Raw genomic sequence first — 65,645 nt, 5'->3', positions numbered from 1 at the left:
CTCCTGCAGGAAGCCCACCGGCGCACAGGCCCAGCCGGCCGTCCTTCCGCCGCGTCCCGCCTCGCACTCAGCCCTGGAGGTTATGTGAGGCCTTTATATGGTCCATAGCTGGGGGCAGTTACCAGCGCCGGATGCTGCCACCTGCCCTCCCGCAGGGACAGCGCGCTCAGCCCAGCCAGCTGAAGGACAGCAGAGCCGCGTCCCTTTACACTGCAGTTCCTGGGTCATTAGAGAGCCACAACACAGGCCACGCTGACCGGTGACGTCCTTCCGTGACTCGGTCTCCCTGCAGTGCCCAGCAAATCCGCTCATCCATCCCCAGGCAGGCCGCTGACCCTCGTGGCTTCAGGGGTCTCAGTGATGGACGGGACAGAAGGGTCCTCTCCTGGGGATGCGACTGTGGCCCCTGGCCCCTTCCAGGGGCGGCCACCTGCCTCTGTTGGCTTGCACCTCACTAGCCCAGGAGGCCGGCCTCTGGGAAGACAGTGCCCTCTTGTGTCCACACAGGGGACAGCAAGCCTTTCCTCCCCATCCTGGAGCGTCCGGCATCGTCCTCTCTGCAGGGCTCTGCCCTGAGACCAAGCGGCAAAACCGCCCCCGCCCCAGGCCTTCCGGGGGGGCACTCGTACCCGGGCCAGCGCACACGCTTGTGCCACTGAGTGTGGGCGGAGGTGGTTCAGTTTGGGAGGGTGTACACTTCCCACAACGTGTCCTTGGTGGGGGTTCGTGGGGGGAACTGTGGGGTCCCTGGCCCTGACCTCCACTCCCTGGCTGTGCCAGACGCCCTGGACCCTCAGGATGTGCCTGCAGGAGGGGCTGCGACACCACAGGTTGGGGCACAGCTCTCGTCCACATCCACACCTGCTGTATGAGGAGCAAACTAAACCCGCCCCTGGGGCGGGGCGGCCGCCCGCCCTACCGCCCGCGGGTGGACGGAGCGCAGGGAGCTACCAGCCCCCCCGGGAGCGCCCGCTGTCCTCCCTCCCGGGCTCCGCGTCGCCGGCCCTGGGCCCCCAGAGCTGCGTCAACCCTGCCCTTCAGGGTCACCCCCACCCCGAGCGGGGTCAGCTCCCCGCAGGCCGGCCACATGGCTGGGCCAGGAGCTGCCTGAGTGCCCCTGCATCGGGGAGGCGGCGGGGGTGGCGGCACCTGCACCGGGCACGGGAGCTGCTGCTCCGCACAGAGCTCAGCCTCCGCCGCGGTGGCGGCTGCGAGGGCCCCCCCGTGCCCCAACCCTCTGTGTGTACATTGGCTGATGAGCCTGTCCTGTCCGGGGAGAGGGGTCCCCGGGGGGGGGAGGTGCAGATGCACTGGCTCTGTCCTGGGCCCATCAGGCTCAGAAGGGACCCTGTCCCCCAGCCCCCCCCCCGCCCCGGTCCCGGGAGCGGTGGCGGGGAAAGCAGATCTGTCTGCCCCAGCCCATTCTCGGAGCCCACTGTAAGAGGGGCTCGCCCCTTCTGTGCCAGCGAGACGGGTGGTGACGTCTGTCCCCCCTGCAGACACTCCCGCGTGCACGCGGCGGGCGACTGGGAGCGCAGAGGGAGAGCACGAGAAGAGGCAGGCGCTGCAGCGGTGACGGGGGGCTGGGTGCGGGCTGGGGCGGGCTGAGCCCACACTAGCCGGGGTGGGGGGGGGCCTGGGCAGTGAAGGAGTGAGGCCTGAGTGACAAACGGGGGTGACTGTCCCTCCACAAAGAGGTGATGCTAGTGGTGGCTGGGTGCTATGTCTCGTGTGGCTACAGCCTTTCCTGTGGAGCCCCAGCACCGCCCTCCGCACGTGCCCCTGAGCTCGGGGAAACACACCAGTCACTGTTCCCGCCTCTCCTGGCCACCGCGGTCCTTTCTCCAGGGCAGCAGACGTGAGCCCCTTGTGAGGAGCCGCTGAGCTGGCCACGCACCCCACTGTCTCCGGCCTGCCCGGTGGGGACTCTCCCATTTTGCAGACTATCTCACGGGGGACACCAAGACGCTCTGGGTGATGCGCGTGATGGGCTTGCCGGCGGCCCTCCGGGACACAGTCCCTGCCACCCACTGAGGACAGGCAGCGCACCGCAAGAGACGCCCGGATCCTGGCACTCACGCCTGCCGCCGACCTCGTAACAGCCCCCGCCCCGCACAGCGCGGCCGCCCGGGGAGGCCGCCTGCCCGCGCACAGAGCGCCGCCCGCGAGCAGCCGGGGCCGGTGTCCCCTGTGGCCTCCGCGCCACGCTGGAGAGGCCCACCCGCCGTGGTAGGCCCCGCCTCGTCCCCACACGCCTGGCGGGCCCCAGGGTCGGAGGACCCTCCACGGCGTGGGCGTCGGGCCTGGGTGGGGAAGCCGAGGAAGAAGAGCCTCGCTCAGAGCCCCATGGGACCCCTGCATCGTGCACCCCGACTCCCTCCCTCCTCTCCTCCCACTGGGTCCCACCGCCTCCGGTCCATCTGCATCTGTCCTCCTGGCCCCCAGGTCCTTGGTCCCGGCCTGGGCCCGCCTCCCCCCAGTCTCCTGCCTCCCCTCAGACCGAGCTGGGCCCTGGTGGAGGAGAGTCGGCCCGTTCTTGGGAAGGCTTCCCGGGACCTGACGTCAGCAGCCGCCGCCCCGCGGGCGGGAAGGGGGGTTGAGTCGCAGCCCAGGGGAAGCAGGGATGGGGGGCTGGCCTCCCCACCCGTGAGCTGCCCATCTGGGCCAGCCTGAGACCTGGACGTCAGCTCTGATGCATCCCCTCCCCCCCGTAACAGACCCGCAGACAGGACACTGGGTCCGGCATGGAGGGTACGGAGGTAAGATTTGTGGGGGCCCGCGGGTGGCTGAGGGGCAGACTCAGGGCCCCGAGCTCCTGAGCAGGGGCCAAAGGCTGGACCCGGGAGGCCAGTTCATCGTGTGACGTTCACGGTCCATAAAACCCCCGGCCCCGCGGGCTCCCCCAGGCACTCCCCTCTGCAGCAGCAGCGGAACGCCCAGCCCGCGGCGCCCGGCACCCGGCGGTCCGACCAAAGCAGGAGCAAGGCCTTCTGGGCTTTGATTCTGTTCAAAGTGTCCAGATCTTATCGTCCCCAAGTCGTCTTTACCTCGTATCCCAGGACCGCGTACCTGACTTAGATACGGTTCAGTCAGACATCAGCAAAAGAAAAGATAAACACAAGTTGTCACATGTAAAAATGAAAGAGAAGCACAATTCAAATGAACAGTCTTTAAAAAGAGAGTATCTTACATATTGGCCCTGGCTGGGTAGTTGGTTAGAGCATTGTCCCCATGTGCCAAGGCTGCGGGTTCGATCCCCAATCAGGGAACATACAAAAACCAACCAACGAATGCATAAATGAGTGGGATGGCGATTCGGTGTTTCTCTCTCACTCCCAGATCACTACATAAAAATTTAAAAAATCATATAAAAAGAGTATCTTACATGTCCTTTAAAAATATCTAGAACAGATAAAAATAACACTTCCTGAAATGTTTAGGATACACTGAGTGACAAAATGTATATCCTTCTGAACTTACCTACAAAAAAAATAGACTATTCTGTTCAGAGGCTCATCGTCTAAACTTTTCATTTTTAAATAATTTCAGATCTTTAGAAAGCTTGCAAACACGTGCAAGAATTGTTCTATGGAACGCTTTGCACAGATTTTCCACATTTTGACACCGTCCGTAACTGCAGGACAATGATCAAAGTCACAGCATAAACACTGAGGCAGCGCTGTCACCTAACGTGCCGGGCCGGTCTTATTTTGAGGCCGCGAGCGGCGCCCCCACGGCCTTTCTCCGGCCTTCCAGTCCGTCGCAGACCGTGCTGCTATCTTGCCTTCTTGGTCCCCTTCCCCCTTCCCCCGCCCCCCGAGCAGCCTGCCTGCCTTGCTTTCTTTCACGACGTTGACATTTTCGAAGAGTAATGGCCAGCTGGTTCGTGCAAAGTCTTCCCGTTTGGACCGGCGGGTTACTCACGATCCCCTCCCAGGGAAGCACTGGGGCCACAGCGTCGCTCGCGGAAACGGGGCGGCGCGCGGGTGGCGCCTGGCGGGCTCTCCCCCAGAAGCCGCCGTTTGCCCCGCGGCACGTAGCACGTGTCTCGTGAGGGGCACGTTGAAATGATGCGCACGTCCCGCTTCGCGCCCTGCGTAGCCCGCCCGCCCGTGTCCGCGACGGCTCTGTGGCCGAGCGGCGGCTGCCGCGGATTTTTGCCGCGTGGTGATGACGTGTCCCGTTCTTCCCGCGTCGAACAGTTGGGGTTCTAACGCATTTTATGCCATTTCTCCTCTCCGTGCCCTGGGATTAGCTTTTCTTCTCTTACGTTCCGGTTCCTTTGAGCAGGAAATGTCATTTTATGGGATCTAAAAACCAAGATCCGCGCTGCGGCACCGCTGGGGGGGGGGGGGCCCTTTCTGTGGACACCCGTCCACACTCACGCCTCTTGGCGATCCCCGCCCGGTCCCGTGAGTCCTCCCCGCTCACCCTGTCCGTCTCCTGCCCCCCGCAGCGAGGGGCCTGCCTGGTGACATCCACGTACCTAAGCCGGTCGATCGCCGCGGGCCTGAGCGCCCACCGGCCCCTCGCAAGCGCTCACTCTGCCAGCCGCCGGCCCGGCCGCCGCGCCCTGCGAGCCCGCCGGGAGCTGTCGGGCAGGCACAACAGCCGAGACAAATACGGAGGCGGGGGGGGGGGGAGGCCGGCCGCCAGTCCCTGCGATTATCCGCCGCCGGGCCGCGCCCTGCGGCCCTCTGCCCTGTCGGCCACGGACATGGGACATCTGCCGTGCAGCAGAGGTGGCCTGTGCAGGGTGTGGGGGCCACCCCCGCTCCGACTCCATCCCTGGAAGTAACCACCTGACAATAAATCCTGTTAGAATCTACAGAGTTGCCTGCGAAGGGTCTTGATCTCAAGACACCTCGGCAGGTCGGGTCACTGTACCTCCAGAGCCCATTCAAACAACCCCCACAGGGTCCCCTCCTGCTTGCCCCCTGCGCCAAGGGCCCTGCTCTCACTGTCCTCTCTCTCCTCGTCCTCCAGGGTGTCCCGTGGGTGACCCAGCTCAGCCTGACAGCCCTGAGCTGGCCCCCGGCTTCAGCGGTCCCAGCCCGGTCCTCAGCTGTGTTGCTGACCTGGGCGGCCCTCCCTCGGGCCAGGCAGGGGACCGTCATCAGCCCCCACTGTCTCCAACCCAGCCGCTCACTGAACACGGTCCCGTGGGCCCCAGCGTCCCCTGCCAGCGTCTCCACATCCCGCTGCCCAGACGGGCCCGCCCACCCTGCCCTGTGCCCCGGGCCCCGCGGGCCCCTCCCCCACAGAGGCCAGCCGGCCCTTCCGAGGACCCGGACCTGACCCCGTGGGTGCTGCCTACGCCAGGCCGGGCCTGGGACCCAGGGGCTGGCCCCGTGCTACCCGCAGCCCAGCTGGGTGGTTTTGTCTGGATGTGACCAAGATCCAGGGAGGGACAGCACGTGACCACAGAGGTCTGCTGAGGGCTGGGGCGGAGGGACGTGGCCTGGGTGTGGCGGGTGGCAATGGTGGAAGGAGCTGGAAGGGGTGCAGTTGAACCATATGTTTATTGTCTCTGGAAGGAGTGAAGGTCGTTGTCCCAGGGCACAGGCGCCGCCCGCAGCCCGACCCTGCCTGAGCCCCTCGGGCAGAGTCGGCCGGGACCAGGGAGAGGCTGGCACAGGAGGCCGGGCAAGTTGGAGCTGGAGCCAGGGCTAGAGCGGCCGTGGGCCTCGCCCGGGCTCCCCCTGCCCCGTGCCTGGTCCTGGGCCCCCTGCTCTGGGCACGAAGCCTCGCACAGGGTGCCGCTGCCGCAAACTCTGGCAGGCCCGCTCTCCGCCAAGGAACTGGGGCTGCGCCTCCAGGCCGAGCCCCTGCTGGGGCAGGCAGGGGCGGCCCGGTCCAGGGGGGAGGCGGCGGCACCGCCTCCTGGCTTGCGGAGGCAGAGGTCCCACCCAGCGTGGCAGAGAGGGAGGCAGGACCGAGGCTGAGCGGGCAGATGAGGTGGCATTCACGGCAGGGCCCCGAGGAGGCCGAGGCCCAGCGGGAGCAGCAGGACCCCCGGCAGGGCCCACGGCCGCCCCAGGGCGGGGGCCGCCGCGTTGCAGAGACTCTGGTTGCAGCACTGCCGGGTGATCCTGTTGCGCATCTCGGTGCCCGACGGCCACTCATACACCATGTTGGTGTTGGGGCACTGGGGGGCGCAGCGCTTGCTGAGCAAAACTTTCGTCCCTGATTCTGCAGAAGAGAGGAGGCAGGTGGTCCCTGGCGTCCAGGAAGGAGGGCTCGGGCCGCCGTGGGGTGCCGTCCCCACGGCCAGCACCCTCAGAATCAGAGGATGGCCAGCCCCACAAGCGCTAACGGACAGCCCCTCCTGACCCAGTCACCGCCCGCACCCCGCAGAGCCCAGGAGCGTGGCTGCCCAGGGCGGCCATCGAGTCCCAGCAAAGGCGGGGCCCAGGGCTGCTGGCCCTAAGGACCGCCCTGCCCTGAAGCCACACATGGCCCGGGAGCCCGGGGCCTTTGAGGGAGCAGCCGAGCGGGGCGGACAGAGGGACGAGGACCGCAGAGGCCCTGCTGTGCGCTCAGCCCTGGCTCCGCTCTCCTGGTTGCTCCTCAGCGGCAGGGAACCGATGCGGGGAGCCAAGCCCCCAACAGCCCCGGCTGCAGGAGGAAAGCCGGCCTGGGGCGGGACCCACGTTGCTCCAGGGTACAGCCTCACGCTGGGTTGCGTGTGTTCTGCTGAATCACACTGTAGGTTGTATTACGTGATAGCTGCATTTTACCATCTCTTCTCAGGAGAGACCCGGAGGCCCCCAGGGACCAACCGTGAGCCGCCACGGCCCCCGCCGCCAGCCCCGGGGCTCAGCGTGGAGGTCTCCAGGCAAAGGTGGGGGTGCGCAGGGGCCTGCGGATCAGAGCCCTCCTGACTCCCGCTCCCAGGTGGCGCCCACCGTGGCCCCCAGCCACCGGTTCCGGCTGAGAAGCTGTGGCTGGGGATAAAGAAAGCAAAACGGCGGGGGCGGCGGGGGGGTGGGTGCGGTGCGGACCCTCAGCCAACGCGCTTCTGCCCCTGCCAGCCACCTGCAAATCCCTTCTCTCTGTAAGGACGAGGGACAGGCAGTCCCTGCAGGTCGGGGTGACCAGGACGTGCGGGATGGGGCCCAAGGAGGGGCTGGGCCTCAGCGAGGAGAAGCCCGCCTTGGATTTTACCAGGAAGGCGAGGGTGGAAGGACACCCGGTGCCCGGAGCGTGGGCGTGATGCTGTCGGTTGGGGTGGGACCGCCCTGTCTGCTGGTGACGCCAAGGCAGAGGGCACCTACACAGCGAAGCCGCAACCTCGGCTGTGCCCGCATTTGTCACTGGGGCCTCCACGTATGGCTTTACCCCTAGGAAGCCCCATAATGGAGCAACATGCACTCTCTTGCGTTACGACTGAGTGCGGGGAAGGCAGGCGTGGGAGGCCCCAGGTGCATGGTGCAGAGCTGATTAAAGGACCCCGTCCCTGCCAGGCCCTCAGGACTCGAAGCCACAGAGGCGGTGGCTCTGCTGTAACTGGCATGTCCCCATGGCCGGCGCACCTCGCCAGCAGAACCAGCACACCCGGCCGCAGACTCTGGGAGAGCAGATGGTCTGTCCCCCTCCTGCTGTCTCTGGCCATTTGTGTACTTCCGGTGGCTTGCTGGTGACATTTCTGTGGGCTGGGGACGCGTTCAGGTCTGAGCTTACAGTCTGCTGTAAGGCTTGTTTTGGACGTGGAGCCCTACCAGGTGAGCGCACAGTCAGCCCTGCGGGCAGGTGACCCGGGGCACGGCAGGTGGAGCCGGCAGGTGGCAGGCCCCAGGCATAGCGTCCTGGGCCGCCTCTCGCCCGCCCTGCTCTCCCGTACACTCGGCGACAGCAGTTTCTGCCCAGCTAACAGCTCCTTGTGGAGCGCCATTCAGTAGCCGGCCATCCTTCCCTGGCCAAGATCCGCCGTCCGCGTCGGAGGGATACGCGTGAGCGGCTGGCGAACAAAAGGTCTCCGGGCGCCCCCGCCCCCCTGCCCCCAGCCCTGCAGAGCGCCCAGGGGTCCTGCGCAGGTCCGGGGGGAGCCCGTGCACGCCGCCCCAGCCAACGCTCCTAGGGACTCACGGAAAAAGGTCACCTCGTGAGAGACGCAGACGCGGTCCGTAGAGGAGCACGTGGTGGGCGTGCACAGCTCCTTCCTGGTGACTTTGAAGCACCGGAAGCAGGTCAGGGTTCTACCTGCGGGGCAGCCCCGGCTGCGCTGGAGCAGGCCTGCGCCCCCCCTAGTGCACCGTGCGTAGCGGCGCGAGAGCCCCGAGACGCTTTGGGGAGCCAGGCTGGGAGCCCCCGCGGCCCCCGCGGCCTCAGGACCACCTCGCCCGCCGCGCCCGCCCGCCCCTTACCTGGCTGTGCGGTGCTGCCCGCAAACCCCGGTGGCGCAGCCCGGGGGCCACGCTGGAGCAGGCCCGCGCCCCAGGCTCCCAGCAGAGCCCACAGCACCAGGACCGGCCCCTCCATGGTGTGTGGGCTGGAGGGGCAGAACAGACACGGAAGCTTCATCCTGAGCACCTGGCCCCCCGCGGTCCCGCCTCCCAGCCCCCGACCGACCGAGGCCTCTGGTGGCGCCTTCCCCCAGAGCTCCCCAAGGAGTGGCCCGTGAGGAGAGCTGGCTCTGGGAGGGCCAGGGCAGGGGCCTGTCCGCCTCTGCTCCGCAGCGCCCGCCCCGGGGAGCGCCTGCTGGGGCCCGGGCTGGCAGCCTCCGCCGCGCCCCCCACCCCCACCCCCGCCCCCGGCCCCCTGCCACAGCAGCAGGTGGGCAGGAACCGACTGAGTCTCCCCCGGCTGCCCCTAGGCCAGCCTCTGCCCCGGGCCGGCTGGGTGCTTCCCGCTCTTCCAGGAGCAGACCCGCGTGGGCAGGGCCTGGTTCTCACCACGGGGACACCGGCCGCTGGATGGCTGAGACACCTTCCTCAGGTGTGGCGGGGAGCTGTCTGGTGCTGGAGAAAGGCGAAGGGCCCCGGGGGCGGGGTGGGGGGGGCAGCGGGGTCATTGGAGCCAGAGAACAGGGGACATCTGCACAATCAGAGGTGACACTAAGGACAGCCCAGTGGCAGAAACGCCAAGAGCCTGACCTGGAGCAGGAACCCAGGAAAGGACACGCTCCGGGGCGCCCCGAGGCGTGGGGGCAGGGTGAGGAGGACAGGAAGGAGATGGGGAAGTGGGGGGAGGAAATCTTCAATCTTGCCCTTCTGTGAATGCTCCCCATGGGGCCTGGGAGGGGCGTGGGGGGCCCCAGAGCCGGAGGGGGGCTCTGAGCCTCCCCAGCGCCGACCAGCAGGTTCTCCAAGGCTCTGCCCAAGGCCCTGCTGCTGCCCCAGCTGGTGTGGCCCGCAGGGCAGGGGCTGGGCCGCCTCCAGGACCCTGGCAGGTCCCGGGGCCCTGCAGAGGGGCTGAGGCTTCCCAGGCACACAGCTCCCCTTCCAGTCCTTCCCAGTTCTTCCCTTTGTCTTGCCCTTTATTCTTGCTCCTCAGGAGCCTGTCCCCCCCCCACCCCCGTGTTAAAGAGTCAATGACACTTGTCCGTGCAAAGAGAGTTTCTGCGGTCCTGGGTGCCGCAGGGAGCCCTGCGAGGCAGTTTGGCAAGTGGGGACTGAGCCAAGGGGCAGAGGGGTCAGCAAGAGAAGTCACAAAGAGGAGGCATGGGGGGGTAGCTAGATGGACCTCCCCGACCCCCGCGGAGGCAGGTCAGGTGTCAGGCCTCTCAGGGCCGGGCCGGGTGGGGGTGGGCGCAGGGAGGGGGCGAGGAGCCCCTCAGGCAGCCAGGGCGGTGGCGTTTTTGCTAAAACTGCATTTTACGAGGACGGGCATAGATGGGCATGGAAGGTTCCGGAGCCCGACTGGAGTTCGGTCTGGCAAAGAATCTGTCGCTGCCACGCTCAGCACAAAGCTGTTGACACAGCCGCTGCACCGTCTCTCCCCTGAGGGCGGGCAGTGGTCTGCTGCGGCCCCTCCGCTCCGTGCTGTCCCCTGGGGACGCAGCAGCTCTGAGGGCCCCGGAACCCGGGGGGCTGGACACGCTGCCCTCTCTCTGGCCCCTTCCCGGGCCTGTCCCCAGGGCTGTCCCCTCAGGGGCGGCTCCCCAAGCCCAGGTGCCCTCCGTTGGGTGTCAGGTGGCCACACAGCTTTCCTTTCTTTCATTTTAAAATTTATTTGTATTTATTTTTTGCAACAAAAATACATTTTAAAGGAAGACGGAGCTGTGGCCTGGCCTCCTTTCCCCCAGATAAGCCACTGCCCCAGCTCCCTCCTTGTCTTCTCTCCGCGCTGCTGGCAGCGGCCCCAGGCCTCCCTTCCCGAGCCCCTGAAGCACTTCCCCAGACACGTGACTCCTGTCTCCAGCCCGGTCCCCTTCCCAGACCCTCCAAGTTTCCTCTTGCTGCTGGGGGAGACGGGGTCTGATGGGGGTCGCAGGAGTTGGGAAGTTTTAGTTTAAGGTAACGGTTAGTAAGCCCCGCAGCGAAAGCCTGCGAAAAGCTCTTGTTTCAGGAACTGAAGGCACCTCCCCTGACCCCCCCACTCCAGGAGGCCACAAGCAATTGACCCTTGTGCTTCAGAAGAGACCGCAAGGGACCACGGTGGCATCTGGGCCCTTGTGTTCCAGGAACAGACGTCCCGCTGCCCAGGACACAGGCCACAGGTAAAGAAACCCCGCTCAGAGGGAGAAGGGGTGCGGGGCGGCTGCCGGGCTGCGGCCGTTTTCTGATGAACCTCTTTCCCGCGTTCCAAGTTGCTCCCCTACTCTTTTTTTCTCCCTGAATTCCAAATCCCTTACTTACACTGTTGCACCCTTATAAAAAAAAAAGGCTGGCTTGCAAGGAACCGTAGCACGGTCTGCTAGGGGACAGACCCGCCCTCTTCTCAGGTCCCCGGCCACCTGATAAAGCGCCCGTAGTGAAGATTCAATCCCTGCCTCTGCTATTGGTTGAAGAATTACAGATCAGCGGGTCTGCCCGCTGCCAGCGGGCAGGGTTTACTCCCCACCTGCTCCCACGGAAGAGAAGGGCCCCGTGGCGGTGGGGCCGGGGGAAGGCAGAGGTTCCAGGCAAAGCCGGTCTGAGGGGGTCAGCGGCGGGGGTGGAGAGCGCGCCCAGCCCTCTGTCCTGAGGGCTTACATCGCGGGTGGGATGAGGGGTGAGGGGGTTACATATTGATTACCAGGTAAAGGTGCCAGCTTTGGGGGGGGGGGCGTGACTACCCAAAGGTGTCAACGGGCCCGCTCCTTTGGGCACGGTGAGCCCTTTTCGGCCGTCCCGGCCTTGGGGTGAGAGCACAGCTTCAAAGCGTCTCTCTCCCCAGGAGTGGGGACGACACGTGGAATTTCGGGGCTGCCCTCCTCCCTGCCTTGGTTTGTACTCACCCTACCCAAGCCCCGAAAGGCGTTTCTCGGTAACCAGGACGCAGACGCCGGTCAGCTGCAGCAATGTAGCTTCAGGGTTCTTTCTGCGCGTTCTCTGGCCTCACGCTGGCACGTCAAGAGTCATTTCCTCTCCCACGCTCTTCTTTTTATCACTGTATCGGGGTGACACTGGCTGACGATAATAGTCCATGCGCTCTGGGGACACATCTTCACGCTGCGGCATCCGGACGCCACCCAGCGAGCTCGCGGACAGGCACGTCACCCTGGCGCAGGGTCTTCGGGGGCCCGCGCAGCTTCGCACGCCAAGTCCCCGGCCGGCAGGGTCACTGTGCGGGGCTGCCTCGGGCCCGCCTCGGGCCAGCGGTAACGGGGTGGGGCGCGGCTCTTGACTTCTTGTAGGGAAGATTTCGGACACGAGTCCTCGTGACTCTGAGGGTACGTTTACTAAAGCTGGTGATGACCCAACACGGAGGGCCTGGCATTGAGGAAGCAGCAGGGAGGCGCAGGCTGTGCCTGCCGCCTTAGCTCCCCCAGAAGTCGGGGGGGGGGCCTTGGGCAGGGGTTCAGGGGGTTAGCCCGGGGCAGCCTTAGGGTTTAGGAGACCCGTGCCTGTGAGGACAGAAGCGGGGGCAGAAGCAGGGAAAGGCTCAGGCGGCTGCCCCGCCCCCGCCCCGCCCGGGAGAGCAGGAGCCCTTTGTCTTGCAGGCGGGAACCTTAGGGGAGGTCTGGGGAGGGTTTCAGTCCCCCAGGTGTGTCCTTTCAGGGTCCTGGTCTCCCCCGACTGGTCAGTGACAAGGCAAGGGGATCTTCAGTCACTGCAGCCGGTCCTGGCCTCGCCCACCTGGGTTCGCTGCTTTCCTGAGCCTGGATCCGAAACACCGCTGAGGGCCGGGCGCCCTCTCCAGGGTGGAAGCCGGGCGGGAGCGGCTGCCCGGGCCGAGGTCTCTGTGCCCCCGGTGTTGCCCCCGGCAGGCACTCCGGACCTTGCGCCCTGGCGACCCGCTCTGTACCGGCTGTCAGTCGCCCGGCCGCCGGGTCAGCGATCTGCCTCGGGCCTCTTCCGTTTGCCTAGTTTTCCTGACCCCTCACTCTCCTGACTCACGACAGCCCCACCTCGTGGGGCAGAGCCCCTCCAGGGGTCAGACCCTTTTCTCCCAGGGGGTCCCCGGGGGCACGGCTCATGGGTTCTGTCCCCTGGTCCCAGACAGCCCTCACTCGCTCTGTCAGCACCTCGGAGCAGGCCCGCGGTCGCTCCTGGGCCAGCCTCCCGCCGTCTCCCCAGGGAGCAGGGTGTGGGTGTGGGCATGTCCGGGGCTCACAGGCAGGGTGAGAACGGAGAGAGGAGTGGGCAGGGCAGAAGGTGGGCAGGGCTTCCTGGAGAAAGTGTCCCCCCCCTCCCGCTTCTGCCTCGCCCCGGCCTGTGCTCTTGTCCTAGCCTGTGCTCACGGGTGGGGCGCTCTCTGGCCCAGGGGCCTGTTTTCTCTCCTGCCCCGAGTTCCAGGAAATGGAAACCAGAGCCTCCCAGAGCCCACACGCCCCTCCTCCCCAATGAATCAGTGCGAAAACTGTCCTCCACAGACACGGCTTCCTCCCCCTACCCCCACCCCACTCGGAACAGCGGCCCCCCTGGAGCCCTGCCCTCTTCCCTAGGGGACCCCTTTGCTCTGTTGGACACGGAGAGGTGGCAGCCTCATCCTGGTGGCCCAGGCAGATCCAAGGGGAGGTGTCAGCTTTTTGGTCGCAGTCCAAGGTCTTCAGACACATGGATGGTGTCCCAGAAACAGCAGGTTTCTTGTAAGAAAACAAAGGAGAGGGGCGTGGGGACTGGACTGAGGGACACGTCGGGCTGGAGGGTCCCTGGGGCGGCAGGAGCCAGTCAGCATGGCCGCCCGCTGGCGGGGGGAGAAGCGAGGGGAGCTCACACATCCAGGGCTTCCTAGGGGTGAAGGGGAACAGAATTTCACCCCAAAATATGCCTCTTATTTTAGCCGGGTTATTTTTTAAAAAGATTTTATTTACTTATTTTTAAAGAGGGGAAGAGAGGGAGAGAGGGAGAAAGGAAACATGCATGCGCGGTTGCTTCTCATGTGCCCTCCCCACTGGGGTCCTGGCCCGCAACCCAGGCCTGTACCCTGACCGGGAATCGAACTGGCGACCCTTTGGTTCGGAGGCCGGACGCAATCCGCCGAGCCACAGCAGCCAGGGCTGGCCTGGCTATTTTTAATAAACCGCAGACACCAAAGAAGTCCCGAGGGGCGTTTTCCCTCTGGTAAGAAACATGCACATTTACAGATAAATCTCCAGGGGCCCAGGGGCCCCCTCTTTACAGCGTTGCTCTAGAAAACATCCCGTAACTGACCCCCCCACCCCATGCACACATCTTTGGTGCTGAGCTGGAGATGGCGCTGAAGGGGGCGGCGTGGGCCGCTGAGGCGTCGCTCCCTGTTCCTGGGTCTCTCCCATGTACACAGGCGGTACCCACGCTATTAACTTCCCTTGGTTTCTCTCGCGTTGTTCTGTCACGGGGCGAGGTGGTGGGAGGCGGGTGGGGGGGGGGCGCGTCTCAGCCCAGAATCTAGAAGGGCAGCGGGACAGTTGCTTTCGTCCCTCCACAGGGCCCTTTGCCTTCCCTGCTCAGGGGCCCAGGGGCCCTCAGAGGACGGGGTGCGGGCAGGGCGGGTGCTCACCCTCCTCACGTGGCCTGGTCCCCCCGCCCCGCCTTCCCGTAGCCTCGGTCCCCCCTCCTGTTGGGCGGCCCCTTCCATGGCCCCACAGGGACCGCGGTCCTCACCAGGCCCTGGGGCTGGGGCCAGAGGACACACGGACCCCTGGGAACCCCGTTCTGGACTCACCGCCCCAGCTGGCAAGGTGCCAGGGCAGGGAGTCGGGGGATCTGCATGGAGGGCGGCGCGGGGAGTGGGTGATGCTTAGCTGCACAGAGGCACAGGCGGGAGGCTCTGGGACAGGGTCCTGCCTGGCGCCCCCCACAAGTGTGGGAAGTCCCTCCTCTCCAGTTTTTGCAGCCCTAGGGGCAGGGCTTGTGAGCCGGAGCACAGGAAACCCTACCTAGCGGAGTCAGGAAGCGGGAAGGCGGAGCTCTGGAGGGCGCCTGCAGACCCCCCCGCCCCCCCCCCCGGCAGGAAGTGGGCTCCAACAGGGAGCGCCCACTGCAGCAGCAGGAGGGAGAGCTTCTCCTTGACGGGCAACAGACCCAGCCAATGAGAAACCGCCTTGACTCAGCCTGTAGGCAGTGAGGGCAGAGTGAATGAATGGAGCTACTCTCCTCAAGCTGATCAGGTGCTGAAATCAAGTAGGTGGAGGCACATGTAAACAAGGCTGCTCTTGCTTTAACTGCCTGGGAACTTAAACTTTGGACGTCTCCAGTTACGCTGACAAATCTCTATCCATCCATCCATCCATCCACCCGTCTTGGAGGTAACCCTCCGGCTGCCTCCTGGAGGACTTAGGAGAGAACGGCCCCCATCCAGGCCGCTGAGGCCGCCCCGCCTCTGGGAGGCCACCATCTCAGGCCGGCCTGGAAGCTAAGAAGGCAGGACTGACTTTTCTCAGAAACCTGCCTTTCCTGCAAGAACTCCGAGCTGTCTGTTCTCCCTGGGAACACCGAGGGTGCCGCGGAGCTGTGTTCCGGTCGCAAACCCTGAGGCCCGTGACTAAATGCTCACCGACGTTTCCTTCCGGCCAAAGCCCCTGACGCACTCGCCCTGGGGACGCAGCCGCCGCACTTGGGGCTCCCGGGTCCCCTGTCAGACACTTCGTTTATAACAGCCCCTCCAAGCGCCCCTTTTTCCCTGGAAAGCGATGCTCCCGTCCTCTGGGCTCCCGACTTGCCTGCGGGCTCGCCAGGGCGTGCATGCCCCGAATCGCAATTCCTCTGCGGCTCCTGAGTGAGCCCATTTGGCTGGTAAAAGAACTTGCTGTTCTATTATTTTAGGTCAACAGGCTGTATATTGGCAGAGAGGGAGTGCGGACTCCAGCCCCCTGCCCGGCCCTCCAGGGAAGGGCGGAGGGTCTCTCGGGGGTGTCTGACCCCGACATCCGTCCAGGTCAGGCGCTGAGCCCCTCCAAGGCCTTCCTGTGAGGAGAGGGCCAGACCCACCCCCCAGTCCCTGCGCAGGCAAGAGCGACAGGAACCCACCCTTCCGGCCTCTGAGCCCTCTTCTCTTGCCCCCCAGTTCTGGCCTGGAGTGTTGTCATGTCCAAGCCTCGTGCCCTGGCCCGTGCTCCACCACGTCCCTCCCACGGTCACTGAGACGGCCCATGTGGGACCCCGGGTTTTGTCGGACCACTAAGCAGTCAACGAGGCCCCCTCCCATGCAGGCTGTGGGGGCTCTGCCCGGAGCGCCCCCACCTGGTAGAAGCTAGGCCTGGGGGCTGTTCTTCGCGGGCTGCCTTGGTGTCCCCGCTGGATCCCGAGCTCCTTGGAGGAGGGGTCCTAAGGCTGGGTGCGGCGGGCTACAGCCAGGAAGGAGGAAACTCCAGAGGTGCCCCAGGGCTCAGATAAAGACTGGCAGCTCCTGCATCTGGAAAAGCACGGAACCCTGGCGATTCAGGAACGCACCTGCGCAGGAGATGCGACCTGACCCCCGCTTCGTTGTAACAGCATTATAATCAATTAGCCTGTGGGACCCCCTTCCCGGTGGCCAGTCCGGGAAGTCATGGGAGACCGCATGCACAGCAACTTTAAAGTAATATAACTACCTGTGCATGCGCCATAAAAACGCCACAGCCAGCCAGGAGGGACCCGCCCTAGAGGAGTGAAAGCCCTGCAGCCCTGAGGTCGGCCTGTTAGGCTCTGCTCTGCTCCGCTCCGGTGGGGGCTGGCCTGCCCCCACGTTCTCTGCGCCCTAATGATTCTGCTTCCTCTCGCTTTCTGCTATAAACTCGGGTGTCTGGTTCAGATTTTTGCCTGCGATCACCAAGAACCTGATTACCTGTGCCCACCTGTGACACGGGACAGGCAGCGGAAAGACTGAGGGAAGACGGGGGAGGGAGCGGTGCGGGGTGCGGGCGAGAGGGTCCGAGGGGTCCTCGAGGCTCTGAGGAAGGTGCCCTGTCAGACGGGGGCGGGGGGCTCATTCTGTCTAGTGCTGCAGGAGGTTCCGGAGCCCCCGGCACGGATGCAGGGCAGCCAGACCCAGAGACGGGAGAGCGGAATGGCCCCTGTTTAAAGGGCCCGCAGGGAGCCTCCCCTCCCCACTCTGCCCTGTCGCAGCCACAGAGGGGTGAGGGCATCGGCCACCTGGCTGGCTCTGCCTCCTGCCCCCGCTCCCCCTCCCCCTGGCCTGGAACTGTGGGTACTTTGCAGTTCCTGCCCAGCTGCCGAAACTTCCTCCCCAAAGTCTTCACACGCTCCCCGCCAAGGCTCCTGGGGTGCAGCTTGGAGGGCCCGCCCCCCACTCCGGCCCGGAGCCCCTGCAGCAGGGTCTCAGAGCATGGCCCCCTCCAGCGCGGAGCAAGGCGGGGGGCAGGCAGATACTACAGTCTGGGGGGGGTGCAGGGCCCTGCGGGGCTGTCCCTCCCGTGTGGGCTCCGCGGGAGCAGCGGGAGGCTGGGCCCGGCGGCAGGAGGCTCCTACTGCTGGAGGCAGGCCCGGTGGCCGCCTGGGTGGGGCAGGGTCTGCTGGGTCTGCTCTGAGCTCCCCATCCCATTGGACATGCCCGTCCACTCCCAGAGATCCCCACCGTGGGTGGAGGCGGGGAAGCGGGGTGGGGGGGCGTCCCCCGGGAACCCGGGCATGGAGACCGGGGAGGCCAGACCTCTGCCCAGCGTGCCCAGCAGGACAGCACAGCGCCTGTGCCGGGCTGCCTGGGCAGATGCCAGGGCGTGGACTGCGGGCCAGTGCTGACGGGCTTTCCCCTCCTCTCGCCTGCCCTCCGCCTCCAGGGTCCCCACGCCCCTCCCCTCCCTACCGCTCCTCCCACAGGCTGCCGGAAACCGAAACTTAGAGCCCTGGGTCCTCCCACCTCCTCTGCCCCTTCCCACCTGGCCCAGCCTCCTGTCTAGCCTCCCAAGGAACCTGGAGCAGCCGCGGGATTTTGTCCTCCCCCCAGAACAGAGAGGACACTGGGCCTCAGGGTCACAGAGCCAGCAGAGCAAGGGGCTGCACCCCTCCACACTCATTTCCACTTGGCAAGCTGGGGACGACTCAGTGCAGTTGTAGGAAGAGGGGCAACAGGTTAGCATCGCTGGGAAAGCAGCTGCTGGTCAGAGTGGAGCTTATGTTGAAATTAGCACGCACGGAGGGTCACACAGGTATGCTACCGCTGTGGCCCATCCCAGGACGCCCGGGTCCCCAGAGTTCACTCCAAATTCCTGGCCCAGATGCTCCTGTCCAGCCGTGCAGCCTCCTCTCGCCCAGGACAGCCCTGGGATTCCCTGGCCTGGCCTCAGCCCCTTCTGCAAAGTCGCTTGTGGTTTGAGGGAACGATGTTTTGATGCAAAGACTCGGAACTCGGAACTCGGACGGTCGTCTCCTGCGATAACAGAGCCTGTGTCCCTGGGGGACACCCTGGATGCCTGCCCCCGAGGGCTTCCCTTTCGGACGCAGGTGTGACCCCCTCCGGCAAGTCACACGCTAACTGCCCGCGGCACCTCCAGGCCGCCCCGATGTTGCAGAGCACGCGTCCCTTCCCTCCCTCTTCCCGCTGGGTAGCTCCCCCTGACGCCCCGGGGCCAAACCCCGCTCCTGGCGGCCTGTCTCGGGGCCGTTCCTCCCCCCACCCGCTTCATCCGCGCGGGCTGGCCCCCTTTGGTGGCCATGGTGACGAGGACACTGCATTTTGGTTTCACAGTGACTGCTCTGTGCAAAGCTCCTCACTGGCCGCTGACCTCAGGGACCCCGGGCGACGGGCTGGAACCCTGAGCTTCCATGCTGACCGCTGTCCCACCCCCTCGACAGGGTTCCTCCCTGGACACAGGCACATTGTCCGGTCAACCTGCGACGACCTGGGCTGGGTGCCAAGTGGACCTGGACTGGCGCCACCACCGGGGGCGTCCTGAGGGACGAAGGACTAAACCCCGCAGAGCACCCTCGTCTTGCCCTGCGGCCGTGAGTGCACGTCACCGGCAGCCCGCCCCACAGGACACTGTCCTGGGGCCTCGACTCCCCGGCCCCTGAGGACCACGCAGCCTGGCCAAGGGGTCACGGGCACACCGCAGGGGTGGCTGGGGTCCAGCCAGGGTCTAAGGCCTCCTCCAGGGGAGCACCCCCCACGGGCCCTGGGGAAGTCCTCGCTCAGCTCTCACCACGCTCCTGCCCGCCCGGCCAGGTCTTCCCTCCTTGGCCTGACGGGCCCTGGCAGCCTGGCTCCAAGTCCCAGGCCCCCTCACGCTCTCTTCTGTCCAACCGCACCCCTCCCTCCAGGGTCCTGCCTTCCTCCCAGAAGCAGGCCGACCTCCTGGCCCTCTGACCTGACCTGTCCACATCGCCCCGCTCAGCCTGGGGAAGGAGGGAGTGGGAGACATAGGGCGAGGTTCCCTTCTAGGCCTCACGGGCTGCTAGCTGTGGGTTGGGGGTCCCCTCCCCGACTATCCCCAAGTGGGCCTCAGGGAAGAGCAGGACCACAGGGGAATCCGCAGGCCCCCCGCCACGGGACACACTGGGGTGGGGGCTCCCAGGCAGCCACAGCAAAGCAGGACGGGGTGGGGACATCTGTTTATTGAGGCACCAAAGCAGAAGGGGGCCCCGGTGTGGGGGCAAAGGGTGGGGGGCGGGTGGGGGCCACAGCTGGATTTGGGGCAGGCACGGGTTCCTGGGCCCGGCAGCCCGGACCGGGCGGCCGCGGATGAAGTGAGCGCAACGTGGGACGTGGAGATGCCCGCGGACGGGCCCTGGGGCTGCTCGCCCCCGCTCTGCCCGGCCCCCCGAGGCACAGCCAGCAGGACCCCATGGACACGCCCCCACATGGCACGCTCGCTGCCCCTGCCACGACACCGGGCCACAAAGCACATCCCGCACGCCGCTGTGTGGGGGCAGACAGGACCCAGGGCGGGAGGCCCCGCGCTGCGGCGCCCCCCGCAGTGTGTCCCCGAGACCCCCGCGGAAGGTCCTGCCGCTGACCCTGGACGGGCGGGCAGCTGGCCCTCGGGGGGCAGGTGCAGGTGCAGGGGACAGGCCTGGCGGCGGGGACGGAGGCCGAGCAGGCAGGGCCAGGCAGGGGTCGCAGGGGCTGGGCGGGGTTGCACTTTCCTTCCTGAGCTGTGGGAGTCGGCGAGCACCGCGCCGCACGCGGTCAGGGTCCCAGGCGCAGCAGAGCCGCCAGCAGGCTGAGCAGGAGCCCGGCGCCGAGCACGGTGGCGCTGGCCCGCAACCCGCCATCGGCCGCGCTGATGTTGCACAGGAAGCTCTGGCAGCAGTAGGTGCCCATGGAAGCCACTCCAAGGTTGATGTTGGGGGGGGCGGGGCAGACCGGGGAGCAGCCCTTGTTCAGGCTGTGGCCAAAGTCCACCATGTTCCCTGCACCAGGAAGCAGGTTGTGAGTGGAGGGGTGGCGGGCAGGGCCGGGGTCTGGGGTCAGGGGAGGGGGGCAGCCAGCACTCACCGAGGCCCGCGGCGGCAGATATGGTTACGCAGTACCTGTCAGAGTCTGAGCAGACGGTGGGCCTCAGGCAGTAGAAGTTGCTTTTCTGATCCGTGCAAGAGAAGCACACCAGGGAGTGGGCTGTGGAAGGAAGGGACACGCTGCAAGGGACACCGGAGGGCAGCATGTCGGGGACAGGGACCATTTGGAGCGGGGAGAGGGGCCTCTTCGGTGGCACAAAACAGGTCCCTGGGAGCCAGGCTGGAAGGGCCCCTGGGCACCGCTGGGGCGGGGCGGAGGGGCAGGGGAGTCCGGCCTGGGCGCCTCACCTTGCTCAACCCCCAGAAGGACCACCAGCAGCATCGGCAGGAAGACCCTCATTTTGTCGACGACAGGTTCCCGTCTCACGTGCCAGAAAAACCGCCTGCTTTAGAGACACGGCGTGTGGGAGGTGGGACCCTGGCTCCCGCCAGCACCAGTAGCCTGGTGACCCCACTTGTGGGGGGTGGGCTGCAGCTGCTAGAAGCAGAGTTAGAACATGAGGCCTCCCCGCTCCGCCTCCCCCCCCCCCCCCCGTCCCCCGCCCCTCCCGCAGCGCAGACCCCTTCTGGCCGAGACCCGCCCCAAGCCTGGGGCTCTGGCTGTCCTGCTCGGATGGGCACAGTTGCGCCTCCGGGCAGTGCGTGAATCCGCGGGGGCTGCCCTGTGCCCCCTGACCCCGGGGGGAGAGGCCCCTGGCAGTGGGCCGGAAAGAGCACTTTGAATGTGACTAGCTGCGGTTCTGGTCCTGTTTAGCAGGAGGCCTGGCGTAGGAGGAGCCACCATGGTGCCTCCTGCAGGGGCAGCTGTGGCGGGGGAGGGGTGTTTCCAGGCACCGGGAGGAAGAACACCAGAGAGAGAACGAAGAGACTTCGTCGCTGTTCAGTGGGAACCCTGAGAATGGGCCTCACGCCTCTGCTGCCCACCCTGGGCCTGGGCTGAGACCTCGGGGACGGCAGCCGGAGCTGTGGATGCCTCGAGAACCGTGCCAAGCCCTGTGGGGACCTGTCCCTGGGTCCAGGCACTCCAGGGAGAAAGATGCCTGTTCCTTCCTCGTCTCTAAAGTGAGGTTGGGGTGTGGAGGAGCCCTGAGCTGCCCTCATGGCAGCCGTGGCATGCGCAGCCACACACAGTCACAGCCAGCGTCCCCACCACCCCCAGCCAGGCACCCAGCCCAGCTGGTCGAGCCACCTGGAGTGGATCGGCAGCAGCAGGGTCAGGCGAAGGGGGGGTCAGTGCACTTGGGGCCGCTGTCAGCCAGGACCCAGACTCTCAACTCCTCCCCCAGGCTCCTGGGAGTCCAGCGACTCTAGGCCAGCAGAAGAGGCAGACGCCGCTCCTGGTCCCCAGGGATAAGGAGGGACCAGGTGGCCCGGCACAGGGAGCCCGGGTTCCTAGGCACCTCACATCCTTGCATAATCTCTGCCAAACAGGAAGCCTCACCTCTGGCCAGGGCAAGCTCCCGTCCTGGGGTGATGGACCCACTGAGGCGGCCAGTTCTCTCTGCTGCCGCCAAGACTCCAGCCCCTTCTCAGGTCAGGAACGCTGACCCTCTCCCGTCCCCAAGTGAGGGGTCACGGGGATCCCAGAGTTGGGTGATGGGTCCCCAGTGCCTGCGCAGCCCTGGGCTGCCAGCTACGGAGGACGCCTGGCGGCGTTCTCTGCGGGCCCTCGCCCCAGATCTTTGGAAATATTAGGGAGGGCTGAAGGGCTGGGAGCTGGGGCTCAGCCGCGAGGCCGGGCCCACCCGCTTCCGGATTCCCAGCCTTGCTCAGCCTCTTCTGCGTCTCCCCAAGAGGCTCCTTCGCTCGTTCCCCTCCGCGCCCTACAAGGCGTCTTCCGCGGCGCCGGGGCCTCCATCCCGGCGCACCACCCCCCCGCCCCCGCCAGGGCCAGGCGACTCACCGCGCAGGACGTAGCTCCACCGGCGAGCTGAGCTGCCCAAGCCGGACTAGGAGGCAGGCTGCAGCGCGGGAGGCTGGCTGGGCGGGCCGGAGGCGGAGCTGGGGCTGGCGCGGGATGGGAGGTACATTCCGGAGCTGGAGGGCGTGGGGCGGGGGCGGGGGCGGGGGCGGGGGAGGACCCTTCTCCCGGCAGCTCTAGTCAGGCCCCTGGTCCCCGGCTGGGCGGATGTGTGGGAGAGGGGCACCCTGCAATTGCCCTAAGGCCCACAGGTGGCCTGGATGCGCTAGGGGCTGAGCGCCGCGCAGGGAATGCATCCGAGGCAGCAGGCAGGGCAGCCACTGAACTCTCTTGGCAGAGCGGGGCGGGGGTCGGTGAGGGGACAGGTGAGAGGTCTTCAGTCCTGGCTCACCTCCGGCGGAGCTGTTAGCCCTCACATGGGCAGGGCAGGGTGGAGATGACCGGGCCAGCAGCTCGAGGCTGGAGGAGGGGTCACTGGTGTTGGTGGCCTCTGGGCAGTGGTGTGGGCAGCAGTGACCCCCAGCCTGAGAACCCCTGGTGGCAGGGCCACCTCCTATGTGGCGCCCAGCTGGGCGGGGCTGCTGCCCAGGATGGACTCCGGCCTCCTTCCTGTTCGCCGGAAGCGCCCTGTCTGTGGCGAGGGTCCCCGCGCAAGGCCAGCCAGCCCTGAGCCTCGGTGCGGAAACGGGGGCTGGCACAGAGGCCTCCCTGGTGCCCGGGGACCCGTTCCGGGACTTGCCCCTCAGTGTGCCTGCTGCGTGCGTCCTGGCCGGGGCCTTCCCCGCACCCTGTGCCCAGCAGCTGCTCCAGCTTCTGGCCGGCAGGGACCGGACCAGCAAGGTGGGGCAGCTGAGCCGGCACCCTCAGTCAATCACTCTGCGAGCCCCCGGTGGCGCCCTCCTTCCCGCAGAGCCTCCCCCGCCCCCGCGGGCCTGTGAGTCGGGGTCGCATGCCTGTCCCTGGGGGCTAACGGGCTCACACCTCGCCCTTCCAGCGCATCACCTGTCGGGAGGTGTCACACCTCACCTTCCGCTCAGCCTTTCTGGGTGTTGGCGGTGCCACAGCGACAAGGACCCCAGGGGAGGGGAGGCGAGGGGAGGAGGAGGGCGGAGGCAGGCTGGCAGGGTGCCAGGCTGGGGCTGGGTGAGGAGAGGGGCCCCTGACCGTCCCGTGGGCCGGGCCTTGGAGAGCATGAGGTGCCACATGAGGGGTGAGCAAGGGTGAGTGCGTGCGAGTGCGTGCGTGTGTGGGTCTTCGGAGGTCCGGGGTCCAGGCCAGCTCTCTGCATGGTCTTCTGTGACATCGAACGACTGGAGCAGGGGAAAGATCAGCGTGCGAGAGCTTTGGGAGCTTTTTCCTTGGAGGCCAAAGGCATGGCTCTGCGTGTGCCACAAGCTGTCCCCAGCCCAGGTGTGGTGACATTGTGGTGGTGGCACAGCTCTGGGGAGTGGACCCGGCTGTCCTCAGGGACAGGGATGTGCAGCTGGCCTCGGCCCTTGGGGCAGGGCCAGGGTCTGGGCAGGGCTGCCGTGGGCCCCTCTCCTGCAGCGGCTTCCCCAGGTCTCACCCTGAGCTTGGGCGTGTCCTGCGAGGGGGTGGGATGGTCCCCCGCGGCGCTCTGGGGCCCTGCCCTGTCCGGGTGGGAGCGGCGCTGCCCCTTGGTTTTGGTGGGGGCGACTTGCTTGTGGCCTCCCCCAGCACAATACATAACTGGACGAGTACATTTCAGCAGAAATACAGCGGGCCAGGTGGTGTGGTGGGGTCAAGAGGCCACATGCCGAGTGTTCAGAAGCCCGGTGCTGGGAGGATGGCACCGCAGCGCCTTCCCTCGCCTGCCTGCACAAGCCGAGGCCCCCCCCAGAGCTGCCCACTGGCCAGCTGCGGGGAGGAGGCCCAGGGGGCACAGCGAGGCGACAGCTGGCTTTGTAATTTGCACCCCCGGGAAAGCTCTCTGAGGGGCGCTCATGACAGGCTCCAACATCATCAGAAGACAACGCAGACCCCTCCCTGGATGAGGGGTTGACCTAGAGGGACGTTAAGGGTTTGAGAGTGGAGATCTCCCTGTACGTTTCTCCTGGTTGAGGAGCGATCTGGAAATGGCGGGAGGCAGAGCCGGCTCACCGGTGTAGAGCCGGAGACCCCGAGGCCGGCAGCGGCAACTCGTGGGTGGAGACGCAGCGCGGGGCGCCCTTCCGGCCACGCCGAGGGCCGGGGGGGGGGGGCGGGGGGGAGTGTGACGCCTGGGGGCACAGCGCTCCTCCTAGGCCCCGGCCCCGCAGCCCCGCGTCTGGGCCAGGCCGTGGGCTTCCAGGACCCACCTCTCTCCACCTTCTCAGCCCCCCAGCTTTCCCCTGTGGGAGCGCCCCGGGGGCCTCGCTGAGCACCCACCCCTCCCCGCCTGGCGGGGGGGGGGCCTGTGTCCCTGTCCCTGGTGCTGGCTCCGTCCCGCGGCCTTCGCGCGCCCTCTGGTGGTCAAGGCTCGCGTCGCACCCTGCCACAGACTGGGAGGCCGTGGCCGGCCAGCCCTGGCGGCGAAGTCAGGGGGCCGGCCGACTCTCCATCTGCGGGACACTCGGTGGATTCTCCACCACGGCCCGGGGGCTGGCCAACCTCATCCTTTCCCTGTAGCTACTTTGACCTTCGAGGCCTCCGGGCCGCTCCTGCCCTGGGCCCCGGTCCGGTCCCCCGCGCCCCCACGCCGGCCCCGCCGGTCTGGGTTCCTCCCCCTCAGGAGCAAAGCTGCTTCCAGCTTCATCAGGTGTCCCGGGAGTGGGAAGAGCCGTCCGTGGAGACACCCGCTGCTGTCCCTCTGGGCAGCGGGCCCTGGGTGCCCAGTCAAGTGCTGAACCCAGGACGCTGCAGCCCGGCCTGCGGCCCAGCTGGGCTGAAGAGCAGTTGGCAAAGGCCAGGACTGAGACTGCACCCCGGGGACACAGAAATCTGCCACCTGTGGCCAACGGGAGCCTGAATGGCTGGAGGCCAGGCATGCGCCTTCCATGCCGGTTGCCTCCAGCGGCTTCATTCCAGCCTCTGACCTTGACAGGCTTCTCAAAACCCTCAGCCCTGCCAGCGGGTCTGCCGCCCGCAGAGGACCCCCTTGGGCACAGCGGGCAGGCTCCTGCACGCCCAGGCCCAGGCCCAGGCCGCGGCCTCAGCTGAGCTCCGTGGCCGCCACCCTCAGCCAGCAGGGGGCAGCAGCTCCAGCCCGAGAAGAGCCGTGGGGCTGGTGTCACCAGGCCTTTGCAGAGGAGCTCGATCGTCAGCTTTCCTCCTCAACTTTCCTCCAGCACGTGCAGGAAACGCAGCGCTCAGCAGGGCAGACGGGAGAGGAGACAGTCCGCGAGGCCGTGCCCACGCCTGGTCCGGCCATTAGGATGGCCTGCCCTCAGGGAGGGGACCCGCTGGGGTCCCTGCCAGCTCTGTGCTCTCCCGCACAGCTTTGTGCCCTGTCGCAGGGCCCCACTGGCGGGCGCCGTTCGCCCCCTGCTGTCAGCAGCTGCCTTCTCCAAGCCACAAGGACGATGGAGGGACAGGGAGGGCGGAGGACACTACGGATGGGTGGGGACAGCGTCAGTCTGGGTGCTCTGGGAAGCTGGCTCCAGGGGACACTGAGGTGCCGGAGACGCAGTGGCAGGGGACCTGTGGGAGGGAAAGGGGGACCGGGAACTTGCAAGAGCCTTCTGGCTGCGAAGCAGGGCGCGGTCCCTGCACAGAGGGAGGGCAGAAGGGGGCCGGGGCCAGAGAGCAGCGGGGTGCGTGGCCGGCGGGCGGGCAGGGCCGCCCTGTACCTCCTCCTCACGCAGGCCATCCCCTTCTGGGCGCCAGGGAAGGGACGCAGGAGGGAAGCCGTTAAGGGGCTTCGTTGTCACAACATTTCATCTGCTGCCTGCCTCGTGGCTCTTTGAACTTCTCGCCTGTCTGCTGACTGAGGGTCTGGCCCCTCTGGGGAGCTCGCCTGAGTGACCGCCACCTCGAGCCAGGCCTCAGCCTGGCCCCCAGACCCAGCTCTCTCCGGAGTGTGGGTGAGGCTCAGGATGTGGGGGGCGCGCTGCCTTGGTCGATCCCGGGCCGAGGCCAAGGTCAGGCTCACTGCCCTGGGGGCGCACCACGGTTCTCTGTGCTGGGGGGGCCAGGCCCCCTCCGCCGTCCGGGGGCTCCCGCCACTGCGAGCACACTTCTGTGAGTTTCTGAGCAAAACGCACTGTGCGGAATGTACTTTTTAATTATGACCAATATATGTAAATTCTTACTGTGGGCCCAGTTGGTATTTTCCTATTCTACCCAGGTTACTTCATTCCCACTCTATTCTCTATTTACAAAACAATCAAAAGCCACTCCATGGATTTCATCATCCAGAGTTCTGGAAGCAACAAAGAAGCCTCTAGTTCAGGACAGGAACCCTTCGGATGACCTTCAGACTTTCTATAGAGAATAGAAGTGCTTCTAATGGAATAAAAGCATTAAGTTGCAGAAAGACGTTAAATGCCAAATGAAAATGAACTGATTTCCCTGGGCCACGGAAGACAGACTCGGACCCCCCCCCCGTCCCGCCTCTTCCCCTTCCGTGAGTGGCAGCGTGCCTCAGGCCAGGAGCCAGCAAGTCTGGGGCAGGGGTGGGGAGGCCCTTTGGGTGGAGACGGGGCAGAAACTGGCCGGAGACGGCCAGGGGGGAGCGGAGGCCGGAGTCCTGGGCGGAAGGCAAATCTTGCTGAGGGAGTGAGCGAGAGTGACTGAATCACTGAGCGAGGGCGTGAGCGGGTGAGTGAGGGCGTGAGCGGCTGCTGAGAGCAGGGAAGGAATGAGGCTGCCCACCGCGCCCCTCCCTCCAGAAGGGCTGTCATTGTGAGTTTTCTCTTCGTCCCTTTGAGACGGATTTCAATCTTCTCTACTAGCAGGCTTGGGATGAACTGTTCGTGTCCGGAGGCGCGGCCAGATCCCTGCCCGGGAGGCCCTTCATGCGCTGCCGTTGCGACCTCCTACCTCTCGCCTGGGGCGCACGCACTTGCTTTAATGCTGATTCAATAACACATTGTACGTGTGCAGAGGTTTTCTGTGTTGGCAGGAACTTTATGATTTGTTTTATTAAATATTTTATTTTTTAAATTTTAGACAGAGGGGAAGGAAGGAGAAAGAGAGAGAAACATCCATGCGTGGTAGCCTCTCCCGCGCCCCCTACTGGGGACCTGGCCTGCAACACAGGTGTGTGCCCTGACTGGGGATTGAACCAGAGACCCTATGGTTCACAGGCTGGCGCTCAGCACACTGAGCCACACCAGCTGGGGCAGAAATTTTGTTTTTAATTATATTCCTTGACACAGCAATTTGCTGGCTGATGTGACAACTGCTCACAGAGGTCACCGGCGCCGGCATGGTTAAGGTGCTAACTTCAGTTCCTGGGGGTCCTGGTCCTTTGAACTTGTCCTGGACCTTGGTGCGCTCTGTTCTCTCCCGTCTGCCCCCCCGTCCTGGCCGAGCCCCCTCCCGTCCCCAGCAGACGGGGGTACGTGGTGGCTGCTGCCTGGCTCCCAGTGGGGAGGAGGGGACTCTTCGCCAGCCACCAGGCCCTCTCCTGGCCCAGGCTTCCGCCCGCGGGCGCTGGGTGCTGCTCAGAAAGGGGAGGTGGCCTGGGGGGCGGGGCGGGCAGAGGCCCGGGCCCAGGACTCGGAGGGTAGGATCCTGTTTTCCAGTCATTGGTTCTCATTCTTGGGAGCCTCTCCCTGTGAATGGCCATGGAATGGGGAACATCTTGGCCCAGGTCCTCTTGTTCTGGTGGGACTGGGCCATGCCCCAGGGACAGGGACAGGGACAGGGTGCGGTTCTGGGGAAAAGGGAACTGGAGGGCCACCAGGGTTGTGCACATAGGGAGCCAGCCCACGCTGCTCTGCGGGTGAGGTGTCCCCTCCCTACACGCGAGTGGGTGCACCGCACGCCATGCACGTGTGCCCGCTCCCGCACACGCACACCGCTCCCCTTGGCGCTCCGCGTGCCTCCCTGCCAGGTGTGACCAGGGAAGCCGCCTCCCCATTGCACAGAAAGGAGAGCAAGGTGCAGGCCTCAGGGCCACCTGTCCACCTCTGTGCAGCAGGTGCAGGCAGGACAGACACCGAATCCAACTGACGGGAAGACGCACTTGGACCGAAGCCAGTCAGTGTTCTCGAGGCCACCGCTGCGCAGGCCTGTGCCCACAGGCCCCTCAGGGGTGGGCAGAGGCGGCGGCGGCGGCACCTGAGGCCTCCCTCTGCCAGCTCCTGGGGGCCCGGGGGCCTCTAGTCTGCAGACACACAGGGGACCCCAGCAAGAGTCAGCTGTCGAGAGGAGGGGTGATGAATACTTGGGGGCCCGGCCGCGGAGCGGTGAGAGCCCTGGGCCGAGCAGCCTGGAGTCTGGGAGCTGGGGAGGCCGGGCTGTGGGAGGGGGACGGGCCGGGACGTCCCAGCTGCAGGGACAGTGCAGGGCAGGGCACGCCGGCCAGCTCCGGGGCCGGGCTACGCCCCTGGCGAGGGCGCTGGTGAGCTGTGGGGGTGGGGGCACGCCGCGTGGGCCGTGTCACGCCCGGTATCGGACCGTGGCCATCTGGGCGCTGCAGATATAAAAGCTGTGCTATGTTTGAAACTTCTTGGAAAGTGTGAACTGATTTCAGGTGAAAAGTTAAAAATCCTTGAAAAGCAGCAGGGAATGGGCGGGGGGCAGCTGAGTGGCTCTGGGAGTGGCCAGCTCTGCGGGGTCGCCTTCCGGTTTGCAAGCCCTTCTGCCAGCAAGGCACCTCTGCCCCCCAACCTCGCCCTGAGGCGCCTTGTCCCCATCGGTGGTGTCCCGGCCCCTCTTTCGGTCCCTCGGGACTGGAGACTCACAGGAAGGAGGAACTTCCCGATTCCCCAAGGCCAGAGGTCCCGCCTTGCGGGGCACGTCCCCTGCTCAGGCCCTGCCCGTAGGCCGCTTCGCAGCTGGGGAGGAGCCGCCCCCTTGGGCGGGGTGGGGACTGAGCCTCCCTTTCAGCTCTGGTGGTGAGAGGCCCCCAGTGCCTGTGCTCCAGCGAGGGAACCGGCAGCTGGAGCCGGAGACCACACCCCAGCTGCCAGCGCAGGGGTGAGGGCAGCACTCCGGGCTGGGTGCTGGTTCCCGCTCCATGCCTCAGTTTCCCCACTGTGCTGGTCTCCGGGGGGGTCCCTGCACCCACACCCAGGACGTCCTCGGGGCCAGGGGGAGCCTTCTCTTCCAGGAAGATGTAGCTGGGGGGCCTGGGAGAAGGTGCAGCTCTGGCCACCCCGTCCCAAGGCGTGGAGCCAGGGCTGCGTGTGCAGGTGCGCAGACGGGAAGGCAGTGTGACAGACGACAGAGGGAGGGCACCAGCCCAGGCTGCCGGCCAGGGGTCTCCCAGTGCCTCGCCCCCACAGGGCCCTGGACAGCTGCCTCCCCCGAAGGGTCCCTGGAGGGGCTCCCAGGACTGGGGGCTGGGGCTCAGGGCGCAGGCCTTGGAGGAAGTGCTTCTTGGAAGGTGTGGGGAGGGCCCCTGCGGGCTGCGGAGGCGGCTCCTCCGGGCACGGCCCCCCAGCCCCTCAGGCCCTCGGAGTTGGTGCCCGAGGTGGGGTTGAAGCCACGACTGACTGCCGTGGAAGTGGTTGTGGGGACCCGCCTGCCCCCCGCGGGCTTAGTGACAGACAGAGAGGAGTTGGGTGCCGCCAAGTTTATTTTCGCTCTGCGGGCTGTGCACTGGTGGCAGGCTGGCCGAAGGGGCCCTCGGGGCGGCTCTCCCGGAGGCCCCTGTCCGGCAGGTGGTCTCTGCTTCGTGGGTCGGAGGTTAACTGATGGTGCTGGCAACACGCGAGAGGCTTGTCGGCACAGCGGCGTCAGTGCTGGGGCAGGGCCCCGCCTGCCTCCCTGGACTTTGCACTGGGAGGAGCACCGCCCACAACCTTTGCAGGGCACTCCCAGGCCTGGGCGTGCGCGCCTGTGCCTGCGTGCCTGCGCGTGACCGGACGCGCTTGCTGAGGCGCGTGCATGCGGACTGTGTGGCGCACAGTCGCCCGGTCCCTCCGCTGTGCCCTCGATGAGGTGCTCACAGCAGGGAGAGGAGGGCCGGCCCCAGGCTGAGCAGGACCCCCCCAGCCAGGGCCCAGAGGCCGCGCTCCGCCGGGGCTGCCGCGTTGCAGAGGTCGCGTTCACAGCAAGAGACACCTTTCACTTCCATCTTAGGGCCCGGCGAACCAGGCCTCTGCGTTTGGTTAGCTAATGCCTCTATCTGTTTGGTAGCCTCCTCACACGAGGGGCCACAAGCCGATGTTGTCGACTCGATCTTCTGCCCTGCAGGCAGGAAAAAAGTGAACGCCCCGGTGACCCTCCGGGCCGCCCGTGGTCGCCTGCCCCCTTGGCCGTTCATCCCTCTGCTGGGAGACCCCGCGCCCCAGGGGGCCTCTTGCAGGCTGCCCTGTGCAGGGGATGCGGGAGCGCGGACAGGCAGCAGCCCTTGGGGACGGGGACACTGGAGCCTGCCACACCCACACTCTTTCCACGACCCCCCTGGACCCCCTCCGGCCACACACACCCTTTGGGCGCTGGGAACTCACCGGCCGTCCAGGTGGTGACTAGGTTGGCCCTGTAGCAGACCGTGTCTCTCGGTCCGCATGTCATGACCAGGCAACTCTGGGCTTCCTGAGTCCCGGAACAGAGGTGGCACCGAAGACTCAAGGCTGGGGCTGGGTGGGGACCCAGATGATGCTCAGGGGACAGGAGGCCTGGCTTTAGACCCCGGCAGACGGGAACCACCAGCCGACCTGGAGCCTGGTCCCCGCGCAGCATCTGCAGGCCCCTGCGCGGGCACTGCGGGCCCGCCCTCCGGCCGGAGCTCATACCCCTCAGTGCTCGCGGAGCACGGGGGCGCTGCCGACCCACGCGCCCACTCCCAGGACGGGTCCAGGCCAGCGCGCTGGCACTCACCGAGCTCGGAGCACAGCAGGACCACCAGCAGGACAGGATGGAGGCCTCTCATGGTTCCGGGACAGCACGTGGCGAGGGAAGAGCCTAGGAGTGTCGCAGGGTCAGGTTCAGGCCCTCCCCAGCCCTGGCCCTCCATGGCTGACCCGCCTCACCTGGCCTCCTCCTGGCGCCACTCACTGAGGACTCACCTCTGGCTTCAGCCACCTGCATCGCCACAGCTTCTGGGCCCACCTCCCCGCAGGCGCACATATATGGGGACCTGCACCACGCCTCTGGCTGAGGACTGTCAGGCCACGCCTGTGGAACCAGGGTGTGCTTAAGTGCTTCTGAAGTTCAAGGGCACCAGATGCCTAACAATAGGCCAGACCACAAGCTCCTGCACTTCCTTGAGCATTAAACACTATGGTAACGGCTGGGCCTCACCCAGGTTTCAGCCAGAGGAGTCCCAGGCTGGAAGGACAGCGGGTGTGTAGGGTAGCTGTGGGGTGGAAGGAGTGGTTGGTGCTTGTGCGATTTGCAGGAGGAAGTGGGTGCCCCCCCCCCGCCAGAATTGTGCAATGGCCTGTCCCACTTCCTTCCTCCTGTCCCCAGTCCCCCCGGTCCTGTCATAGGTCCTCCCCGCTTGCACCAGGAAAGGCCTCCAAAACAATCCACAAAGGCAGAAAACATTTTAAACGTTAAATACGTCGTGTTTGCTTGTTTTACTGCTGCCTATGAAGTCATGCATGACAAGGAATTTTGTATTCAGTGTGTCTCTGTACACTTCTTAGGTTGAAATCAGAATTTTTATAGTCTTAAAGATCTAGTGCATGTAGCGGTAGGGAGTTAGCCAGTCCTCAGCAGAGCAGGAACGGGGGGGGGGCGTTGCAGACGGTTGCCAGGTGGGGAGCCCCAGAGGCCCAGGAAAGGGCAGAACCGCAAGTCCTTGCACAACCCCTTCCTCAAGCATTCGTCTCTGAAGGAGCCACACAGGCCTCGGCTGGGTTTCAGCCCCGAGGCCAGAGAAGCAGCAGCCTCAGACAGAGCAACGCCGAGGCTGCTCCAGCGCGAGAACCATGCGAAGGGAATAGCCACGCTCACCGCTCAGAAAGAAGCGGTCACACTTCACACAGGAGGAGTATGTGTGAAATACGAGGGGTGGCAAACCCCAGTTCCAGACCCAAGTCTGCGGGTCTGGGAGCCAGCACGGTGGGCAGGGGGCCATCCGCGGCCTCCGACACGGGGCTCTGGTGCCCCGTCCGCAGCAGGGCAGCTGCCACCGGCGTCCCCCTCCTCATCCGTTCACGTCCATGGGTCGTACATACAAGGTCTTTGGCGTCTCCATTTCCTACGCTATTCTCTGTGCTCTCCCCGCCTATTTTGTACCTGCTGTTTATGCTGCTGATTCCCTGTAGCTTTTCCCCCCCACTCTCCCCCCTTCGCGCCCCCCCCCCTCCCCCGCCGATAACCCTCCCTGTGATCTCCATTTCTGGGATTCTCTTCCTGTTCTAGTTGTTTGCTCAGTTTGTATTTGTGTGTGTTTTTGTTTTTTTAGGTTTAGTTGTTGATAGTTGCGATTTTGTTGTCATTTTACTGTTCCTAGTTTTGATCTTCTTTTTCTTAGACAACTCCCTTTAACATGCCATGTAATAAGAGCTTGGTGGTAGTGACCTCCTTTAATTTGACCTCGTCTGGGAAGCACTTTGTCGGCCCTTCCAGTCTAAAGGACAGCTTTGCAGGAGAGGGTGACCTTGGATGCAGGTCCTTGCCTTTCATGACTTTGAATACTTCCTTCCAGCCCCCTTTTGCCTGTAAGGTTTCTTCTGAGAAATCAGCTGATAATCTGATGGGAGCTCCTTTGTGGGGAACTGTCTCCTTTTCTCTTGCTGCTTTTCAGATTCTCTGCTCATCTTTAATCTTGGGTGATTTAGTTATGACGTGTCTTGGTGTGGTCCTTCTTGGGTCCAGCTTGTTTGGGACTCTGATATTCTTGGACTTGCATGTCCATTTCCTGTGCCAGATTAGGGAAGTTTGGCTTCATTATTTTTTCAAATAAGTTTCAATTTCTTCCTCTTCCTCTTCTTGTGGCAAAACTATGATCAGGGTGTTGGACATTTAAAGCTGTCCCGGGGGTTCCGAAGCCTCTCAGTTTTTTGAATTCTTGTTTCTCCATTTTTTCCAAGTTGAATGTTTATTTCTTCCTTTCGTTCAATATCATTGATTTGAATTTTATTCCCTTCACTGTTGGCTCCCTGTATATTTTCCTTTATTTCTCTTCCCATAAACTTCACTTCCACCTTTATTTTTGTGGCCATACTGAATCATTTCTGTGAGCATCCTGATCACCAGTGTTCTGAATTCTACATCTGACAGGTTGTCACTCTGCTCATCACTTAGTTCTTTTTCTGGAGTTTTGATCTATTCTTTCATTTGGGCCATATTTCTTTGACTCATCGCACCTGTTATGTTGTAAGGGGCGGAGCCTTAGGTGGTGGCCAGAGTAGGAAAACCCCCCTCGCTGCGCCGTGGTGCCGAATGTGGGGAAGGGGTCCGAGAGAGAACAGCGCTGCTTGCTCAGCTGTCGCCCCGCTTTCAGCCACTCCCACCGCTACCCAAAAGCGAATTGGGCCCTCCAGGTGCTGATTCCCGGGAGGGTGGGTTTATATACATTCTAGGACCCCATGGGCCCCTCCAACAGACTCTCCTGTGAGGCGGGGAGTTTCTTCCGCCGCCGCTGCGGCCCCCACAGGGTTTTACAGCCAGAGGTTTTGAGGCTTTCTTCTCCCCTGCTGGAGCCCTGGTTTCGCAGCCTGTCTTGCTCCCCTGTTGTTCCTCCAGGTTTATGCGACACAGAGGTGGGACCACCCGGTCTGCCAGCCACCCCCTCCCCTTACGTCCGCCCCACCGGGCTGTCCATCTCCGTCCCTCCCGCCAATCTGGGTGCATGTTTCTTCTTGAGCTCCTGGGTTGCATGACTTCCACACAGTTCAATGTTCCGGCAGTTCTGGTTGTGTTCTGTTTTTAAATCGGCTGTTGTCCTTGTTTTGGTTGTGCAAGGAAGTGAAGCGTATCTGCCTCCACCTCCACCCTGGCCGGCAGTCCAGTAAATAGCATTCTTTAGCTTGACAAGTTTCTTTCATAACTTTCAGAAACGGTTTTGTCTTCCACTGGCCAAAAACACTCACATTTTTATTCTTGGCGATCACTGCATTTCTGTATGTGCTCCCAAGTGAGCTGCTTCGTGGTCTCATGCCCTCGGCAACTTGGGAGGCTGGAGGAGGGCCAGGGAGGTCAGGCTGGGCACGGCTTGGGCCGCTTAGCTTTTAAAATGTCCTTTCTTTCCCCTTGTTTTTTTTCCTGAGTTTTTCTGCATGAGAGCGGAGTGAGATCTATTCTGCTGTTCAAACCATCAATTTAAATCCTTTCTCAGTAGATTCCTTGTGACGTAACAACACGAAAAGCTTGTACATAAGAGATCTCATCCCGTCTACCAGAAGTAGACCTTTAGCAAAACAATTCCATTCCTTTCTAAACAGAAACAAAAACAAAAACAAAATCTAAAGCAAAGACAAAGTTCCAGTAAACAAGTAATCTGAAACTAAACCCTTTACAAGGAGGGACTGGAACAGTAGCCTATATTCTCTTATTTTTATTTATTTATTTACTTTTAGAAGAGGGGAAGAAAGGGAGAAAGAGGGAAAAATTTATGTGGAAGAGATACACCTACCAGTTACCCCCCACAGGCCTGTAACCGGGGGCCTGGCCCGCAACCCTGGCATGTGCCCTGGCTGGGAATCGAACACATGACCTGCCAATTCGTAGGCCAGCACTCAGTCCACCGAGCCACAGCAGGCAGGCCAAGCCTTAGAATCTGATCTCACACAGACAAACGACCCTGTCGAAGCCCCTATGGCACAGCCCAAGTGGCAGAGACAGATGATCCCCAGTGGATACAAAACAGCAAAGATCAAGCCCAGTCCCCAAAAGATAAGAAACCAAGCAAAGAATAACTGTAGCCAAGACTGGCAGAGCTGAGCTTTTGAAAGGAATTGACTCATGGAACCGAGAAATAGAAAACAAAACTAAGCCATGGCTGGTGAATTCCTGTGAGCTGAGCAACAGGATGCAAAACTGAAAGCTCACCGGCTCTGTTTCCGGGTAAGGTTACATGCCCGGGATGCACGCTCTGCTGGATGTCCTCTGCTGGGGGCCCTGCGCCCTGTTCCGGGCGGGTGGGGACACGGGAGAGGCACCCGATTGATGTTTCCCTGTCACATGGATGTGTCGCTCCCTCTCTGTCTCCCTCCCTCCCCCACTCTAAGATTCCCAAGCAAATTTCTCTGAACAATAAAATTCCAAATAAAAACCACAACTATTAAGATTGGAGGCCATTTCCATCAATGCCCCAGATGAGTGCCCATGGACTCCTCAGAGACTCATTTCCTTTCACCAACAAAGAGCTGGAAGGCGGCCCGTGCCCTCAGGGGGGAGCAGGGAGAGTCCCCAAGATGAAGAACGGGGCGATTCCCGCCACCTCTGCCGCAGGCTGAGGCAGGAGACAGACAGCACAGGAAGGGCTCTGAGGAGGCACAGCTGTTGCTGGCCAGCGTCCAGCATCCTGGTTGCGAGGCGACACCTCTCAGCACCCAGGTAGAGTGAATAGCAAGCCAGGGCAGGGAGGAGGAGGACGACGTGCGGCACCCACTAGCTCAGCAGTCCTGAGTCTGGTCGGACAGTATTGCCCGGTGTTCCAGCCTCCCAAGTTAGCCCGGAAAGAGGGAGCCCTGGAAGTTCTGGGTATCGTTCCCATTGTCGGGACGGAGAGCCTTTGGGGAGCAGTGCTCCCTCCCTCCCCAAGGCCCGGAGGGAGGGAGAGGGCCCACTGTGCCCAAAGGAAGAAGCCCATTGAACAGCCCTGGTCACTGTCTGTTTCCGGGGGGAGTCCCTAGTGTCTAGAGAAAGAGCCCAGATCTGGCTCTGGGCGGCTGCCCCGACTTTCGCTAACTGCGCCCTGCCGTGCGTCTGTTTCACAGCAAGACGAGCACGTGGAGTCCGGGGCAAAAGAAGGGTCGGGCTAACAGACCCGCACGCGGACCTAGGTTGGGTCATCACGTCCCCTCCCCACCGCGGGGTAGCTGACGCCACGTCTACCGCCCATCGATAGGAAACCCTTGTGGTCCGATCCCGCCAGCTATGTAAGTGCTCAGAACAGAGGACTCACGCTTCCCGCGCTCTCGGCCATCTGGCCGCCCGGCCTCAGGCCGCGGGGCCTCTGGCCTCCCGGGGGCTGGCTGCCGGGCCTTCTGCCGCCCGTCCACTCGCCACCCCCTTTGCCCTGAATCTGCGTCTCTCCCCAGCCCTCCCGCTTTGGCCAGGCCTGGTATCTGCCATGGAAATGGATCACTAATGAACCCTGATCGCTCGCTAATAGGGCTCCTGACCGGTGATTCTTTACACTTGTCGGCAAGAAGGACCGGGTGTCTTCCGTCTGCAGGGTCAGCCTGTCACAAGCAGCTGGGAACACCCTCAGGCCCTCACGGCCTTCCTGGGACCCCACATGGTCCCATCTGGAGTCTCCAAAAACTGTAACCGAAAGCAGGTCCGCCTGCCCACAGCTACAAAAGCCAGTGCTCAAGAGGCAGGTGCTGATGTAAAGCAAAGTGGTTTATTTGCCAATGCCGGCCACCTCAGAGAGGAGGACTCACGTCTCAAAGCCCACCTCCCCCTCTCAGCGGTGGCGGGAGGGAGAGTGGCGTGGAACACTGAGGTCAGGGGAGGGGGCTGCCAAGTTCTCTTCATGGTGATGAGCGCAGGCCATTCTGATAAGGTGGGTGGTGGTCCGCTGCGCATCACCCAGGCTTCATGCTATCGTGGCTCCATGGATGAAGGTGAGCAAATCTCCTGGAGCCGGGATGCTTGAAGGCCAGAATGTGTACCTTTAAACAAATGCTCATAGGATTTTGATACACACAGGCCGTTTATCTACAAGCTACATATTAGTAAGAGTCAGTACTTAGAGAAACAACTCCAAAGGACGGTGGGGTGGGGTGTAATTTCCCACTGTTACAATTCTGCACTGCTACATATTTCCCATGTCAAGTTTTCTTCCATTTCTATGAAAGTTAGATGGTTATAGTCAAAACATTTCCGAAAGTTAGGAAAATTCAAGATTCAGTCTCATTCAGAAGTGAAAAATAAAAGTTTAGACAATTCACTGGATCACAGTCTGATTTCTCTAACTGTATTATAGACTTTACTGAACCACAATTTTTCTTCTAAGTCATCCTCCTTTCTATCAAAGAGCCAAATCAAGATCAACTCATTTACTGCTTTAAGTTTAGTTTTATTTGGCTCGATTATTTGAATGAACACAGTAGGGATAGCCATTGACTATATAGGAGTTCTTAAATCTACTTGGCTGGAATGCTACAAAGAATTTTCATGTCGAACCTTAAACAGCCGTGCCGGGCAGAGAAGCCAGGTCACACGATTGCCACTGGGCTTTGCCCGCAATACCTGCAGATATGGGTGAGTTCCTCAAGTTCTCGAGGTCCCCCAAATGTCTTGAGGTTCTTCTCTGTGACCTCCCAGGAAAGCAGCCTTTGCTTCTCGCCCGAAAGGCTGCCATGGACTGTATGAATAAGCAAGGTACCAGGCCATTTCTCTGAGGGGCTTTTATCAGCCCCAAGGTCAATCTTTATTCTTTAAAGGTTTTCATTGACATCCAGAGTCCAGGCCTGTCTCTCTCAGACATGACATTCCAGTCAAATTCTTGGTTGATAAGTCCACAATTGGAAATGGAAGAAAGTCACATTCCTAATGAACCCATGAAGAAAATACTGCCATGAAAATACTACTACTCACTCATTGAGAGTTTCCCAATTCTGCAGAGGTCATGTAGGGAGAAAAACATGGCTGCTTCACTATTGCTACGGTTTACCAAATTGCCCTGTGAAAACCAACGTTTTTAACAATCAGCAATATTTTGAACAAAGTCACAAGAATGAGAATTATCCCCAGTTCATTCAGTTCCACAATCGATTCTTGTTTTTCCTGATTCTTTGCCCGTATCTATGAATTTGGCCCTGCTCCAGAGTCCATAAATACCCACTCATTTCCAGGGTATAATCTGAAAATTTATTCTCAGAAATTCATATTTTAGAGTCAGTCAGGGTCTTTTTGATGGGTCTTTCTGAAGATGTAACATTTTTTCAAATGCATCAGAGTAAAACAATGACTGTCTCTACATGACAAAAAAAAAAAACCCCTAAAATGACAGTTATAGACCTGATTACAGTGCAATTGAGAAAGAAATTTGCCATTACTGTAGAAACATTTTATGATAACAATCAGAATTGCAAATAAAAGTGTATCCAACCAAGAAACCAAATCATTTGTTCCCCAGTCTCTAATTATAGCTGGGGTTTCTGTTGGGAAATAGCAATTGGTTCTGGAAAATAAAAGGTAGTATTTAGCCTTTTTGTTTGTATTGCCATAATTTATACCTTTTGTTATGAACGCCATATATTCCTTCCCAACTGAAGTAGAATTTTCAATTTTTAGTGAAAACAAAAAGTAATTAGCACCTTTAGATTGACATGTTTATTTCAGAACTGGCAGAAAATTCTTTCTTCTGGTCTAAAACTAATTTCTTTTTAAAAAGGAAGGAATTTTAAAAAAGGGACATCTTTGTAGACTTTAAAGTGAAAGTGAAGGGGTGTAGAGAACTGAAAGGTGTATTTTTATTTAAAGATTTTATTCATTTATGTTTTAGAGAGAGGCTAAGGAAGGGAGAAAGAAAGGGAGAGAAACATCTATGTGTGGTTGCCTCTCGCGCGCCCCCTACTGGGGACCTGGCCCACAACCCAGGCCTGTGCCCTGACTGGGAATCGAACTCTCGACCCTTTGGTTCTCAGGCTGGCGCTCAATGTACTGAGCCACACCAGCCGGGGTCGAAGGTGAGCTTTCCAAGCACCCAGAGATGCTTTCATGCAGATGTCGTTTCCAAAAAGTGCACGCTCGTTCAGAAGCGAAACCCTCTGGTGGGGAGGGGCAGAGGGGCAGTGGGGGCGGGGTTGGTCTCTGGGCTCAGAGGCTCCCTGAACGAGTGCGAGGGTCTGGGCAGCGAGCTGACCTCTCGAAGCCTGGGTTTCCTCCTTGTCAAGTGCTTGCCACCGTGGCTGTTGTGCACGTTGAGTGGACACATGCACTGAGCTTTGCCAAATGGCTATGCTCACTGTAGGGCCGCGATATTTGGTTGTGACTCCACAGCTGCCGTCACCCATGGCTGGCTCACCGTGGAGCTGGGCCCCAGGCAGCAGAGGGGCTCTGGAGCGGTGGGAGGAGACATTCCCATTTAGTGGGTGCCCGTGAGCTTTCCCAATGCCCATCCTGTGGCGTCCTCACCGGTGAGATGGGGCTTGTTGTCACACAGGGTGCCCTGTGACAAGCAGAGGCTCGGGGCAGCGAGGGCTGGCCCACGTTGGGAGTCAGGGCCCCAGGCTGTGCCTGTGTGGCCCAAGCCTGGCACCTCCTGTCTCCTCCCTGGGACTTCCCCAGTCCCTGCCGCGGCGCCTGCCAGGGCAGTGCGGACCGCACCGCTGGGCGGAGGCCTCCTCGCTGCGGCTGGAGTGGCGTGCTGAGGTGTGTGCAGACCCTTGTTCGCCAGGGGACCGAACGGACTCCCTGTGGGTGGCTCACTGCCAGCAGGCTGTGGGGCCAGAAGCGTGGGCCCCGCTCCCTCGCTGCCGTGGTGTGGCCTCAGCGCCTGGCTCTCACCGGATGGCATGGGGGGAGTGCAGCAACCCCACCCCCCGCCTTGCCTCCAGAACCTCTTCTTATGTGGAGGGTGTCACCTGGCCCTAAGCGGTGGGGGACGCATGGCTCCCTCCTGCCCTCTAGGAGACCCCGGCCGGCTCCCAGCTGCTCAGAGCTTCTGCCACCCATGAGGTGAGGGTGGCCCGTATCCTGAGGGTCAGTGTGAAGAGGCAGCTGGCACTTCAGAGAGAGGGCTTTATTAAAGGGGACACAGGGCTGCGCTTGGCCAAGACGGCCCCACTCCTTCTTCCAGAGGCTTCTCTGTCATCACCCTGATGTTAGCCATGAGGTTCACTGTCCTTCCAGCCTTCAGGTACGTATCACTGGCCCAGGCATCTGAGTCAGCCTCTCGGTGGTCCTTCTTCTGGTGAACAGTACCGACAACCTGCGTCTCCAGGCCCTTGGCTGGGAGGCTCAGCCACAAACACAGAGGACCGGCAGCAACAGGCTGCCCAGGCGGAGCCACATGGGCTGGGCAGAACAGGCAGGGGGGCAAATGCCAGGCCAGCGGGAAGGTCAGCTCTAGGCAGGCGCCTTGCAGACGAGAAGCAGGGCATTTGAAAAGCCGGAGAGCAGGACAGGGGGCCTGTGCTGTCAGGTCGGGCGCGGGGGAAGAGCTGAGTACAGGGGCACGTGAGGCTGGGCGGGGGCAGGGGGCAAGGTCAGCGGCCCCCACAGATGGGCACACGAGGAGCCGGGGAGCTGGCGCTGGGATGCCGGGGAAGAGGAGGTGTCCGGTGGTTTCTGGTAGGAGAAGGTGCTGGTGGGACTGGGGACATGACCAGGACCTGCAACCAAGACTCATCCCCAGCTCTTCCCTGGCTTTGCCGCGCCGCCGGGCACGGCCTGACCTCCGAGGCCTGGGCCGTTCCGTTTGTGCGAGGTGCTGGCTCGACCGCCGTGCGGCTCAGGGGGCCGGGCCCAGGGGAGAAACGGGGACGGCCGGGGGTCAGGCCGAGGGGCCCGGCGGCGTTCCCAGCGGGCGCTGCGGTGACGTGACTAGTCGATGGCCCGGAAGGTGAGGAGCGGGATGGTGGAAGGCATCAGGACGAACCGGTAGACCATCCTGATGTCCTCCTGCGTGAGCGTGTCCACCTGGAAGTGTTTCAGCACCTAGGACAGAGGCGCGGTTCCACCTGGCCCACGGCTCCGCCCGCGGCGGCCCCGCCTCCCCGCCTCCGCGCCCCCGGGCCCCCTGCCGCGCCGCCGCCCGGGCTCAGGCCGCTCACGTGGTGCAGCAGAAGCAGCGCCTCGGTCTCCGCCACGCGCCGCCCCAGGCACTGTCGCGGGCCAAAGCCAAAGGCCAGGTGGGGAAGCCTGTTGCTGGAGCCCGTTTGGAGCCAGCGCTGGGGGTCATAGAGCTCCGGCCTCGGGAACACGGAGGGGTTCCGACCCAGGCTGTAGAGTTGCACGAGGACAAGTGTCTGCGGGCGGGGGAGGGGCAGAGTGAGCTGGCGCCGGCCGGTCCCCTGGCTTGGTGCCTGCTGGAGGGGCTGTGGGGCCTCACTCACCCCAGCGGGGATGTGGTAGTTCTGCAGGACCAAGTCCGAGCTCACCTGCCGCTCCACGGTGATACCCACCGGGTACAACCTGCGCACAGGGGCAGCCGATGGGGCCCTCAGCTGGGACAGGGCCCCTTGGCTGCCTCGTCCAGGGCACCGCAGCCAAGGGCAGCTCCCCACCCTCACAGGTCCCTTTGTCCCCGGGAAGCTGCACCCACGCACCTCCTGAGCCCAGCCTAAGCTCCCTCAGCCTGAGCAGCCTCCTGGCTGAGGACAAGGCACAGGCTGGCGCGCGGGACGCTGAGGTGGGATCCCAGAGGACAAAGCGCCCCGTCCCTTTAGGGAAGGGAGGAGGAGGAGGTGCAGGGGAGGCCTGTTTGGACACAGAGCCCCAGGATCTGTGCCCAGCCCCGTGAGCGCTGCACTCCAGGCCGCAGCGGCCGGGCGCGGCGCCTACCTCAGCGTCTCCTTGAGGGCGGCCCGCAGCAGGGGCAGCTCCGCAGGTGCCCTCTGGGGGTTTTCCGCGATCTTGGCCTCCGCCAGCTGGCTCTCCCGACGCAGGGCCCACTGCACCTCTGGGTTCCGTGCCAGCTCAAAGAGGGTCATCAGCAAGGGGTAGGCCGTCTGCGGGGGCGCGAGTGCAGTGCTGGGACCTGGGCCCTGAAGCGCCACCGCCCCCAGGGCCGCCTCCCACCTATGGGGATGGGTGCGCCCTGAGTGGGACCGAGCCCAGGGAGCTGAGACCTTCGGGTCCTAGAACCCAGCCCCCAACCCTGCGCCCGTCCCTCAGAGATGGTGGCCCCAGTCTCAGGAAAGACCCAGGCCGGGCCGCTTCGGGCCTGGGCCTCGCCATCATCTGGGCCCCAGGAGGGGCTCACCCTCGCCGCCTGCTTGGGGTGGGGTCTGGAGGCCAGTCCCTCTGCTCCCACTGGAGTATGTCTCCTGAGCATCTGCCGCCCGCCAGACCGCAGCCACTTCCCGCCACAGCCCCGGGGCATTTCCACGGGCAGGGGGGTGCATCCTCCAGCCCACCCTGAGATCCGGGCAACGGGTCATCTCCTAAGTCCCATCCCCATGGCAACGTGCCCCTAGTGCCTCCTGACCCACAGCAGCGACCTGTCTGTGCAGCCTCTGCTTCAGCCCACGCTGTACCCTGGGGCCCACGAGGGGCCCTGCGGGTGCAGGAGTCAGACCCTGATACCCAGCCCCACTCGGCCCCCCCCGCCTTCCCGTGCTGCCTGCTCTCGCGCCTGCTGGACCGCCGCCCTCCGAGCCACTCCTCATGCCTGTCTCGCTTCCCTGTGGTCCTTCCACCCGCAGCTGGAAGCCCTGCCTCCAGGAAGCCTGCCTAGAGCTGTCCCTGGGGGCCCTGCCCTCTCCCGGGCCTCCAGCCTCGCCACGGCATCTCAGCCTCTGCTCAGGCAGCTCCTGGGCACCAGCCTGTTGCCTCCACAGGATCTTTAAGGAAAGCCGAACGTGACCTGTCACCAGGCAAGGCACCCTGTGCAGCGGGGTGTCGGCCTCCCCCATTTTGCTAGGACCCTGACGGTCCGAATGGGGCCTGCACCGCATGTCCCCCGGCCTGGTCCTTCCACAGGCTGCTTGGCATGGTTCCCACCTGGGACTGCAGGGCTCCCATTCGCGGTCACTCCCACTTGCCCTCCCCTCAGAGCCTGCCATCCGTCCAGGGACAGGTCCCAGGCGAGACACCGTGGCGGCACAGACTGGGAGGGGCACGCAGGAGGGGCACGGGCTCGTGGGGACGCTGCCTGGGGTCATGTGGGCTCCTGCTCTAAGGGCAGGGCTGGCGGCCTGTCTGACCGTGTCCACGCTCCCGGCCGTGAGGTCGATGGAGCTGGCCTTAATGGCGTCGAGGGTCATGTCCGCGTGCAGGAGCAGCTCTGCCACCACGCCGCTGTAGTGCTGGGGGCGGCCGAGGGCCAGCTCCTGGTAGATTTTCTGGATGCAGTCGCTGGCTGTGGGCACAGAGACAGAGCCCTGGGCCTGGTGCTGGGAGCCACCGCCTCCCGAGGTCCCAGGGATCCGCCCTCTGCGCCCGGCTCCCTCCGCTGCCCAGCCCAGCCTCAGGGCCCGCTCGCTAGCTCGGGGACCGAGAAGCATCCCCGCCCTCACCATACTGGAAGATATAGTCCCAGGCAGCAAAGTGCTGCTCCCACACCGGGGCGCTGGTCCAGCGGGACAGGCCCCTGGGCATGAACATGAGCTGCATGGTGGACTTGAGCATGGCCTGCAGGGCGCGGATGAAGTGCAGGCTGGCTGGGCTTGGGCTCTGGCTGAGCAAGCCCAGCCGCTCTCCGAAAAGGACCAAGTTGCTGGCTGGGGGGAAGGTGGGGAGACTGAGCGTGCGGCGGCCCAGGGCCACATGGCACCTCCCGCCAGCCCTCCTTTCCCTTGGCCCTGGGCCCAGCGAGGTCCCTGGGACCCCGCACCTTCGAGGGTATAGTAGAAGATGCTGGGCTGGATGTCCACGGTCAGAGTGCCCCGGGCGTTCTGCAGCACCCTCGCCATCAGGGCCTTGGAGAAGTCCCTCGCCACCCTGTCCACCATGGGGGTGTACTTCTGGACAGCCTGCGGCGACATCACATCTGGATTCAGCCGCTGTCGGTCCAGGCGCCACGCGGGCCCATTTCTGCGGAGCACAGAGCGAGCCTCAGGGCACCCCGAGTCCGCAGCAGGGCCCCCGCTCGGCACCCCATTCTCTTCACCCCCAAAAGGAGCTGTCGGCTGTCCTGGGGGCACGCAGCTCACATCCCCGCCCTGCGGCACGCTGGCTCTCAGGGAGGCCCTCACGGGCCCTGCCTGGGGCTCAGCTCTGCAGCGGGGCCGATACCGCGCCTCTGCCTGAACGTGCCGCGTGGTCCCCTGCGTTTGCTTGTGCCCACGGCCGGCCCTGCGCCGGGCCCGGCACCGGCCCTTGTCGGTGTGGGGGCCCCTCCTCCGAGGAGGCTGCCATCTGCCCTGTCAGAGTTGTGGGCGCCCCACCGCCCTGGGGCCGCGGGGAGACCTGCATTCTCAGCCACATTGAAGCGCAAACTGCTTCTTGCCTCAGGCCGGCCCCCTGCCGGGGCTGGCAGCCATCACACACGCACACTTTGCCCGCAGGACGTGGGTCAGCACGTGCACACAGAAGGGTGCAGGGACACACACGGGCGTGCACGTGAGTGTGCAGCAACACATGCAAGAAGCACACGAACACAGACCAAAGAGAAACTCAAAACCACACACGTACATGCGGACACATGCACGCAGGCAACACATGGCACACACCCGCACAGAATGAACAAAGACCACACCCGTGCAAGCATGTGGTGCCCTCTGCGCACACATGTGAGCACACAAGCTAGCACACCAACATGGGCACACGCATCCCCTCACCCACATATAACAACATGGACACACAGGCACTCACCCACGCGCAGACAGCAACAGGCACAGGCACATCGGCTCAGTGGCTGCCGCCACAGACAAACACGGGTTCACCCACGCGCCTGCCTGGGGCTCAGCCCCTGAGCACAGGGCCACCCTCTCCAAGGCCCTGGGGCTCGGCCCTCCTAGGAATGGCTCGCCCCATGCAAGGCCCACGGGGCAGGCAGAGGGCTCCAGCCAGTGAGACGTGGGCCCTGGGCCAGTGACTCCCCGGCTCCGGGCTGGCTGCAAGGGCGCCCCGCCACGGCCCGCTCAGACAGGGCGCTCCCTCCCACCCCCAGGGCGGCCGAGCCCGCTCCCGGGCACGGCCCTGTGGCCTCACTTCCCCTGCTAACCCACCTGGGCCAAGGGCAGGCCTGCCGTGGGCCTCCGAGGCCGTGGCTCGTTTCTGCACCCAGGCTGCCCGTCCCCGCCCGCGCTCCGCACCCAGACTCGCCCTCACAGCAAGAACACGCCGTGTTTGTGCCCACGAAGCTGTCGGTGGGCCAGCCAGGGCTCCAGGATCATCCGATGGGGCAGAGAGCCCTCCGCCTGCTTCAGCCTCTCCACGTCCTCGGGCAGCATCACGCACACCATGTGTCTCCCTCCTATGTCATACCTGCAGGACAATGTCAGGGCCCCGCGGGCGGCCGCGCCCTTCCCGGGTCCCTCTGGGCCGACAGGTCCAGACTGTCTGCGGCTGACTGCGCCATCCCTGGCCTGGCTGCGAGCAGGCAGTCCCTCCTGCAGCCTGACCGGAGCCCCTGCGCGGCCCAGCCCTGTGCCTGCGCCGCCTGCCAGCAGCGAGCGCGGAGGGCTCCAGAACCGCATGCGGAGCGGAGCCAGGGGGTGGGGGGCCCCAGACACCCCACCGTGCGGCCCTACCCGCCGGCTTAAGGGCGCAGAGCACAGGCCCCCAGCCTGGATGCGGTAGTGCAGGGCGCCCGGCAGGGGCTGGGCGGCCACCAGGGCAGAGGGTCAGGGCTGGGGGGTGCCAGGGAGGGGGCGGCAGGCCTCACCTGAAAATGGGCCCCAGCTGCTGGAAGGTCTCCTGCATCTGCAGGTGCAGGTCCTCGCACCCGACCCGCCAGACCCGCAGCACCCGCAGCCACTCGCTGCCGGGGCACCGGGGGATGGCTTCGAAGGGCAGCACCGCCTTGGGGGCCGGAGCAGCACTGGCGGCCAGGGCGTGCGCCCAGCGCAGGCACAGCCGGGGCCCCGCCGTCCAGGCCCCTGCCCTGGCCCGGAGCGCCATGCCGTCTCCCTCCCCGCCCTCAGCCCGGCCCTTTTATCTCCCGGGAGGCCTGGCTGGCCCACTGACAACGTCATGGGAGAAAGTGTCCCTGGGCCAGGCCGGGTGCCCGGGGAAGGGGTCAGGGCTGCGGAGGTCAGGGCTGGAGGTGTCCAGCCGGAAGGAGAGGAAAGGAAGGGATGGGTGCCTCCCCCCGCAATTCCACAGGCCTGCCGTGGGCTGGGTGGGCGTCCAGGGCAGCTGCAGCTATGAGGCTGGGGGTGAGTTGGGCCGGGACGGACCCGAGGCCTCCCAGTCCCGTCCTCCCTGCTGGGTGAAGAGAGCGGGAGCAAGATGGATGAGCCTCTTATCTTATCCAGAGATGAGAGGGGGCCTTGGATATTTTAATCTCCTTGTCACAAGGCCCAGAGTAGGGAGGAGCGGGGCGGGCTGGGCGCTCACCTGCTCACCCCTGTGTTCCGCGGGCACGGCGCAGGCCTCAGGCTGGCCGCCGGGCGGGGAGACGGCAGCCAGCCGGGGTCTCTCCTGGGGAGCACCTTCAGCCCCTGGGGGCTGTTGGGGAGGTCCCAAGGCGGAATTGGGGGTGGCGCTGAGGCGGCCGGGGACCTGCCTCACCATCTGGTCCAGCAGAAAAGACTCGGGAGATGGGCTCGCTCCTCAGGCCGAAACGGGGGAGACGCAGCCGGCCTGGCCTGGCCCGGCCCGTGCCTGCCCCGCGGGCCTGTGCCGAGTGCCCTCGCCCCTTGCTGGTCCTGAAGCAGGCTCTCGGGGACGCCGGCGTGGAGCCTGGAGCCGTGGTTGTGGGCTCCCCACTTCCCCGGACTCTCCCCAGCGGGCACACAGCGGAGCCGACCCTGGGAGCGTGGACGGGGCCTGGGCTCCGGTGTCGACCTGCCAACGCCTGGCCACACTCCCCCAAAGTGGCCCTCGCCGCCCTCGTTCCCATTTCCAGACAAGGAGCCTGAGGCCCAGGGGTTCTGTGACCTCCCAAGGTCGCCGGGCGTGTGGCAGGGCCCCAGAGGTGTGCCTTCCGGCCCTGACCTTCCCTCGGGGCGGGGGCCTCGGAGGGGCTCGGCGCGGGCTCTGGGGGTAGGGAGCGCGGCCGGCTGAGCGGTGCTTCTTGCTTCACTCCGTTCCCACCCCCCCCACCCTCACGCTTCCTCGGGGACGGTTCAGGGGGGCGATGAGTCAGACCCCAGCAAGGTCGCTTCAGACGGTCGAGACGGACGGCGTGCCTCACTCAGCGTCCCTGCTGTCACCGCTGTCCTTGGCAGGGACGCAGGCTCGCGCGGAACCTGACCTTGCCTACCGTGCCCCGGGCCAGGCCCCGCCAGACGCCTCTCCTGCGGCCCGCCCTGCGTGTGTGCCCTCCCCCGACACCTTCCTGGCCTCCGGATCTGTGTTCGGGGCTCTTGGGGACATAGACACCTGCCAGCTTTCAGTGCCCTGTGCAGCCAGGCCCAAGGAGCTGGGCCGGGAGCCGGTCTCTCCTACCCAGAGGGGCCGCGGCACCGCGGAGTCAGCCCCAAGGCCAGAGCCTGGTTTTGAAAGCAGGGCCAGGTCCCAGAAGCGCCTCCTCGTGGGCACGTGGGAAACCCAGATGGGGCTCTGTGCCCCTGTCCTTGTCATCACTGAGCTGCCCGCCCACCCCAGATCTGGGGCGGCCTCCTGGGCAGAAAGGTGTCTGGGCTCCATGTTGAGCAGAGCCGGGGTGTCTTCTCCTCAGAGCTGTGAGCCAGCGCCCAGCCCACCCTCCGTCCTCCGAGTGCACAGAGGTGGCCGAGAGGGCGCCCCCAGCCCGGGGGAGAGTGGCGGCCGCTGCTGCGTGGAGAACACAGGTCCGAGGCGGCGCAGGGCAGGGCCTCTCCAGGCAGCCTGCGTGTGGTGGATGTTCCCCAGGTCCCCTGTCAGGAAGAGGGGGTGTCATGTCAGTTAAGGGGCGCCCAGGCTGCCTCCCATCTCTGCAGAGGAGCTGAGGAGTGTGGGCTTCTGGGAACATGGGGACGGGTCCCAGAGCAGCACCTCCCTGCTCACCCGGGGGCGGGGCGCAGTCTTCAGCCTGCTGGGCGGCCACGTGGACAGGGCCTCGTGCTCTGAGGGCTGTGGATGCACAGCGGGCAGGGCCCCTGGCCGCCCGGCGAGGCGCCGTGAAGACGAGGAAGCCCTGCACAGCAGCCCAGGCGGCGGAGGTGCCGTGGGCCTTCCAGCAGACACCCAGACGCTGCCCGCACGGGGCTCGTGCCCTAGCGCCGTGAGCGTGAGGGAGCTGACCCGCCAGACACACGCCAGACAGAGCGTGGGTCCGAAACTGCCCTGCGGCTCCTACGCTGAGCCAGGCCATCCGGCGGCTCCTGCGGGCGGCTCGGGGACGGAAAGGGGATTCTAAGGGCAGCCCACGGGCCTTCTGTCTTCCCTGTGGGACCAAGACCTTGGCCTGGCCTCAGGGGTCCCCTGGGTAAAGACTCAGTCGGTGTTTCTTGGATGAACAAAGGCACGCATTCCACGCAGGCCGCAAGCAGCCCTCCCGCTGCCCAGCGCCCTGTGCCCCTCCTTCCCCACGCGCTTCTTTGGTGCCCTGGACCCCATGGACCCTACAGGTGCCGCTCCAGGAGCCACACGCACGTCCGCACCCCTGTGCCCCTGCATGTCCTGTTTCCTCCCCGGGGCCATCCGCTACCTCTGGGACCGGGTCCCAGTCACTTCACCCCTATCCTCCCAGGTGTCCTGCACGTTTGAACATGCAAAGCTCACTGCCTGAGCTTGGGGTCTCATCAGCTAGAGCAGAGGGAGGGATGTGTGCGCGCCCGTGCCTGCATGCCTAGGCGTGTGCCCGTGTGCGCGCACGCGCCTTTGCCTCCTCCAGCTTCTCTCTTGCCACCCAGCTTGCCAGCCGGTGCGAGGGGCGGAGTGGAGGAGGGAAGCAGGTGTTGGTCAGCCTCGCTGTTGCACGTGGAATCCGTGCCCCTAGGCTGGTAAGGCGCTGAGGCCGCGCTTCCCCGGCAGCGCCTCTGCTGTGGACATGTGGCCTGTGGCGCCCTTGGTCCGGCCCCACACACCTCTCTTCCAGGCGGCCATTGAGAAGCCTCTGACAGCCGAGGACTGGCGAGCTGTGTTTACCCCGCTGGTGGCTGTCTTGTCCCTCCATCCCCCTGGACAGCCTGCGGAGCAGGTGGCAGGAGGGACCCGGGCCAGTGCTCTGCCCCAGGGGGCCTGCACACTGTCCCCTGAAAACACCGGCGCGTCTCCCGCCCCGACACCATGGACGAAGCGCGCTCCTTTCAGTCAGTATGTACCTGAGGTCTATTTTCACCCCCGTGACTCAGCCTCTCCGTAGCGTGGCCTCCAGGTGTGTCAGCCTGGAGGGAAAACGGGGCAGAGGGAAGGGGGCCCGCGCGCTGCCGGTCCGTGTGTGCACTGGCGTGGCCGCCCTGCAAAGTGGTACGTGGGCTGCTGAAAACTGAAACCAGACTTACCATGGGATCCTGAAATCCTGCATCAGGGAACTCAGCCAAGGAAACGAACAAGGGTATAGAAAAAATGCCTGTCCCCACGTTCCCTGTGGCGTTACTCACAGTTGCCAAGAGATGGAAGCCACCTGCGGCCTGCCCACGGCTGGACGGGTGACGAAGGCAAGGACATGGTCCGTGTGCACGGTGGCACGTGACTCAGCTCTTAGGGGGGCTCCTGCCGGTCGCAGCAGCACGGGGGCCTGGAGAGCACTATACGGACCAAAGCAAGCCAGACGCGGGACAGATGGTGTATTTTATCACCCGCGTGGGGAGCCAAAGCAAGCTGAGCTCAGAGACAGAGAGCGCGGGTGGGCGGCCAGCGGGCGGTGCGGAGAGGGTGGCCACAGGCCTTCCCTCCGGCGTAGGAGGAGTCAGCCATGGGGACCGCAGCGCTGCGAGTGTAGTTAGCAATGCTGAATTACACACGTGCGGGTCGCTACGAGCGTAGACAGTAAACGTTCTCACCAGAAAAAAAAGACACAGTAACAGCGTAACGGGTGTGGGGCGTGAGGCGTCATCAGCCGATGCGGCGGCGGTGTCGGTTTGTGTTATGTTAGCTCAGCAAACGCACCCCGGAGCTTACACGTGCCCTATGAAAAGTATGTGCCACTCTAGTGGGAGAGGACTGGTTTCCTCCAGCAGCAACAGAAGGGAAGACATTCTCGTTTCAGACGTTTTGTGAGAAGCACAGTCCATTCCCTTTGGACCCGTCACCACGTCTGGGTCTCCTGTCAGAGCAGTGAGGGGCACTGGCAACGTCACGGCCTCCTGGCACCCACGGAGCCCGGAGGCTGGCTGGCGTCACCCCGCCACCTCGTGTGCAAGCCCCACCCAGTCTGGATGCTCGGGTTCTGTCCTCCAGGTTTACTGGGTGCCGTCTGACTCGGGGTCCTTTCTGTCCTGCCGGGGACCGCGCTTCCCCTCCCTTCAGACGGCAGGAGCTCGGGGAGCTCTGCCAAGAGCGGGGCCCCTGGGCAAAGGGAGGGCCGGCAAGAGGTGGCCGCTCCTGTGGCATGGGGGGTCCTCTAGGGCGACCATGTTCTGGCGGTAGGTAGCGGTGGGGGCCGCACTGCATTGGGAACATAGCAACACACAATCGCTTGCTCCCTTTTAAACGATACGCTTTATGTTCTGCAAGTGTTATCTCAGTAACTTAAAACCGGGTGTCGATGTAAAGAGTGCGGAGGGGAGACCACAGAAAAGGCAGGCGCCCTCTCCGCCCCGCGGGCCTTCTTTCCGGCAACACACGAGGCGGTGTGTGCTGGCGGTGGCCTGGGTGCTCCCTGCCCTGCCCAGGCCTCCCCAGCCTGGGGCCCCTCACCCTGCTCAGGGGTCCGTGCTGCGGACGCATTCCATCACCGCACCAAGCCACGCAGTTCCTGCAGAGAGCCCGTCCGACCCACCCAGGGACACGGGACAGTCGCCAATGGCTGTGAGTCCTAGTCACCCACACAGGTTCTGTTTCCCACACCCCAGCCCGGGGGCTGCTGGGACGGCCTGTGGGGGCTCAGGGCGCCACGTGCGTGCCGCTGGGCCCCCTCTGCCAGCCGATATGTGCCCCATCCCCTGTGGCTGATGTGCTTTTGACTGAGACACCCCATCCCTGATGCTGAACTAGCAAGGGGCCTGGGCTCTACGTGTGAGCTGACGTCAAAGGGGAAAAAACGTAGCCAGTCCGAGCACCACAAAGAAATCTCTGAGTGTGCCGCACCCAAAGGGTAAGCGTCTTTATTTCTCTCTTGAAATGGGCCATCAGTGGGGGACTTGCCATCGGGGCCTGAGGATCAGGGTCTCTGGTTCACGAGACAGCAAAGGGGGGTGAACTCTGGGGCGTGGGGGCCGTGACGGGAGCCCCTCCGCTGAGAGGCCCCGTGCTCACGTCAGTGTCCTGCAGAGCAGGATGGAGGCCAGGCTCAGGAGGAACTCCGAGCCCCGCAGGCGCACTGCCCCTTCTATCTCCTCCTCGATGGGCTCGTCAGGTAAGATGTCCCGCTCCAAGTTGGCCGGTCCTCCGTAGTTGCATTTGTTGGCACCGCAACAGTAAACCCAGTAGAAACTATTGACCCTCAGGGCCTTTGGGGCCGGTGGCGGCTCAAGGGACTGGTACATGAACGTGCAGTTGTCTGTGCAGTTCTTGTAAACAAGGAGCTCGCGGGAGTTCAGGCCTGGAAGGGGGATGAAAGCCACTACTCTGTCACCTCGTGCCTGCACACACCAGAGCGCGCTCGCGCCCACCCTTGCCGCCCCAGTGTCCCTGCTCCGCGGGTCTCCGTCCCTGAGACAGGGCTCCCCAGTCCCCCAGTCCCCCAGAGACAGGGCTTCTCAGTCCCCCCTGTGCCAGGAGCAGCGGTGGGGTCCGCCCCGTGCGCCGCCACCGCTGCTCAGCCCGCCCCGAACAGCGTGTGGGAGCCTCGTTGCGGTTCTGGGGTGGAACGTACGAGGTAGTGGTTGTGGTTTAGAACGTGTGTGCATATGTGAATGATCTTTTTGTCTGAAAAGTTTCAAGCTCTGAGAAAAGCTGCAAAACAGCAGGAAGGGCCCTGCCCCCCGCACAGCCCGCCCCTCGTGCCTCTGATGGCTTTGCCCGGTGCGCTCGTCCCGCACAGCGAATACATACTGACATGTACTTGCTACTGCCACTCCATACTTTATTCAGATTTCATTCATTCCCCCCCACGTTCCTCTCCTGATCGAGGACGGATCCAGGACCACACGCTGCATAGGATGTGGGAGAGCTGACACACTAGGGTTTTACTGGTTAACATTCCGTTAGTACTTTTGCAGGTCGCGTCGCGGGAAAGGACCCCCCGCGACAGTTCCGGACCACAGGTTCCGGTGTTCCCAGTGTCCTCACTGGCCTTCTGCTGGGGCCAAGCTGCCACGGGGACGCACCGGGGAGCGACTCCTTCCCGCATGCCTTCTGGAGGAGCTCGTGTGCTGTCGGGGAGATTTCTCTCATAAAGCTGGCGAAGACCTGCCAGGGAAGCCGTCTCTGGCTGCAGGTTTCTCAGAGAGGGCTCGGGACAGGTCGGCTTTCCCATCTCCTCGTGGGCCAGGCATGGGAGGGCGTGTGTTTTCAGGTTGCTCTTTGTGAGTCCCTGAGCGCAGACTCCCCCGGGGAGGCTGTCCACATTAGCCTCGTGTTCCTTGATAGGGTCCTACGAATGCCCCCCCCCAACTCTTTTCTGATAGCGGAAATCTGAATTTTAGATGTCTTTAATTTCTTACTCTGCTCCACCAATGCTATGAATATCGTCAAAGAACCAGCTAGTGGCTTTGTGGGTTTTATCTGTTGCTCACTTCCATTTTCTAGTTCAAGGATTTCTGCTATTGCTTTTGTATTTGCTTTCTCACATTTTTGGGGAGTTTCTCCTCCCTTTTTCTCTCTCCTTGAATGGAAGTGTTGGTCTTTTTCACCCTTTCCTCCCCTCTAAGTGCCCATAAGGTCGTGTTTCGCTCTAGGCCCTCCCTTAGCTGCTTCCCACCCATTTTTGACACGCCGTATCTTCATAATCGTTCAGGCCTTCCCATTCGCTAATTTCTCCCGTGGCTTCTGTTTTGAGTAATTGGTTGTTGAGCAACGCTCCGCACAGTTGAGAAGCAGTTGGGGATTTCCCTGCACAGCCCTGCAAGTCAGCAAAGATGCTGAAGGGGAGAGGAGCCCAGCCGGGACCGGCACTTGGAAGTCTCTCCAAGCGCCCTCGTGAGTCCTCGGTCCCAGGGTGCACTGGGCCCCGGCGGGCGGCACTGCGGAAGCTCGGCAGCGCGGTGAGAAGAACTGAGAAAGAGGAGGTTTCAGGGAGGCAGGTGATCACAGGGCCAACCCAGAGCCAGGCCCACTCGGAGCAGGGCAGGTGGAAGAGCTGCACTTTGCAGGAGAACATCCAAGCCACACGCCTCTGTCCTCAGGAGGCGGCCCGCGCAGAGGACACCCCTGCGGCGCGGCGCAGAGGACACCCCTGCGGCGCCCGCGCGTGGGTGCCTGTGGGGCACCTGCTGCCCAGACGCCTGCTAGGGTCTGGCCTGCTTTCAGGGAAAAGCCCAGCCATGGGGACGGTGGGGTGGCCTGCAGGCGGGCAAGAGTGAGCACAGCTTGGGGGCTCCCCGCGTCCACAGCTGCTGAGGCCAGCACGACCGTGTCACACCCCCAGGGCCTCTGAGAGGAACAGCTTCTGCTTTGCCTGTGCCTTGCAAAGCTCCCCCAAGTCCTCTCTTGGCCGCGGGCACCCAGAGCCCTGCAGGGCTCAGCCTCAGGGATGTTGTGCCTGGCCCTCTTCAGGGGCAGAGGTCCCTGCACCCACGGCGCCGCAGGCGCGCACGGTGCGGCCGACAGCTGTGCTCCCGTAGGTAGGTTTGCGGGCCAGGGGGACGCTTCAGAGAGGCTGCCGCCTCAAGGGGGCTGACTCCGCAGGCGCCGCCCGCCACGGCTGGGATGAGCCCCCCCCCCCGCCAGGCTCCTTTGTTTTGGAAATCTTGGTTTCCAAAACTGGCCTTTCAGGTCCCTTGTTTTTCCTTCCCCTTCTCTTTCAATTCCCGTGTTGTATTTAAAATTCACCAATAAAGAACAAGTCTTGGAAACCTGAGGCCCCACCCTCAACCCCGACAAAAGCAGAACCCTGGGCCCTTGCCCGCCAGCACCCTCTCGCGCCACGGCCTTGACCTCGCGGGGCACCCCCAGGCCTGCCCGGCAGTCCCAGGGCCGGGGAGTGCGAAGCCCCGCCGTTCGAGCCTCCCGGGGCTGCTGATGAAGGGCGTCCGCCGTCCTCACGAGGCCCGCGGGCCAGGCCGGCCACACGCTGCACGCCCACGGCCCAGACCTGCACAGGAACGGCGCCCCCTGTGGGCACTGCCCAGCCCTCAGCGCCAGCCTGCGCCCCAAGCTGGCAGACGCCCACAGAGTGATGGCTGGTCCAAGGGAGAGAAGACTTCACAGGGCGGTTCTGCTGGGGCTCTGCACGCACGCGGGGGGACAGAGGGGCCGCGGGCACCGGGGAGAGCCCGCCCCGCGCTGCGGCTCATGCTGCTGTCTCGCTGGCTGAGCCCAGAGCCTGGCAACGCGCTCTCCAGGGGGACAGGGCAGCCCAGGACCGTGGGCGGCACGCAGGGACAATGGACCTTCTCTGCCCCTGGCGAGAGCTCGGGCAGGTCACTGACCGGCTCCCAGAGGGTGAGAAGGACCAGCAGGTACTCACGAATGGAGAGCGTCAGGCAGCGCCTAGTTTCATAGGGACACTCCCTGAGGGCTGAACACTCGAAGGTGTTTATGACCGCGCAGTTGTGGCAGTTCACGTTGTAAGTCCCTGGGAGGCAAGAGAGGGCAGCTGAGCTTGGCTCACACAGGCACTGCCCGTCCAGCTACCAGCCCCCTGCGCCCTTCCCGGGTCCCCAGGGGCGGCCAGAGGTCCGCGCAGCCCAGCCGCGGCTCCAGTCGGGGCAAGACCAGCCCCCGTGCAAGGCCAAGCTCACCAGGAGCCGGGCCGTTCCTCCAGGCGGGCTCTAGGGCGCCCCCGGCGGCCGGGGCGGGGGCGGGGCCGGGGCTTCGGCCCCCCGCCTGCCTTCGAGGGCGGACGGGCAGTCGCCCCGCGGGGCCCTGCGGCCGGCTGGCCGGGACGCCTCCCGATGCTCTCCTAGCTGAGCGCACTCTGCAAATGCCCCCTGCCCACCGGCTGCACTGGCGACAGGCGCCCGGCTGCCAGGATGATGGACGTTCCCCTCCAGCCCTTCCCACGGCAGGCACGGGGTCCCCTGGGGAGCTTTCGCCCCCTCCGCACAGGGAGGGGGACACTACTTACACTTGCGCTCAGACATCCCCTTGTCCTCAGCCCGGGCAGGTGCCTCGGCGGTGACCAGCGTCACGCCCGCGGCCAGCAGCAAGACCCCCAGGACCGTCATCTTGTGCGAGAGCCGGAGCCTGGGCGCCAGGAGGCCCGGGCGCGGGTCAGCAAGCGCAAGGCTCCTCAGGCAGCGTCCCGCCGCACTGAGGCCGCGCGGGGCGGGCCCCGGACTCGGGGCGGCGCCAGCGACCGGCCCCATCCCGCCACACGCCCACACCTTCTGGAACCTTCCACCTCCCTCTCAAGCTGCCCGACGGTCTGGAACCTTCCCCGCGCCCCGCCACCCCTCATCGGAGGCCCCACGACCACCTGGAACCTTCCCCGCGCCCCGCCGCCCCCCATCGGAGGCTCCCAGACCTCTGGAACCTTCCGCGCCAGCCGAATCTTCGGAGGGAAGCCCAGGGAACCTTCCAACGAATCTTCACGAGGCTGCGCAAAGCATGACGGGAGCAGCTTCGGTCCCAGGAGGCCCCGCGCGTGTCGGCGAAGGCCGGGCTCCCGAAGCGCCCGCTGTGAAGGTTCCAGAAGGTGTAGGCGCATCGCCAGGCAGGCGCATCGCGAGGAGGGCAGCCTCGGGTCAGCTGTGCCGGGCCTGGGCGCCGGCCCTCGGACCGGGGTGGGGCCCGCGCAGCACCTACCGAGGGGTCCAGGCGCGCTGGCACCGCAGCCGGGCAGGCCCCGCCAGGCTTCCGCCGCTCCCGGGCCCCGGGCCCCGGGCCCGCACGGCACCCCTCCTCCCAGTTCCAGGCCCCGCACCCGCAGGGCACCGCCTCCCCCCGGGTCCGGGGCCCCGCACCCGCACCCGCACCCGCACCCCTCCCCCTCCCCTCCCCTCCCCCCGCGTCCCGGGCCGCAGCCCCTCCCTCGGGCGCAGACTCCCAGACTCATCCGCTCGCCCCACAGATTCCAGGTGCCGGTGCAGTAAGCGACCTGCAGGTCGGGCGCGGCCTACTCGAGGCGGCCCCGGGACACGGCTTTTCGTTGCCTTTCGGTTAGTAAACGCCATCCCCAAAGAAGTCCCCAGGCCTTGTGTGCGCTGAGCGACCCCATACGCTTTCAAATGCCGCCCCCGCCCGTTTTGCGGACACCGCTGCCAAAGCCTTAGGCCGCCCGCGGGTTCCGCCCGGTGCGGTCACCGCGGAGCCTCCAGCCTCTCCTTCAGGTGGGCACCCTCCCGCGGTCCTCAGAGGGGGACCTCGAACACGTGGAGCATATTTTTCATCTCTGGCATTCTGTTAAAACTTTTCTCACCGTCCAGTGGGAAGGTCACCCACCACCGCCAGGCCCCCGTTAGCAAAGTTATTTCCACGTATCTTCCGTTGGTCCTTCCGTTCCTCTCACTGTTTGGTTCACTTCAAAAACCGCTCTCCCTTCTCCTGTAGATAGTGGCGATTTTGCCTTGTGGGACTCGTGCTTTCTGTCTCACGGAAAAATTCTTTCACCAACCCAAGATCGCAAGAGTCTTTGGCTCCCTTCCGAGAGTGCCCTGGCGTTGCCGTGGAACAAGTTCTGCGGCGTCTAGTCAGCTCTCTGCTCCATCTCGCACTGATTTTTACACACGATAAGGAGGTGCGCGGGAAGTCAAGGGTCGGTGTCGGCTTTTTAAACCTCTTTTTGCATATTTTGTACAGTTTGCATGTGGTCGCTCATTGGCCACCGAGGCCACGCCCTCTTCGTAGCACCGCCTTGGCCCCAGGGTCAAAGACCCGTCGGTCAGACGCGCGCTTGCCCGACTCTGGGCTTTCCTCGGACGCGCTGGCCACGCCTGCGGGGGCCGGCGGCCGCCGTGGGGCCGGTGGCCTTCGCCAGCTCGGAGCGAGGCCGGGGTCCTCCACCTGCTCTCCTGGCCCATGTGATTTTGGCTTTTTTTTCCTTTCTCTTTTTTTTTAGTGTATTTTACTGATTATGCTATTACAGTTGTCTCGGTTTTTTTTCCCCTTTATTCCCCTCCGCCCGGCACCCCCCGCCCACCAGCACCGCCCCCCCCCCCCCCACCGACCCTGCCTTCAGTTCGCGTCCGTGGGGCGGTCGTACAAGTTCCTTGGCTTCCCTGTTTCCCGCACGATCCCGAACCTCCCCGCCTCTTCCGTGCCCACCAGTTACGCTGCTGGTTCCCTGCGCCTTTTCCCCCACTCGCCCCCCTCCCCCTCCCGCCGATAACCCTCCCTGTGACCTCCATTTCTGGGATTCTCTTCCTGTTCTAGTTGTTTGCTTAGTTTTTGTGTTTTAGGTTCAGTTGTTGATGGTTGCGAGTTTGTTGTCATTTTACTGTTCCTAGTTTTGATCTTTTTCTTAGTTAAGTCCTTTTAACATTTCCTATAATAAGACTTTGGTGGTAATGACCTCCTTTAATTTGACCTCGTCTGGGAAGCACTTTGTCGGCCCTTCCAGGCTAAAGGACAGCTTTGCAGGAAAGAGTGACCTTGGATGCAGGTCCTTGTCTGTCATGACTTTGAATACTTCCTTCAGCCCCTTTTTGCCTGTAAGGTTTCTTCTGAGAAATCATCTGATAATCTGATGGGAGCTCCTTTGTGGGGAACTGTCTCCTTTTCTCTTGCTGCTTTTCAGATTCTCTGCTCATCTTTAATCTCAGGTACCGTAATTACGAGGTGCCTTGGTGTGTGCTTCCTTGGGTCCAACTTCTTTGGGATTCTCTGAGATTCCTGGACTTGCATGTGTATTTCCTTGGCCAGATTGGGGAAGTTCTTCATTGTTCAAATAAGCTTTCAATTTCTTGCTCTTCCTCTTCCTTTTGGCACCCTTATGATTCGGATGTTGGAACGTTTAAAGTTGTCTCAGAAGTTCCTAAGTCTCTCCTCATTTTTTAAAAATTCTTATCTCTTCATCCTGTTCCAGCTGAATATTTATCTTTTCCTTCTGCTCCTCATTGCCAAATTAAGTCCCGGTTTTCTTCCCTTTACTGTTGGTTCCCTGTATGTTTTTCTTTATTTCACTTTGCGTAGCCTTCATTTTTTTCCTCCATTTTGTGACCATACTCAACCATTTCTGTGAGCATCCTGATTACCAGTGCTTTGAACTGTATATGATAGGTTGGCTATGTTCTCATTGCTTAGTTCAATTTTTGGAGTTTTAACCTGTTCTTTCATTTGGGCCATATTTCTTTGTCTCGACACACCTATTACATTGTTAGGCGTGGAGTCTTAGGTATTTGCCAGGGTGGGGAAATCTACTTTGCTGCATTTTGGTGCTGTACATGGGGGGAGGGTCCGAGAAGGAACAATGCCACTTGCTTGACTCTCTCCTCACTTTCAGTCACTTTCCTCACTTCCCACAAGCAAACTGGCCCTCCTGGTGTTGATTCCTGGGTGGGTGGGTTTGTGTACGTTCTAGGACCCCATAGGTCCCTCCAACAGACTCTCCTGAGACACTGGGAGTTTCTCCTGCTGCTGCAACCCCCACAGATTTTACAGCCAGAGGTTTTGAGACTTCCCCCCCCCCACACTGAAGCCCTGAGTTGCGTGATCTATTTCACTCCCCAGCTATTCCTCTTGGCTTATCTGCACGCAAATGTGGGACCGCCTGGTCCACCAGCCGCCGCCTTGCTGTGCATCCTCTCTTCCCTGGCTGCTGGTCTCCACCCCTCCTACCGGTCTGGGTGAATGTTTCTTCTTTAGCTCTTTGGTTGTAGGATTTCTGTACAGTTTGATTTTCTGGCAGTTCTGGTTGTTTTTTGTTTTTAAACTTACTGTCCTTCTTTTAATTTGTGAGGAGGCAAAGCGTATCTACCTATGCCTTCATCTTGGCCGGAAGTCAATTTTGGCTTTTCTAGGCCCTTCACTTTTCTTCCTGAATTTATTCTGGGAGTGTGGGGCAGGGCCACCTCACTTTCTACGCACCGTGCAGTCTTATGGCGGGGCGGGGGGGGCTGTCCCCTCACAGCTGCCCAGCCTCCACGCTCATGCATGGTCGGTGAAGGGGGTGTTTCACTTGGTCCAGCCTCAGTTGCTGGCTCTCAGGCCCTGTGCCCCTTAAGCCTTAGGGGTGTGATTTCTGGGTGTTCCTGTTCCTCCTTTGGAAAGCTGTCAAATTCTGCCCGATACCTGGGGGTGTTCCTGGGTAGGAAAGAATTTCTGGCCTCTCCCCCAGAAGTCACAGACATCTGCTGTGGAGCAGAGTGGCTTTCCTCCTGCGGACAAAGGCCTGATGGCTCCGCTTCTCCGCCTCCCCCGGCTGCTGCGGGTCTTTCCCGGAGACTTGGAAAAGGCCCGGAAGGAAGCAGGGTTTGGTGCCTGTGTGTCTGTGAAGGGGCTCTGGCTGGTGTCGTGCCCTGTGCCCCGTCTTTCCTGCGAGTTCCTGGGGGACTCCTGAGTAGAGACCTCACAGGTGGGTTTCTATTCTCTTTGGGTCCAAGGCTGCCAGGGCTTCTGTGCTCTCATGTTTGTCAGCACTTGGCCTTTGGGAACATGTTCATGTTTTGGTGTCTGGGCTTCCTCGTGCTCCGCGTTACAAGCCCCCACCACTTCCGCCCTTGCTTTGCCAAAGGGAAGCAGCTCAAGGACCCGTCCCTCCATGGCGCCCGCCCGCCACTCGGGGGTTCCGTTGACAACCTCTACCCCTGCTGGGCGGAGAAGGTAGGCTGGGCGTGGCGGGTGTGGCTTCCTCCTGTTGTTAGAGTGGGAGAGATGTTTTCCTGTGGCTCTCTACCTCCTAACCAGAAAAACTGAAAAAGAATCAAGCAACAATAAATTCTGAAAAACAGCACGTGGCCTCCAAACAGGAAGGGTGCCCTTTGGACGCCACCACTGAAAGCGAGTGGTGGAGGTAAGAGAGCGGCAGGTGCTGGACGAAGGGACCCAGCCGCAGGCAGGACCTGGACTCCAGGACGTCGCCGTGTGACAGGCTGACAGCAGACAGGATGGGCATCATGGTGAGCGGCATGGACAGAACCGAGCAGTCGCCTCAAAACATCCAAGACTGAAGGTCTGCGCAAGGACCGAAGATTTAAACATTAAAAGAAAACTCCAGGAAAGGAACTGGGAGAAAATGTGGCCAAATTCATTCATAACCTCGCTTTAGGGAAGGTTTTTCTAACTCTGACTCAAAATCCAGACCCATCAAACAAATGACGGTGGCAGGGGTCCCTTCGTGAGCAAACCCTAGGCTGGCTCCGCGCAGCCCTCTCCCGGCTGGGCTGCAGCCTCGGCCCGTGAAGACATGAGCGGATGCAGAGGCGGCTTCAGCGGATTGTCCTCGTCCCTCTGGGCGTCCCTGCCTGAGAAAATGCAAGTCTGTGGGGACGGGGCAGACCGTGTGCTCCAGCCCCGACCTGAGGACAGGCCCGGTCCCCGAGCCTCTGGGAGGGCAGCTGTGTCACCTAGCCACCCCGACACATCAGGCACGCCAGGCACAACCAGCCTTCCACGCATGTGACATCTCGCACCCTGGAATGCTGAGCTGGCTCACGGTCCCCCGCCCCCGTCCCTTTAGGAGGCGCAGTCCTCCCTGTGCAGACCCACAGCAGGCCAGCTCCTGCGGGCGTGTCCCCTGTCGCAGCAGCGCCGCGCTGTTCAAACCGTGTCAGCTCAGGTCATCTCTGATGATGAACAAAACACTTGTGCGTGGCAAAAAATACCAAGACCCTTATGAGATGGTGGAATATTGTTTTGAATTTTTATTGTAGCCAGGAGACTAACATCCCAGGGCACAGAGAGATCAGCAGGAAAATGGACTTGAATGGCCAGATGCCAGCAAAGGGGCGCAGAGGCCCTCTCGCAGCGGGAACCCCGCTCATTCCGTGCTGGCCCCGGAATGCAGGCGGGAGACCCAGGACGCTTTTGACCTGGATGGACGGGGGGAAATGCAAATGATGGGTGAGAACACACTCCTCCTGACAGGGCAGTGGGAATGGGTGCTCACACTTCTCCGTGACCGGAAGGCACAACTGCCCGGTCCCCAGTGTGGATGGGCAAGGCTTCAGTTGCAGATAAACAGGACCTTTGACTCTCTGTCATCCACTGCTAGAAGTTGTCCTACATTGTCCTGTGTCTGTAAGAATGTTATGGACAATTTCAGCTTTATTTATAAAGTGAAAACAAAGTAAACTACTCAGCTGTTCTCTGAAGGAGGCTCTGTAATGCACTAAGCTATATCCAGGCCATGAATGCTACCCAGTTGTGAAACAGCAACAACAACTAAAGGGCCATCTCGAGGGGAGGGCAGAGCAGAGAACGTGAGAGGAGAGCAGGGCAGGGCCTGCCCCTTCTGGCCCTGAGCGGGGCTGGGGCACACGTGCAGACAGGCTCCTACGACGAAGACCAGGAGGGCAGAAGGCTAGGGGGACGTGCTCTCCAGTACCTAGACCGCGAATAGACTCAGTGCTGGAACCCCACGACGTGGACAGGGCAGCGCCTGCCTGGTGGGATGGAATGTCAGAACGGGGAATGTTCCAGAGGGAGCCCAGGGACCACGCCAGGAGGGGGCAGTGTTGGGGAGCCCACAGGCAGTGTGGCTGGCGGGCGACCTGGGCAGAGAGCTGGCTGTGGGGACCCCAGGCCGTCCTGTGCCCTCAGGGTATCCTGTGGGGACGCCCTGGGCGATGGGTGCAGAGGGCGTGGCGGTGGGGGAGGAAGGTAGGTGCTGCAGGGCGGAAGGGGCCCGCGGGGAGCCTGAGAGAGCAGGACCTCGGGGTGGGGCGGGGACGCCTGCCGAGAAGGGGTGCTGGGGGGCGTGGGTGAGCGCGCAGAGCGGCGGGGGCCTCGGGGATGGAGGGGCCTCAGGAGCCGTGACAGGCCGCCAGCACCGACAGGGCAGGCCCGGCCCGGGCCCATGGGCGGAGAGCCGGCAGGGTCGTGGCGCCAGTGGCAGCGGGCTTTGCCTGTGATGGACACACAGGCACCAGAGCTGACCAAGTGGCCTTGTGTGCTTACGTCCAGGGCCAGGCACTGCTGGAAATGACGGTCCTCCTTGTTCTTCTCCTGGTCACGGGCCTGCCACGGGTGGAGACGAACGTCACTGTGGCTGGAAGACAGAGTGAGTCCTGCCCTAACACAGACCCAACAGGAGGCGGCAGTGCGGGAGTCAGGACATAGGGCCTGGGGGACCCAGAGCGGAAGAAGGCCCTGTGGGCCAGGGCGGTGGGCGGGAAGGGCATATGGGAGCAGACGCCAAAGCCCTGGGCTGTGTGTTCCTAGAGCCGTAGAGTGTGAAGTGCCAGGGTGCGCGTGAGCTCGCCTGTGAGAGCCATGGACGTGTGTGGGTCCCTGCGGCGTCTGGGTGCGGGTGTGTGAGGGGCGCACAGGACAGGCGACCAAGGAACTCGGGTGGGTGGGCTGTGGGGCGTGGGAAGATGGGACCCACTGGAGTGGCGGGTGTCCCTGTGGCAGCCCGGAGGACTGTCTCATCCCACTTTCCTCTTTATTCCTTCTTTCAGCGGCGGCGAGATGTTATGTTTGTGAGAAAGAAAATGATTTCTCATGTAATACTGCAAAAAATTGTCCCGACAGTACTTATTATTGTTCTACCGCAGCCGTGAGTAAGTGTCTCAGGTGCCCCTGGGTCGCAGGGGCGGGGCGGGGCGGGGCGGGAATGAGGCTCTGACTCGTGTTACGCAGTAGAGAATAAGTAACGTGAAAGTGACCTTTCGTTTGCATTTGAAGCACCAAGTCCTGAGGGGCCAGGAGAGGGGAGGCAGTTTGCAGGACAGGGATGCCTTAGGGGCACACGTCACCGGTCGATCAGGATGCCCAGGATGCCGTGTGGGAAGGAGGAAGAAAATAGGAGGGGTTCTGTTCATTTGTCTGTGAATGACAAGTGAAGTCTCAGCGGTGTCAAACGCCCTGCCCTGCCGAGACCCGCTTGTACAGGAGGTGGGCGTGATTAGGAGGGAGGGCTGCCGCGTGTCCTGCGGGACCCGGCGTTGCCCCCTTCGGCCCCCGCCGTGGCCTTGTCAGGACGGGAGAATTCGGGTTCCGTTCTTTAGCTGCTTGGTGCGGGACGGGAAGCTTCCATGCCCCTGGAAACGTGCGGGGGCTGCGTCAAGGCTAAGCGTCACTAGAGCCCCACATGGACTTTGTAACTCGCCGTGCAGCGTGATCTGTTTTTGTTTTGAATTTTTGAGCCGACGTTAGAGACGGACCGGCAGGCCAGCACGGAGCTGTGCCTTCAGCAGGCTTGCAGTCCCAGGACGCGCACGCAGGCCCTGGGCTGTGGCTCACGTGTGTCTGCAGTGGTCACAGAGACCTGAGCAACCCTGTGTTTGAGAAGCTGAAGTCCAAGCTGCCTGTCCATTCCCAAACAGGGCCCCCAGACCAGGTTCCCTCTTCACATGGACAGGCCAGGCCACACTGCACACGGGCCAGAGCCCCCAGAAGCAGCTGTGAACAGATATCTGTGTCTTCCTGCCTGGGGAGGCCTCCAGCCTGCCCCCGGGCACCCTCTCTCACTGGCTTCTGGGCAGGGGAGGGCAAGCACAGGTGGAAACAGTGCTCATGTTGCTGCTCTTAGTTGACGCGGTTCCTTTCTGTCTGTCTGTATTTCCTGTTAGAGTTGTTTAGACGTTTCGTCTTTGTTTCAAAGCAGTGCGCAAAGTACTGCCCCGTGTACGAACCTTCATCGGCAGGAAGCAGGCACTTCGTCCTGGAGAAGCCTCTGCCCTTCGTCTACGTGAGCTGTTGTCGGGGGTCCTTGTGCAACACCGAAGCGCCAAATGTCACCGACTACAGAGAGGCTGGACGAGCCCGCCCGGTGTGGCGCGGCAGTGCTGGGCTGGCGTTGTTCCTGACTCTCGGCTCTGCGTGCCTGGGCCTCAGGCTGGCCTGAGCCTGGTCTGAGCTGCAGGCAGGCCGGGGTGGGGCTGGGGCCGCTGGCGCCGCACAGATGAAGCAGGCCACTGGGGGCGGGGGGGCGGGGACGGAGGCTATCGCATTAAACTTGTTTTCTCTTGACCGACTCGTGGTCTGACTTGCGAGGGCCCTGGAGTGGGAGGCAGGACAGACGTGGTGCCATGGCCACGGCTCACGCCCAGAGCCCGCCCGCGCCCTCCTGACAGCAGCGTCCTGTACTGGTTTCTCGCTGAAATGGAGCCTTGGGGCTGTTGGTGGCTGTCAACCACTCTCTCTCCCTTTCCTTCCAGGGCTGCAGTAACAGGGGTGGGGCTGAGGACCACCCCCAAAGAGCAGCATGCAGAAGCTCGGACCTTTGGGGGACATGGGGTCAGTGGAGTCGGGTGCAAAGGCCCCTCAGCAAGGGGCAGGGACATCAGCCTGGAGCACCCCGTTCTGATGAGGGAGGCCGGGTGGCTGCGCTCCCTCAGCTCTCCCTACCAGCTTCCACCGGAGGCAAGAGAAGGGATTCTGTGGAATGAACCGGGACTGCAGCCACGAGTGGCAGGCCGTGCGGACTCAGAGATGCCCTCTGGGGCCTGGGGCCTGGGGCCTGGGGCCTGTGCCCTACACCCAGGTCTCGGCCAGGGCCACAGCAGCGGGTTCTCCGCACTCTGGGGACCTGGGACACTCCTGGACTCAGCGTGTGGGGGCACCCACAGCACGGAGGACGGTCCAGGGCTGCGTTTTGCCGACCTGCCTCCAGCGGGTGACACATTGTCAAGCGGCTGCCACCCTCGGGCTGGGGCCAACAGCGGGCAGTTGGGCCTCTCCGCCCCTACGAAGCGAAGCTGCGAGGCCCGGTGTCCCCATCAGGCCAGGCGGGCTCCGCCGAGGGGCGTCTCAGGCCGGAGTCTCCTAGGGGGACGATGGACGTGCTCGCGACGCTGAAAAACCGCAGCCAGCATAGCCGCTGGCCGAAGGAGCGGCTCCAGCTCGGCCGGCCAGCTGCGGGCGGACGGGAAACCGCGCGGGGCAAACCGCAAGCGCACCGGAAACGGCCCGGCGACCGCGCCTGCGCCCTCTGGCGCCCCTGGCGGCGAGCCGGCGCGGCGGCCTTGGCTGGGCCGCTGGGCTGCGCGGAACCGGCAGGGACCCGGGGCCCGCAGACGGGGCGGCGAGGGCAGGCGCCGCAGACACAGAGGGTCTGGAGGAGCCTGCAGAACAGGTGTGAGAGTGACAGTGGCTCCAGAGCTCGAATGGGAGCCCGCACACAGGAACACCCTTCTCAGGCTCAGGCCCTGACAGTCGGCGGTGCCCGGCCAGTGCGACCCCGCCCACCCGGGGACTGTCACTCAGAGTCGTCCAGACATCCCGTTGGTCCACGTGAAGCTCCTCCCCTTTGCGGGACTCGCCTCTCGTTCCGACCGCCGCAAGCTTGTCCCGGGTTACGATTGTCTGCTACTCCCGAATAAACCCATTTTGCTGGTGAAATGGTTGTTTATTTTATTTTTCAGGACATCACAAAGGAGTTGCCGGCACACGTGATGGAGACGTTTTCAAAGGGCAAAGGGAACCCGACGGGCTGGCGTCTAGTTCCGAATGCGTCTGCATTTATGAACCCAGCCTCGCAGTTTAGCAGTTGGTGTCCAGTTCCCGAAATGAAACGCTTCCTCAAGCCATCCAGCCGGCCGGAGCCGGCTCGGGGAGTTCCGCTGCGGGAGCCCCCG

The 65,645-nt window shown here is 63.3% G+C and overlaps 5 protein-coding genes across 10 annotated transcripts; 1 reads left to right on the top strand and 4 right to left on the bottom strand.

Moving 5' to 3' along the window:
• Positions 1 to 5,965: 5,965 nt before the first annotated feature.
• LY6L (lymphocyte antigen 6 family member L) lies at positions 5,966 to 11,603 on the bottom strand. Its single transcript, XM_054590694.1, has 5 exons — positions 11,485 to 11,603; positions 8,367 to 8,491; positions 8,089 to 8,202; positions 7,016 to 7,027; positions 5,966 to 6,186 (listed from the first exon to the last, which is right to left on the bottom strand). Exons 1-5 carry the CDS (start codon positions 11,601 to 11,603, stop codon positions 5,966 to 5,968), a joined length of 591 nt encoding a protein of 196 aa, XP_054446669.1.
• A 7,447-nt stretch (positions 11,604 to 19,050) lies between these two features.
• LY6E (lymphocyte antigen 6 family member E) lies at positions 19,051 to 21,916 on the bottom strand. 5 transcript variants are annotated; one of them, XM_054590120.1, is made up of 4 exons: positions 21,865 to 21,916; positions 20,250 to 20,347; positions 19,942 to 20,061; positions 19,051 to 19,856 (listed from the first exon to the last, which is right to left on the bottom strand). In XM_054590120.1, exons 2-4 carry the CDS (start codon positions 20,299 to 20,301, stop codon positions 19,633 to 19,635), a joined length of 396 nt encoding a protein of 131 aa, XP_054446095.1. In that variant the 5' UTR covers positions 20,302 to 20,347; positions 21,865 to 21,916; the 3' UTR covers positions 19,051 to 19,632. The 5 variants fall into 5 exon arrangements, with proteins under 5 accessions (XP_054446095.1, XP_054446097.1, XP_054446094.1 ...); XM_054590122.1 differs by having other exon boundaries at positions 20,250 to 20,439; positions 21,865 to 21,912; XM_054590119.1 differs by having other exon boundaries at positions 20,250 to 20,344; positions 21,865 to 21,911.
• Positions 21,917 to 29,563: 7,647 nt separating this feature from the next.
• LOC129084100 (lymphocyte antigen 6H-like) lies at positions 29,564 to 31,018 on the bottom strand. Its single transcript, XM_054590118.1, has 4 exons — positions 31,005 to 31,018; positions 30,817 to 30,900; positions 30,447 to 30,575; positions 29,564 to 30,183 (listed from the first exon to the last, which is right to left on the bottom strand). Exons 2-4 carry the CDS (start codon positions 30,866 to 30,868, stop codon positions 29,939 to 29,941), a joined length of 426 nt encoding a protein of 141 aa, XP_054446093.1. The 5' UTR covers positions 30,869 to 30,900; positions 31,005 to 31,018; the 3' UTR covers positions 29,564 to 29,938.
• A 9,593-nt stretch (positions 31,019 to 40,611) lies between these two features.
• Positions 40,612 to 45,795, bottom strand: LOC129084099 (cytochrome P450 11B1, mitochondrial-like). 2 transcript variants are annotated; one of them, XM_054590116.1, is made up of 9 exons: positions 45,560 to 45,795; positions 45,004 to 45,159; positions 43,565 to 43,764; positions 43,248 to 43,451; positions 42,936 to 43,090; positions 41,572 to 41,738; positions 41,124 to 41,202; positions 40,842 to 41,036; positions 40,612 to 40,725 (listed from the first exon to the last, which is right to left on the bottom strand). In XM_054590116.1, exons 1-9 carry the CDS (start codon positions 45,793 to 45,795, stop codon positions 40,612 to 40,614), a joined length of 1,506 nt encoding a protein of 501 aa, XP_054446091.1. The 2 variants fall into 2 exon arrangements, with proteins under 2 accessions (XP_054446091.1, XP_054446092.1); XM_054590117.1 differs by lacking the exon at positions 40,842 to 41,036.
• Positions 45,796 to 62,017: 16,222 nt separating this feature from the next.
• On the top strand, positions 62,018 to 63,913 carry LY6K (lymphocyte antigen 6 family member K). Its single transcript, XM_054590693.1, has 3 exons — positions 62,018 to 62,125; positions 62,526 to 62,627; positions 63,639 to 63,913. The coding sequence occupies exons 1-3, from the start codon at positions 62,047 to 62,049 to the stop codon at positions 63,911 to 63,913; spliced, it is 456 nt and encodes a 151-aa protein (XP_054446668.1). The 5' UTR covers positions 62,018 to 62,046.
• Positions 63,914 to 65,645: the final 1,732 nt, after the last annotated feature.

This window comes from Pteronotus mesoamericanus, unplaced genomic scaffold (genome assembly GCF_021234165.1).
Source record: "Pteronotus mesoamericanus isolate MK-2021 breed Mesoamerican mustached bat unplaced genomic scaffold, CSHL_Meso_final scaffold_174, whole genome shotgun sequence".
Taxonomy (NCBI): domain Eukaryota; kingdom Metazoa; phylum Chordata; class Mammalia; order Chiroptera; family Mormoopidae; genus Pteronotus; species Pteronotus mesoamericanus.
Note: the sequence above shows the minus strand (reverse complement) of the source record. Positions and strands in the feature narration are given on the sequence as shown.

What these genes read in the sequence shown, in the direction of transcription:
- LY6L (XM_054590694.1), bottom strand. Translation starts at nt 11,603, where the DNA reads ATGCCGCAGCGTGAAGATGTGTCCCCAGAGCGCATGGACTATTATCGT. An exon ending in ATGACTCTTGACGTGCCAGC is followed by an intron (nt 8,492 to 11,484) that starts GTGAGGCCAGAG and finishes CTGCCCCTCCAG; the next exon opens with CCCACACACCATGGAGGGGC. An exon ending in GGGCAGCACCGCACAGCCAG is followed by an intron (nt 8,203 to 8,366) that starts GTAAGGGGCGGG and finishes GCTGCCCCGCAG; the next exon opens with GTAGAACCCTGACCTGCTTC.
- LY6E (XM_054590120.1), bottom strand. Translation starts at nt 20,301, where the DNA reads ATGAGGGTCTTCCTGCCGATGCTGCTGGTGGTCCTTCTGGGGGTTGAG. An exon ending in CCTTCTGGGGGTTGAGCAAG is followed by an intron (nt 20,062 to 20,249) that starts GTGAGGCGCCCA and finishes TTCCTTCCACAG; the next exon opens with CCCACTCCCTGGTGTGCTTC. An exon ending in ATCTGCCGCCGCGGGCCTCG is followed by an intron (nt 19,857 to 19,941) that starts GTGAGTGCTGGC and finishes TTCCTGGTGCAG; the next exon opens with GGAACATGGTGGACTTTGGC.
- LOC129084100 (XM_054590118.1), bottom strand. Translation starts at nt 30,868, where the DNA reads ATGAGAGGCCTCCATCCTGTCCTGCTGGTGGTCCTGCTGTGCTCCGAG. An exon ending in CCTGCTGTGCTCCGAGCTCG is followed by an intron (nt 30,576 to 30,816) that starts GTGAGTGCCAGC and finishes GTCCCCACCCAG; the next exon opens with CCCCAGCCTTGAGTCTTCGG. An exon ending in AGTCACCACCTGGACGGCCG is followed by an intron (nt 30,184 to 30,446) that starts GTGAGTTCCCAG and finishes TCCTGCCTGCAG; the next exon opens with GGCAGAAGATCGAGTCGACA.
- LOC129084099 (XM_054590116.1), bottom strand. Translation starts at nt 45,795, where the DNA reads ATGGCGCTCCGGGCCAGGGCAGGGGCCTGGACGGCGGGGCCCCGGCTG. An exon ending in AAACACGGCGTGTTCTTGCT is followed by an intron (nt 43,765 to 45,003) that starts GTGAGGGCGAGT and finishes TGTGCTCCGCAG; the next exon opens with AAATGGGCCCGCGTGGCGCC. An exon ending in ACTACCACATCCCCGCTGGG is followed by an intron (nt 41,037 to 41,123) that starts GTGAGTGAGGCC and finishes CCCCGCCCGCAG; the next exon opens with ACACTTGTCCTCGTGCAACT.
- LY6K (XM_054590693.1), top strand. Translation starts at nt 62,047, where the DNA reads ATGACGGTCCTCCTTGTTCTTCTCCTGGTCACGGGCCTGCCACGGGTG. An exon ending in CACTGTGGCTGGAAGACAGA is followed by an intron (nt 62,126 to 62,525) that starts GTGAGTCCTGCC and finishes TCCTTCTTTCAG; the next exon opens with CGGCGGCGAGATGTTATGTT. An exon ending in TTGTTCTACCGCAGCCGTGA is followed by an intron (nt 62,628 to 63,638) that starts GTAAGTGTCTCA and finishes ATTTCCTGTTAG; the next exon opens with AGTTGTTTAGACGTTTCGTC.